Here is a 72089-nt window from a genome sequence, read left to right as displayed (position 1 = left end):
CAAACCTTCCAGGACGCGGGGAAGGGGTAAGGTGCAAGGTGCAGTATCCATTCCACTCCACACCGGGAGAGGGTACTAAGAACAAAAGGCAGTCATTCGAAGACCTTTGATGGGCAAAACTTCTGTGCTTACGCAGACAAGCTGACTTGGTTTCTCTCCTCCCAATATTATCCCACTATTTGCCCAAGATTCAATTATTTTCCTGGTTTTTCAGTTTCTTTATGTTTGTGCAATAAAGGTCAATATTTTGATAATAAAATACTCTTTATTCCAAGCATGGGGGTTGGGTGCAGGGGTGGGGGTTAATACAGGGAAACTGATGCAATGGAGGGGATGTTATGGGAAGGCACAACACAGATATGTGGCACATATTACTGTGTCTCATTACTGAAATGAGTTTTCAAAGCCTCCCAGAGATTCAGCGCTCCTCACTGGGCTCTTCTTATTGCCATGGCATCTGGCTGCTCAGACTTAGCTGGCAACCTATCTGCCTCCACACCCCACCCCTGCAGAAATTTCTCTCCCTTTGCCTCACAAATATTATAGAGCACACATCAGGCAGTGATAACAATAAGGGTATTGCTTTCACTGAGATCTAACTTAGTAAGCAAATGATGCCAGAGACCCTTTAAATGTCTAAAGGCATTCACCTTTCTGCACTTGCTCAGCCTGTTGTAGAAATGCTCCTTACTGCTGTTCAGGTGGTAGGTGTATGGCTTCATGAGCCATGGGGGAAAGGGATAGGCTGGGTCTCCCAGAATCATTATTGACATTTCAACATCATCAATGGTCATTTTACGATCCGGAAAGAAATTCCCCAATTGCAAATTTCTGAACAGACCAGCACTCTTAAAGATGTGTGCATCATGCACCTTTCCTGACCATCCCACATTGATGTTGGCGAAACCCCCCCTGTAATCCACCAGCACTTGCAACACCATTGAAAAGTATCCCTTTTGGTTTATGTACTCTTCGGAAGGTGGTCTAGTGCCAAGATAGGGATTTGCATGCCATGGATAGCCCCACCACAGTTAGGGAACTCCATCTTGGCAAAACCATTCTCTATGTCCTGCACATTTCCCAGAATCACTTCACTGCTTATCAGAAGTTGATTAATGGCCCTGAAAACTTGGATCATAAAAGCTCCCACAGTGGATTTATCAACTCTGAATTGATTTCCCACTGGCCAAAAGCAGTCTGGCATTGCAAGCTTCCATAGAGCGATCACCACTCACTTCTCTAATATCAGAGTGGGTCTCATTTTAGTATTGCTGTACTTCAGGGCTGGGGAAAGCTCTGCACACAGTTTCTGGAAAGTGGCCTTCTGCATTCGAAAGTACTGCAGCCACTGGTCATCATCTCATAGCCACATAATGATGTGATCCCACCAGTCAGTGCTTGTTTCTTGGGACCAGAAACAGCACTCCACCATGTTCAGCTGCAGTGTGATTGCCAGCAGCCACCGGGAATTATTTTGTTCTACGGCTTGCAGAAGGGCTGCTTGAAGGACATTGCAATGTTGCACGCAGCGGCTCCTGCCTCTGCTCTGGAAATACTGCAGGATAAGGCACAAGATGTTTGAAATGCTCACAATAAAAGTGCACAGCTGATAGGGGTCCATGTTTTTCTGATTACACACAGCTAAGCCGAGCTTTAAAAAAAAAAAAACACTGGGTTGCTTGTCATTGATATTAGGGTAGGGAGGAAGAGAGGAAACTTCATCATGGGAGTTGGAAGTCAAAACCCCCTGTGGCTAGTTGCACTGTGGGATAGCTACCCACAGTGCGCTGCTCTCTGCATCGATGCAAGTGCTGCTAGTGAGGATGCACTCCATTGACACAATGAACATGGTGTGGAAATGCCCGACCTACTTAATTACTGCGGCAGCTGGATGTCAACTTAAATTAAGTGAGTTGAACTTTGTAGTGTAGATAGACCCTAAGTCCAAAATTTAGATCCTCAAAACCCCTGCTCAGCTGTCGTAGTGGCTCCCACACAACTCCCACTTCAGCCATCCCTGTGCACTGTGATACCCCATTGCCATAATAGCTTCTCAGAAACTGTACCTTACTGTAGTGGACAATTCATCACCTGGCTGCAGGTGACTTAATATGACTTTTGCATCTCTAACTTTTTTGGATCATTATGCATGACCCCTGACAGAACCCCAATAGATTAATAAAGTATGAGATTATAAAACCAGAAGAGACCTCTGTGATCCTCTTGACTGATCTTCTGCATAACACAGGCATAGAACTTCCCTGAAGTATGTCCTGTTTGAACTAGCACAAAGTTTTTAAAGTCTTGATTTAAAATTGCCAGTGAAGGAGACTCCTCCATGACCCTGATGTCAGACATCCTCAGATGTAATCAGTGTGGTGCTCTGCTCTATTCAACGTTGACAACAGTCAGCTACGTGTGTGTGTTCCTTCTGTGTGTTGTCCCGGCTCTGCACAGATATCTGACACAGCAGATCCCAAGAGAACCCCTGAAGACCACAGACACTGATAAGGTATGAAGGCACCCAGCCAGATTTATTGTCAAATGAAACACAGTAATAGTTCCTTGCACATTCTACAGAACATACTACAAATATGTGCCCCATGACAATGAACTGGCTCAGTCAGTGGTGGGACTCTTCACTGCTCCCTATGTCAGACAAAGACATCCACTCAAGGATGCATTCTTATACACAGGTACAAACAAGTTACATGTCACTCCTGATGTATTGAGGTGCAACCCCTCCACAGAGCAAGGTACAAACCTTCTACACAGTAAGGTGCCGCCTCTCAACTTGTACATGTTGGTTCTAATAAACAAGTCTATCCATCATATTATCTTTTTGACCCTGTCTTCTAAGATGGGTCAGTCTGTTCCTCATTATCTCTGTGGAATGTGTTCGTATCAGACTGTTCTGGTGCCATCCTGGCCCACGTTCATCCTATTAGTACTTGATATCTTTTAGATTTGTGTACATGCCATTAACAGCCTTCTTCTTTCCAACTTCTGTCAGCAGGGCCTGCCTCTGGCTCACAATTTAACTTTGCTTTATGTTAGCAAAGTCTTGACCATTACTTTAGTTCAGGCCTCAGGTCTCATACCAGGCCTCTGTACCAATGGTTGATGTTTCAGGGCGTCATCTTACTACAGTAAGTTGTATCAGTGGTTAATTAACCTCACTGTTCAAAATGTACACCTTATTTCTATCTGAATTTGTTGAGCTTTGACTTTCAACTTGAGCTCCTTGAATGTACCTCTAGAAGGCCTGTTTTCAAATATTTAATCATTTTTGTGGCTCTTCTCTGAACTCTTCCCAGCTTATCAACATCATTCTTGAATTGTAGACACCAGAACTGGGCAAATGATTTCAGCAGTGGTCACACCAGAGCCTAATACAAAGTTAATATAACCTCCCCACCTGTAACTAGAATTTCCCCTGTTTATGCATCTAAGGACTGCTCTAGCCTTTTTGGCTACAGCATCTCATTAGAAGCTCATGCTCAGCTGATCCACTCTAATCTCCAAGTCTTTTCCAGAGTCACTGTTTTCCTGGATCAAGTCCCCTAACCTGTAATTATGACCAACTTTTTTGTTTTTAGATGTATACATTTATATTTGGACATGTTAAAATGTATATTGTTTGTCTGCACCCAACTTACCAAACAATGCAGATAGCTGTGTCAGTGAACCATTCTTTATCACTCCACTGATTTGTGTGTCATCTTCAGACTCTATCAGTGGTGATTTTATATATAGATGGTTTGGCCTTTATTTTCTTTGCACATAACAAATGTGATGAAGTCATGATCACAGAATCCCAGGGTTGGAAAGGGCCTCAGGAAGTTATCTAGTCCAACCCCCTAGTCAAAGCAGGATCAATCCCTGGACAGTTTTTTGCCCCAGATCTGTTAGTGGCCCCCTCAAGGAATGAGCTCACAATCCTGAGTTTTAGCAGGCCAATGCTCAAACCACTGAGCCATCTCTCCCCCCACTTGTACCTAAGATGATTTTTAGTTCTGTGATCAATTCTTTTTTATCTGACAAGATGAGGTCTAATATAGAATTCCTCTATGTTGGCTCCAACACTTTTTGATTTAGAAAATTGTCATCAATAATATTTAGAAATTCTGAGGCTGATTTAGTACTGTCAGCATGAGATCTCTAGTGTGTGTCACTCAGATTGAAGTCACTATGATTACACCCCTTTTCCCCCCTAGAATGACCAAACATTGAAATAAAACATTGGAGAAAATTCTCATTTGTATGTGAATCACAGGAGCATAGGGAATTGACATCCTGCATCAGACCCGAGGTCCATCTACTCTAGTATCTTGGCTCTGACAGTGGCCAGCATCAAGTGCTTTAGAAGAAGGTGTAAGAATCCTGCAATAGGTAGGTGCGGGATAATCTGGTTCCCACATAGGTCTCATGCTGATCTCTTACAATAAGAGATTGGCTTAAGCCCAGAAGTATGAAGTTCAAGATCCCTTCCAAATTTTGTCATAATTAGTTATGATAAGTCTGGATATTCTTGTTATCCATTCCCAATCCCTTTTTTAAACTTGCTAATTTTTTGTATCAACCAATTGCTGTGGCAGTGAGTTCCACAGTCTAATTATACATTGTGTGAAAAAGTATTTCCTTTTATCAGTTTTGAATTTGTCCTCTTTTCATTTCATTGACTGTCTCTTTGTTCTTGTGTGATACGGAGAACAGAAACACCCAATCTACCTTCTCTAGATAATTTATTATTTTATATACTTTAGCATATCCCCTCTTATTTGTTTCCTTTCTAAAATAGCAATCACAGTCTTTTCATTCTGTCTTCATATAAGTAACTCCATTGACCTCAGTTTAGCTAGGATTCCAGTTTAATTAGGTTGATTTGGCTGTAAGAGAATTTTATTCAAAGGGCATCTAAATCAGTGTAATTTGCATGGCAAGAGACTGAAAAAAGGGTGTAACGGGAAAACCAATGAACAGTATGATTTAAGGAGGCAAATGAAATTAATTCAGCACATTGGGGTGGGAGACAAACACATACTCTCTAACTTACTCCTTCTGTACCTTTTTTGTGTAAATTGCACTAGCTTAGACTCCCTTACACAATTTGCCAACCTTTAATTGAAACCAACCTACATAAAATCTCTACATATGGACCAATGTCTCATGCCAGATGCATCTTCTAGTGCTTCTGATTCATATGGCTAGTAATAGTGGCTTATACTATATTATAACATCTAACATTTTCTACTTTTCATCTGCTTTCATTTCCTTGGGTAAGATTTTCCATCAACAGTATATTTGCACTATACTGAGAATTCTTTAGGTGATTTTTTCTCATATTGAAACTCCTATTGTGGCCCCTCACATTTTTCAAGTAAACAGTTTTCTGCCCAGGGCTTTCTGATGGGTTATTTGCATGGCCTTGTTTCTCAGGCTGTAAACCATGGTGTTTAGCAAGGGAGTCACCATGATATGGTGTGTATGGGAGAGATAGTCCCTTTCGGTGATTTGTTTCTTTTCCTCTCTGGTCCTCACTGTACACCCAGCTCTCACAGCTGGCTCCAAGTAGCTGTAAGCATGTGACAGTGGCCACAACCCGGTAAACCACCTTGGCAGGGTCTAAACCAGGTGAGGGTAACCGAAGTGTGGAAACTGACAGAGATTTAAGGATTGCCCTCCAAAGCATATGAAGACTGTTCTGGTAGCCAAGGCAAAAGAGACATATCTTAGTCCAACGGCTTGAAAAGCAGTGCAGCAATGTATTGTGGAAGGCGGAAGGCATGATGGAGCATTACAGAAGTCATGGATATCCACTGCAGTTAAAGAAACCTCCAATTGTAACAACCTTTGTGCCACTGGGCCAAGCTTCAGCAGCCAAAGGAATAGGATTGTCTCAGTGCACAGCTCTCCCATTTTCATCAACCTCATGCATACATTATTCATGAACATCTCTCTTCAAAAGTCCTGCGGCAATGGGGGAGTGGCAAAGTGATTGGTGAAGATGATTACTGGCACTCCTAGCCACAAGCCTGAATTCAGGTGTCCTGGGACATTGGTCGCCCATCCCTGACCGAAGGGCAGCAGAGAAGCTCGGCAACAACCCAGGTGATAGAGCAGCCCTTTCTAGGCTTGCACTGCTCTCCCTTTGTAAGGGAAGGGCTAGAAAAGGTGCCTCAAACATTGCCTGCCCAAATCAAATCCAACCAGTTTACTCCAGTTGGTGGATCATCCTCAATGCAGTCGAAAACCAAAGATAACTAAAAAAGCACTAAAGATTGTAGCTTGGAACATCAGGACTATGATAAACAAAGGTGATACTTCTCTATTTGAAAGAAGAATAGCTCTCCTTTCAAAAGAGCTAGCCTGGTATGACATTGACATTGCAGCACTCAGTGAAACTAGATTGGCAGACAAGGGCATTATTACAGAACCAGCTGGGGGTTACACCTTCTTTTGGAAGAGAAAAGAACCATACAAAGATAGAATCCATGGAGTGGGAATTACCATCAAGACCAAACTCTTGCCATGTTTTGAAGACTATCCAATAGGTATCAATGAAAGGCTCATGAAACTCTGGTTACCACTAAATATGGCACTTTTTGCTACCCTCATCAGTGTATATGCTCCCACCTTAACAAACCCTGATGATGCTAAGGAATGGTTCTACTCTGATCTTGACTCTCTCATCAAGTCAACACCACAAAGTGACAAACTAATCATCCTAGGAGATTTCAATGCAAGAGTAGGTAAAAATAACAACAACTGGCAAGGTGTCATTGGAAAAAATGACATTGTAAAAATGAACAAAAATGATCTCCTACTCCTTAGCAAGTGAGTAGCACATAGCTTGACAATTGCAAATGCCTTCTTTGGACAGGCAGACAAATATAAAACTACATGGATACACCCCAGATCCAAACAATGGCATCTAATAGATTACATCACTGTCCAACAACGTGACATAAGGGATGTCAGGATCACCAGGGCCATGCGTGGAGCAGAATGTTGGACATATCATAGAATGATTAGGTCAATACTGAATCTACACTGTGTACCCAAGCACCTGAAAAGCCCAAAAACAATCAAGATGACCCCTGATATTGCTAAACTAAATCTTCCATCCTCTCGAGACAAGCTACAAGTGCACTAGAAACCTACCTTGGTGACAACCCTGTCTCATGGGAGGAATTCAGAGATACAGTATAAAAAACTGCAACTGACATCCTTGGACAGAAGAAAAGGGCTCACTGTGACTGGTTTGAAGAAAATGATGAGGAAATCACAGTATTGTTAAAAGAAAAATGAGGCTTTCCAAATCTGGCAAAATGATATTCAGTCCACCTCAAAGAGAGACAGAGTAAACACCTGCAAAGCAAGGCACAAAGACAACTACGCTAAGGCCATGTCCTTGCCCCTGTACTGTTCAACTTCTTCTTCACCCAAGTTCTCAACCAAGCTATAAATGGGCTCCACAGAGGCATATGCATCAAATACAGAAACGACAGCTCAGTCTTCAATCTTACAAGGCTTGAAGCAAAAACAAACGTGATAGCACTATTAATAAGAGAAGAAATCTTTGAAGATGATTATGCCATCCTAGCACACAAAGGGGGAGATCTCCAGTGCATTGGAGATCACTTCACTGAAGCATCAAATTTTTTTGGCTTTGCAGTCAGCCTAGAGAAAACTTTGGTGTTGTATCAATCATCTTCATAACTCCTCGTCATATCCCCTAGCACAGTGCTTCCCAAAGCCGGTCTGCCACTTGTTCAGGGAAAGCCTCTGGCAGTCCGGGATGGTTTGTTTACCTGCCGCGTCCTCAGGTTTGGCCAATCGCGGCTCCCACTGGCTGTGGTTCACCATTCCAGGCCAATGGGAGCTGCAGGAAGTGGTGTGAGCAGAGGAATGTGCTGGCCGCCTTTCCCACAGCCACCATTGGCTTACAGCGGTGATCTGTGGCCAGTGGGAGCTGTGATTGGCCAAACCTGCGAACACGGCAGGTAAACAAACCATCCCGGACTGCCAGGGGCTTTCCCTGAACAAGCTGCCGCCCAACTTTGAGAAGCACTGCCCTAGCATATCCATTAGTGGAATGCAACTAAAGTAAGTTGACAGTTTTACCTATCTTGGAAGCAATTTCTCCAGTGATAGATCTCTTGATAAAGAGATCACAAACAGGATACAGAAAGCTTCTCATTCATTGGGAAAGCTACGTAACAAAATCCTAAAATCCCACACCATAACTCTTTCAACTCTTTTCAACATTGAGCCACCCTTGTCTTATTCCTAGGAATAGGCTCCTCTGAGATGCCCTGGACTCCTGAGAGCATTTCTGGCAGGATGGCCCCATGCTCTCTGAGGGGAGGATACTGTCCCTGGTTCTGCTCAATCATTGCGACCATTTCCATTGCCTGCCCCTCCAGCATGAGAGTGGGCCCCTTAGCTTAGCTCAGCACAGGCCTGAAATGAGGAGCACGGAGATCCCACTATGGAGCAGCAGAGGAGAAATGGCCTAGCAGGCACCTTCCATCAGGCCTTAGTAGGGGGGAAAGAGGTCAAAAGAGCTAACTCTTGTCTGGGGCCCCACCTAGGGGCCAGGCGAAGCCCCCACAAGCTGCACCCAGGGCAGGAGGGAGGGCAGTCAAGGTTTGTCAACAAGCATCCCAATCCCTACAGGAACTCTGAGGGCTCCCCCATTGGGCTGTGAGCCCCCACCATTCCCCTCTGGGTTTGTGACCCAGGCTTTCTCAGGGACAGAGATAATTGAGGCTTTTTTTATTGCTCTCTGAAGGGCCCCTCATGTTTGCCCACCATCCCTATCACCTGGAGAGAGAGACTCCTTGCTCAGGGACTGGCGGCTGAAGGTGAAATGCTGGTGGAGGCAAAGGACAGGTCAGGGAAGGAATCTACTGGCTGAATGATCTGCTGCTGCACCAGAGGTGTAAAGAATTCAGCCAGGCAACAGGACACCTAGAAATAAGCCCCATCCTCTGAGACTTTCCCCAGCCATACAAGGGGACACCTACGGCAATGACTCTCCCTGGTGTGTTAGCGCCTTTTGTTCCCTGTAGTGATCCGGCTCCCAACACTATCTCCCTGGCTGACACAAAAGCAACTGGGAGGGAAGCCCCTGGGTCAGGTCACCCCATATAACACTAAATCCTTGTTGGATTCCTACTAGAACTCACCCTAGAGCCCCTTCCCTTCCCTGGTCCCTGAGAAGGGTGAGGGGTTCTTCAGCAGAGGGATAGCTCCATGTTTGCTCTGGAGAGCTGTGCAGTGAGAACCTTCCCTTCATCACTAGCTATCCTAACTCTTCATGTAGGCAGCAATCCCGGTGGAGCCATGGGATCCAGGAGGGATAACAAGGAAGATCACCTCCTGCCTCTCCTGGTGAGTGACATTTCTAAAGCTCTGCCAGTTTGGCTGGCAATTTCTAGTTTAAGTTGGTCAGTAGCTGCCGCCAAGGTAAATTGTGCCTCCTGCGGGCATCCAGACTACCCCTTGATATCTGTTTGTCCCAGTGATATCACAGAGGTGTCACATCACTGCCTTCTCTTTGTTGTGACTCTTAGTAAGGAATGAAATAGACTCATAGACTCATAGGTCAGAAGGGACCAATCTGATCATCTAGTCTGACCTCCTGCACAAGGCAGGCCACAGAACCCCACCCATCCAATTTTATAACAACCCCTATCCCAGGACCGAGTTATTGAAATCCTCAAAAATGGTTTGAAGACCTCAAGCTGCAGAGAAACCACCAGCAAGCGACCCGTGCCCCACGCTGCAGGGGAAGGCGAAAAACCTCCAGGGCACCTGCCAATCCGCCCTGGAGGAAAATTCCTTCCCGACCCCAAATATGGCGATCAGCTAAACCCTGAGCATGTGGGCAAGAGTCACCAGCTAGCACCCAAGAAGGAATTCTCTGCAGCAACTCAGTACCCATCGCATCCAACATCTCCCCGCAGACCATTGAGCAGACCTGTCTGGTGGTAATTCAAGATCAATTGCCCAAATTAACGATCCTATCATAACATCCCCTCCATATACTTATCAAGCTTTGTCTTAAAGCCAGGAAAGTCTTTTGCCCCTACTACTTCCCTCGGAAGGCTATTCCAGAACTTCACCCCCCTAATGGTCAGAAACCTTCGTCTAATTTCAAGTCTAAACTTCCTAATATCTAGTTTATACTCATTCGTCCTCGTGCCTACATTAGCACTAAACTTAAATAATTCCTCTCCCTCCCTAACGTTAACCCCCTTGATATATTTATATAGAGCTAGCATATCCCCCCTCAGCCTTCTTTTGGCCAGGCTAAACAAGCCAAGCTCTTTGAGTCTCCTTTCATAAGGCAGTTTTTCCATTCCTCGGATCATCCTTGTAGCCCGTCTCTGAACCTGTTCCAGTTTGAATTCATCCTTCTTGAACATGGGACACCAGAACTGCACACAGTATTCCAGATGGGGTCTCACCAACGCCTTATATAACGGTACTAACACCTCCTTATCCTTGCAGGAAATACCCCGCCTGATGCATCCCAAAATCACATTTGCTTTTTTAACAGCCGTATCACATTGGCGACTCATAGTCATCCTGCTATCAACCAGTACACCAAGGTCCTTCTCCTCCTCCGTCGCTTCCAACTGATGCGCCCCCAACGTATATCCATAATTCTTATTATTAATTCCTAAATGCATGACCCTGCACTTTTCACTGTTGTACGTCATCATATTTCCATTACTCCAGTTTACAAGGTGGTTCAGATCTTCCTGAATAGTATCCCTGTCCTTCTCCGTGTTAGCAATACCCCCCAGCTTCGTGTCATCCGCAAACTTTATTAGCACATTCCCGCTCTTTGTGCCAAGGTCAGTAATAAAAAGGTTAAATAAGATCGGTCCCAAAACCGATCCTTGAGGGACTCCACTGGTGACCTCCTTCCAGCCCGACAGTTCACCTTTCAGTACAACCCTCTGGAGTCTCCCCTTTAACCAGTTCCTTATCCACCTTACAACTTTCATATTCACTCCCATCTTTTCCAATTTAACTAACAGCTCCCTGTGCGGAACCGTGTCGAACGCCTTACTGAAATCTAGGTAAATTATATCTACTGCATTTCCTTTATCCAAGTAATCCGTCACCTTCTCAAAGAAGGAGATCAGATTGGTTTGGCACGATCTACCTTTAGTAAATCCGTGTTGCAATTCATCACAATTACCATTGACCTCTATGTCCTTAACTACTTTCTCCCTTAAAATTTTTTCCAAGACCTTACATACTACAGACGTCAAGCTAACAGGCCTATAATTACCCGGATCACTCTTATTCCCTTTCTTAAAAATAGGAACTACATTAGCAATCCTCCAGTCATATGGCACAACCCCCGAGTTTATCGATTGCTTAAAAATTCTCGCTAACGGGCTCGCAATTTCACGCGCCAGTTCCTTTAATATCCTCGGATGGAGATTGTCCGGGCCCTCCGACTTCGTCCCATCGAGCTGTTCAAGTACGGCCTCTACCTCAGTTGCGGTAATATCCACTTCCATATCCACATTCCCGTTTATCATCCCTCCATCATCGCAAGGTTCCTCACTAGTCTTATTAAAAACTGAGGCAAAGTACTTGTTTAGATGTTGGGCCATGCCTAGGTTATCCTTAACCTCCATTCCATCCTCAGTGTATAGCGGCCCCACTTCTTCTTTCTTTGTTTTCTTCTTATTTATGTGGCTGTAGAACCATTTACTATTGGTTTTGATTCCCTTTGCAAGTTCCAGTTCAATGCGGCTTTTAGCCTTCCTCACTTTATCCCTACATGTTCTGACCTCAGCAAAGTAGCTTTCCTTACTGATCCTGCCTTCCTTCCACTCCCTGTAAGCTTTCTGCTTTTGTCTAATCCCCTCTCTGAGTTGTTTGCTCATCCAGTTTGGCCTACAACTCCTGCCCATGGTATTTTTCCCCTTTCTCGGGATGCAGGCTTCCGACAGTCTCCGCAGCTGTGACTTAAAGTAATTCCAGGCCTCCTCCACATTTAAATCCACTAATTCCTCCATCCAATCCACTTCCCTAACTAATTTCCTTAACTCTTTAAAATTAGCCCTCGAGAAGTCAAAAACCCTAATCCCAGATCTACATTTGTTTATCCTTCCATCTAGTTTGAACTGAATCAGCTCATGATCACTCAAACCAAGGTTGTCCCCTACCACCATTTCTTCTACGAGGTCCTCACTGCTCACCAACACCAAATCTAAAATGGCATCCCCTCTTGTAGGTGCTTCAACTACTTGATGAAGAAATCCATCCGCTATCACATCCAGAAAAATCTGACCCCTATTATTCTTGCAAGAACTCGTCCTCCAGTCTATATCCGGGAAGTTGAAGTCCCCCATAATCACACATTTCCCCTTTGTGTTTACTTCATTAAAGACATTAAAGAGGTCTCTATCCATATCCCAATCCGATCCTGGCGGTCTGTAGCACACCCCAAGCACTATCTCAGGGGAAGCTCTAGTTGCTTTTTTACCCAGTGTGATTTTTGCCCAGACAGACTCTGTCTTATCTATTCCATCGCTTCTTATTTCACTACATTTAATTCCATCATTGATGTACAAGGCTACTCCACCACCTTTGCCTTTCTTCCTGTCTTTTCTAAACAGCTCATAGCCTTCAATACCCGTGCTCCAGTCATGAGTACTATTCCACCAGGTTTCGGTAATCCCTATAATATCCGGCTTCACTTCCTGCACTAGTAACTCCAGTTCCTCCATCTTGTTACCTAGGCTCCTCGCATTAGTGTACAGACCTTTTAATTTTCGGCGTTTGGAGTCAGTGACATTCTTTCCCCCGTCGTGCACAAACTATCTACCACCAGCATCACCCGTGACTCTGGTTTCTACTCCACTATTCCTCCTTGGATCAAATCTTGGGGTCGCAAGGGTATCCCCGCTCACTTTGTTTACTTCCCTCTCCAGGTTATATTCTGGCGTGGAGATCTCTCGAACATCTCCCAACCATCTCCCCCAACTTCCTAGTTTAAAGCCCTCTTGATGAGGTCGGCGAGCCTCCATCCTAGAATTCTATTTCCCTCCTTGCTGAGATGAAGTCCCTCCTGAGCGAACAGTTGTCTATCCGTAAATGCTTCCCAGTGACTGTACATCCCAAAGCCCTCCTTATAACACCACTCCCTGAGCCATCTGTTGATCGCCATAATCTTGTCACTCCTTCGTCGCCCCGCTCTAGGAACCGGCAGAATCCCACTGAAGATCACCTGAGCCTCGATGTCTTTAAGCCTCTTCCCCAGTCTGGCACAGTCCTCCTTGATACAGTCCAGCGAGTAACTAGCCGTGTCATTCGTTCCCACATGAAGGATAATCAACGGATTCTTTCCCGCTCCCGCTAAGATCGTATTCAGCCTCAAGTCCACATCCTGTATCTTAGCCCCTGGCATACAGCACACTCTTCTGTTCTCCCGATCAGGTCTAGTTACAGGCCTGTCTACTCTTCTCAGTAAAGAGTCTCCAATCACGTAGACTTGCCTTTTCCTGGCGACAGTGCGATTCTCCGGTCTATCCCCCACAGCAGCTGGCCGCGATTCCTCTCGATTTGAATTCGCCCTTACAATCCTCCTAGGGCTCGTACCTGATGTCGCCTCCAGTGACTGCTCCCCTCCTTCTGCAGGACTAGCTGCTTGCCTCTTCTTCCTCGCCCTTTCTCCTTCAGCAGCCTGCTGTGTTCCATCTTCATTTCCCAACTCAGCAAACCTGTTCCTGAGTTCTATTTGTCCATCGCTGGCCCGTCTTTTCCTCTGCCTGGTTCTCCTAGTGACATGCTTCCACCGTCCACTTTCCTCACCCAGCAGTCCCTCCTCAGAGTCCTTAGGTCCTGCTTTTATCTGCTTGTCTGAGCTTGTCCCCTGTGCCTCATCATGTCTGTGTTCCATCATCTGCTCAAATCCCCTTCTAAACTCAGCCAGAGTTTCCACTTGCATCTCCAGTCCCCTTACCTTTTCCTCCAGCAGCTCTATCAGGCGGCACTTCATGCAGATGAAACTCCTTTCAGGTGCTCCCTCTAGGACCATGTACATGCCGCAGCTACCGCATCCAGTCATCCTCAGTGTGTCTGCACCTGCTGCCTCTGCCTCCATCGTAGCGCTGCAAATCTGTGCCTGGCAATCCACAGTTCACACCGCACCGCAGGCCTATTGAATTTTTCTCCTTGGTTCAATTCTTATTAGTGTTACAACTTCAAATTCACTAAACACATTTTCATTCCTTTTCCAAATGATCTTGGTCTCCATGGACAGAAGTCAATAACTTGGCAAGTGTCCAGTGAAGTGAAAGGAAGTACACTGAGAATAGCTGTGACATTACTATGGGGGTAACCATCAAAGCATGACGCTCTGTAGCAGAGCTCCCAGCCCAGGCCCCACTATGAAGTTAGCTGGGATCCTAGACAGGGATGTGTCTTGCAGCACTTCCTAATCAATCAGTGCTACACCCCCAGCCCCACACTGGCCTGCCCCCATCCCAACAATCAATGAAAGAGCCCCAGGCCCACATCAACTTTGCATCTCCAGCCCCACATCATTCTGTTGACTCTCATTTCACCTAGGATCCTCATGCAGCTTCAGGGAGTCTTTGCCTCCTCTGACCTTTACCAGTGTTGCAGGGAGGAGAAGCAGGCTGACCCATTGTTCACAGTAAAGGTGAGTAGGATAACTCTGAGCTGATCTTTCTGCTCAGTACTGCCCTCTTCCCTTCAATAAGGATGGTGTCAATTGCTCCCTCCATCACTTCTATCTGAAAACAGCTCTGGCCCTTGATGGGAGGGGGGACACACTGTCTGACACCTGCAGCAGCCCTGGTTGGCTGCTGTTCCCCAAGAGGTGGGCAAGTGAGGAAGACAGCCAATCAGAAGGATTGCTCCTAGGCAGGGTTTGAAATGCATGAGAGCTGGAATCTTGAGTCATTCCCAGGCTGGCTCCAGCTGGGGCTGAAATTGTGTCACTGGCCATGAAATCCCAGGCGTTGGCTGCTGTGCTAGGAGCGCTGCAGTGGTGGAGCAGCAGCCCCTGCTGCAGATCCTAGGATGTCGTGACTGAGGGCAGCAGCACCTACAGGAGGAGCAGGAAACATCTCCCTCCAGGACTGGAGTTATAAGTGATGCAGGTGCAAGAGGGTGGGGATGGAAGTGCTATTGCATAGGATACAAGGGAGATGGGGCCCAAGGAGGAGAGAAGAGAGACAGATCAATAGCCAAATGTGCTGCATGACAATAGCAACCAATGATTATTAGATGTGGCTGCATTTCCCTTTCTGACATGATGCTATGGGCAGGAAAAGGCTATTGCAGTAAAATGCTGCTGGAACAGAATCTCCTTGCTGTTGGGTAGAGGCCGAGCAGAGGCTCTTGCTGATGTGACCATTCCAGGTGGTCCCTGGAGGTCAGATAGAGCAGAGATCACTGCATCCAAGCTCTATCTGCCTTTGGTTTTCCGATCAGTTTCTGCACTATGTGAACTGTCATTAAAAAAAAAAAAAAAAAAAGTTGCTTGCCCCTGTAGCAGTAAAAGAAATCTTCCAAATGTGGCACCTTGCACTGCTCTCTGCCTAGGTCCATAGAGACAGCTTGAATCAATCACTCTGAGATGGGCCTTCTGATTCTGTTGGCTATAGAAATTTCTCCATAGTTAACAATGGCATCTCTGATCATTGCAGCAGAAACATCCAGCCCATTGGAGTTGTGGGGAAAGTCCTAATTGGTACCAAATTATAAAACAAAAGCAAAACACAGACTGGGTACACATCTCCAATAATGAGAAGATTTATTGAAGATAACTAATACATGTTCAGGATATGGACCTGGAGAAAAGCTTCATGGAAGGAAGCATCAGGCCTAAGTTCAGGTAAAAATGACATGTTGCCATGGACCCTTGTGATTAGAAGGGTGAAGTGCAATGAAATGGCCCTTTCTGTGACTGAACATAGAGGAAAATGGGAAACGATCACTTGTTCATCGTTCACAACAGTCCTGGAGAAAAAAGTAAAGCAGAAACATCAGCGAGAACAAGGCAAACACAGAATTCATAGAGTCTAGGAGCGGATGGATTCAGTCTTGAATCCTGTGTACAGATGTAGTCTCCACATCTCAACACAAGCATCCCAATTCCTACAGGAACTCTGAGGGCTCCCCCATTGGGCTGTGAGCCCCCACCATTCCCCTCTGGGTTAGTGACCCAGGCTTTCTCGGGAACAGGTGTTATATATAACACCTACAGGAACTTCTATCAACCTCTTTACCCCACCTCGGTGCATCTACTCAGTGCAGCTCCCCACTTACCTCACCTTTCCTCCTGCTCTCCACTCACCACCTTCATCACATTCTCCTTGTATCTGCTCAGTGTCTCCAGCTCTCACTTACCTTTCCAAGGCTATTAGATGCTTTCAGGGGCAGCCTCATTGCAGAGCGATTTGTATTCTGCAACAGCGGTCTCATCTGGAAGGGATGGGAACATTCCCATTGCAGTAAGAAGTCACTCCATCTCTGATGCCCATCACACAAACATCCCCTCCCTGTGGAGTATTCCTGATCCACAGAAGCTCAGAATGGATCTCTTTGAAATCTTCTCAGTTCTAGTTCATCACCTATTCAGTAGCAGGCTTGTAATGCACATTCAGCACAGAAGGCCTGAGCCAAAGCTCATTGCAGTAAACAGGTGTCTCTTCATTGACTTGAGTAGGTTTAGTTCAAACCCCTATTGAGTTCCAAGGCCCTTATCAACCTCCCAGCTGTAGTGGCCCTCCATCAACTTTAGTAAATGCAGTGACACTTCCCCCCATTTGGTGTATGGTCTAAACAAAACCCTCCTACCTGTTTCATAGTAATCGTAGATCAGCACTGAAGCTGGTTTGATGTTGGACACAGGAAGGTCTTGTTCAACTGAGAAAGAGAAACTGAGAGTTGTCCATGAGACCTGGGAATGTGGGGGACAGAGGTCGGCATCAGCTGTTTTTCACAGAACACTGACTCTTCTGTAAAGGGTCAATCCCAGAGGCTGCTAAGCTGTGGTTGGTTCCCAACACACACATCTCCTGTGTGCATGATGCAATCCAGCCCTGGCATCCATTATTTACCTGCCTGTATCAGTCATTTTAGAAACAATCTTAGAGGTTTTTTTTTAATGTTATTGGTTCTAATTTTCCTCTCCTTCCTGTATTGCTGTGATCCTCAGTCATCATGAGTCCCAATACACAGAGCTCAGAGGAAGCAAAAACAACATCTAAAAAGGCCCTAAAATAGCCTAAATCCCAAATGGTCATGACATTGAAGTCTAATGTTTTGCAGTCCCTCCAGGCATAGAAGTGAGGTTGTGCATCCCATGGAGCAGCTGGGAATCTCCCCTTTCCAATGGTGTAAACTCTCCCATTGCTAGTCCTGCAGGGCCTCAGGGGAATCAACTTTCAAGATGCAACACTTTTTTCTGACTAGAAAAACTGCTTCTGGGGCAGGACTGTGTCCTGCTAGCTCCAGTTCTGAGGAAGATGCAGTTTGGTTGGAAGGAAGGTGGAAATTCTCTATGTGGCAGGTGTGAGAAGGAGAAGAAACAACAACATTTCCAGACCAGATCAAACTAGTGCTCCATCTAGTGCAGTATCCTGTCTATGCTGGTGGCCAGCACTGGCTGCTTTAAAGAAAACCTCCTACTGGAGCTGTATGCACACTGGGGAGGTTGCTCCCTGGCTCCCAGCAGTCAGTGACTGAAAGGAGGAAACACTATGTGTGTGTTTTATTTTGAATAAAAGAACAGGAGGCTGCTGGAAGCTGCTGAGGAATTTGGAATGTTAGAATAGTTTCAGGGTAGATGAATTAACGGGCAAAGGTGCATGATCAATGCAGTTTATCACACATATGTGAAGTGGCTATGCATGTATCTTCTACGCAAAATTAAAACCTTATAAACCCAAACCAAATAATTGATTTTCCAGAACTCACACTCTCGAGATAGAAGAGGACGTGGTTTTGCTTGGTTTCTACCTGCATCACTTTCTGATCCTCACGAAGCTTTAGACGAGGAAATGTGGGAAATATTAAAATATTAATAATCACTGAAAGCAAGACACCCCAGAATCTGCAGTAAATGACTGAGCCCAAGTGTTATCTAATGGATAGCATGGGTCACTAAAAATAATCATTACTTGCTAGAGACCCAAGTGTGTAGTGGCTTTGTCAGGAAATGCACATACTTAAACATTTATACAGGAGACAGTCCGTTTGGAATTCCAGTTGGTTAATCTAATTCAGTGATCCTCAACCTTGTACATATTAGGACACCTCCTTCCCCTGAATCTCACTCCCATTTAGCCAGGTTCTATCTGGGAGCTCCATACAATTTAGCAATCTAGGAAACAGGGTAGTTGTGACACCCTGACCCCTGCTCAGGACTCCTGGAGGGTGTCACCCCCAGGCTGATAATACAGAATCTATTCAAGTGCAACTGACACATTAAAATCCCTATGAAAGTTTTTTTTCAGTGCTAACCAGGCCCCTCTTTTTATCCAGTCCATGCTGTAATATTCTGTAACGCCCTTTCCCCCTGAGGTGGCTTATTCATGTGACTGCCATTCCTTACTTTCTGCAGGGATGAACTGACAGGTACAAAGCCAGAGAGCATCTTGACGTCGATAATGGCCATGTTGGAGATATTGCGTTTCCCAGTGTAACTGAAATGAGAGGGACTTGGTCACTCTGGACCATGAGTGTAGGAAACATGACACCTTCGGCTCCAGAGCACACACAGCCTGCAAAGGCCTTTTCAAATTGCATGTAATTGCTGATAATTTATTAACATGGAAGAGGTGTGGAAATTACCAATGATAGATGTTCAAGAAGAGGACAAGTATCCCCAGGGAGGGACAGTTGTCTGGAAAGAGGTGGTATCCCTGGGGCTTGGGGTAAGTGTCTATCAGGCCAAGGCAATTAGTACCCTGAGGCATTTTACACAGACCATCTAATAGCCCTTTAATATTTGTAATCTGTTCCTTCAAAAGCCATCTCGTCTTAACCAGCCAGTTCTTGTCATCCAGGCAATTGAAGGGAGGTTACCTGGTTGAGAGGACGATGTCAAACTTTGCCCGGAAACTGTCTGCGCAGGAAGCATTTGCCGTCTGCACTGAGAGAGAGAACCCAGAAGTCTTATTGGGAAGAAGAATGTTGTATCTCAGGGTTGTCTGAAACAGATGAAAAATGGTAATGAAAATTAGAAATCAGTCTGAGCTATTGACCCACATATTGTGGTGCCTGGCAACTCCTTTTTTTGCTCCATGGACTGGAGAAATCCTGACTGAATGCACCAACTCGCCAAGGGTATCATTTAGTGACTGGAGAACTACTTCAGCAAACCACCAAACTGCCAAGCTCTCCATCAGTAACATTAAAAACCTTCCCTTCCCCACAACAGAAGTTCCATCCAGCTGAACAACGTCAGAAATAAGTGTGCCACCAAGTGGCCAGCCAGAAGTGTGGGGAAAAAAATATTAATCCCCATTAGCCTTTTGATCTGCCTAGGGATTTATAGGGTTCTCATCACCAATGTATCTGCATCTTATAAACTCTGTGCGGTAGGGAAATGCTATCACTGTGACTGAGTAGGACATGTCTGGATCAGATTTATTAATTCTATTGTACACTATGTGTTGAACACTCAGCTGGACTTGTGCAAGGGTAGCCTGTTGCACTGCATTCCAGACAGCCGCCCTAGCTCCTTTCTGAAGGACCATCACTGAAAGTCTGAATGACTGAACTATTGGCCCAACCCCATGGAACAATGGTCTCCACACTGGGCCCACAAGGGCAGGGGGCAAGCGTAACTGGGGGATCTGAAGCATCTCAGTTCAAGCACATGGCTCAGAGTCATGGCCCTATTTAAGAGCAAGATTCTGCTCTGTGCAGGGGCCCATCCACTGCAATATGTAAGAAGGGCTTGAAAGAGAGAGGGCAGGAGAGAATTTCAGGCTAAGCAGAGTCTGACAAACCAGGGACTTACAGAAGGGATGAGATCGGACTCGGGACAGTGTGTCTCAGGGCTTCTGTTATTTTAAAAGATCTGTAACTCTTGAATGCTTTAAAAGTAAAGCCACGATGGTTAAGAAACACCTTTGCTAAGCCTGTATTCCTTACTTTCCTGCCAAAGACCCAGTAGAAGCGCAGAGTCCCTTAGCCTAGTTGGGACTCTGATGGAGTTTGAGTAAGCAACTGGGAGGCTTGAGAGGTTTCAGGATCTAGGGCAGCTGGATGACAGCAGCCCATATACCAACAGATCTGAGCTTCTGAGTGCTCTGGGGAGTCTCGGATCTGGGTAGAGTCTAGTCACTGTTTCTAGCTCTAATAGGCTTGGATTGGGCCCATTCATGACAATGATTGGGCCCACTCACAACAGACTGATGACTATACGGGGGTACTGCACCAGGTTGTAACAATACCCATTTTACAGATGGGAATTGAGACACACAGAGATTAAATGACTTGCCCAAAGTCACATAGGCAACTTTGCCAAAGCCAGGAATTCAACCCAGATCCCCTGAGTCCAGTGCATTGATCACATCACTATCCTTCCTCTCATTGATTGTGTTGTCTGGAGATAGCAAAGTAGGGTCCAAAGTTTGTTCTCCTTTAGTTTGACGTTTGTCTAGGAGGATCCTTTCACCATGACTAGCACTCTATATCGGTTAAGATTCAAGGTGCAGCCACTCCGCAGAAACAAGGGGGAAGTGCTATTCCAAATGGCTTCTGTTGTTAACCTCTTGGCAGTTGCTATTTTAATGGATGAAATGTTTCTAAAGAGAGGTGCACAGAGTTTTGGCCTCTCAGAGTTAGCCATTGTAAACTATAGCAGCTCTTTGGTTTTTTTGACCTCATAATGCTCGTGTTCCAGTTCTGGCTGCATCATACAACGTTTTCCCCATCCATTCAGTGCTGCACTGCTTCACTACAGCTTTTCCTGTGGACCATCCTTGTTGCAGTGATTTACTCAAGGTCACTCTGTGAGTCAGTGGAAGAGACCAGAAGAGGACCCACATCTTCTCCCTCCCATTCCTGTCTTGCAGTCTGAAGACGATAGTTTAAGGACTGAATTCTGATGTGATTTCTGCCAGGGAGATAGGCTCCTCTGGGAGGATGTGAATCAAAAAGCCCAGAGTGAAGCATGTGAGAGCTAGGGACAAGACATGATCAGTAGAAGGGAACTGGCTCTGGGATAGACTGCAAGAGGAGATCAGGTGAATACAGAGCCTGACCATCTTTAGGAAATCCTGCAAAACCTTCGTCTTTGAAAAAAAATCTTTCCACCATTGCAACAATGAGACTCACAACACTGATGGCGCTCATCTATCAAACATCTACAAAACAAATGCCTGCACCCCCCCCAAAAAAAATCTCTGAAAACATCTAACAAATTTACCTATCCAACCACTCAAACTAAAATATCCCAGGCAGATTTTTACCTCAAATAGGAAGATTGCTATTTTTTTGACATGGAAGCAGTTGGATAATACAAAGATGGGCAGTAGTATAAAGCCCTATGACTGACAGATAGGCAAACCAAACTCCTTCAACTGGAACTCAAGTTTTACAAATAAATAGGAGGATGTTTGTGTGTGACACATGTCCAGTTACCAGTCATCACCTGAGAAAAAAACTAATCATGTGTGATACAGAGAAAAAACACCAAGGGCCAATTTTTTCTTTCTTCCTGAACTGGAGTTAAAGAAGTTGATATATTTGTCCAAAGAGTCTTAAGAAAAGAAATAACAGAGGAGGTAGGAAGGAAGGGAGACAGAGAGAGACAAAAGAAGAAAGGCTGTATTATGTGGTGAAGAAGCCACATGCTGAAGGGTAGGGTGAGCACTTACCTGCACAAAGACACATCCGTTGCCATTCACTTCCAGGATATAATTCCCTGGGACATCAGGCAGGGAACTCTGCTGCAACAGTAGCCTGTTCTGGCTATTCACCTCAAAGACTTTCTCAAAAGGCTTGCTGGAGCTGATTTTAACTGTGTTTTGGCCATTCTCAGAGTAGGTTGCTGCACCATAATCAGCCAGCGCTTGAAGAGCAATAACTGTGTCCTGAAAAAGTGTAGAATAATTGTCAATTACAGACACACTGTGTTGGGATACTGCATGGGGTTATTAAACAAATGGTTCCAGTACAGACCAGAGTCATTTCATGGCTCACAAGATTTCAGTGAAGATGAGCCCAAACCCATCCCCAGTTGATCTTGGAAACTGAGTCCTGTAGAACATTAGGGCACACCTCCAGAACACTTCAGTGCACCAGGTGTGTCTGTTAGCAAATCATACACATGTCAGTAATAGGCTGAGAACCAGGGACTAAAGGAATTCTCTGAGCTCCTACCCATGTGAAGATCTAACTGTACCTGTTACTATTCAACTGCTGCCATGTGACTTTCACCTTGGCACATTTAAGACCAGATAGTCTTCTGGGCAGCAGAACTCAACTCTAATGTTCTGTTCCCCCAGCAGATGACATTTACACACACACACACACACACACACACACACACACACCAACCATTTTGCAAGTAGAGGCTGAGGCTAGGGGTGGCAACTGGCAGGGTGTGGGGAAGCGTGCAATCCCTTCATAGCTGCTACTCCAGCTTCTGGAATAGGGTCTGTACTATATGTGGGAGAAAGTAGCCAATGACAGTCCCATTGGCTCTTTCTCAATCTCTAATGCAGCTGGCTTATGAGAGCAGCTGCCTGCGATTTCCTGGGTGTGATTAGAGGGCAGAAGGTAGTTGCTGTACCTGGGTGGAAGAGAAGCCCCCATAGGAATTCTTCTGTCTGATGATCCACTGCACAATCTGTGAGGCGAATGTTAGGTCCTTTCGAGTCCGTTTGGGTTTGTGGAGCACTGACAGCAGCACATAGCAGGTCATCTCAACCTCAGCAGAGGGGGCACGAGAATAGAAAGAGGGGAATGTTTCTGCAGGGGGCTTTACCTCCCGCTCCCAGTGCACTGAGCCACCTGAGAACACAAAGGAGATTGTGAAGAACCAGAAGAGAAGCTTAGTAATTAGTAGTCCGTGCTGCCATGCAGAAGACCCAGTCCCAGTCGCTTTGGGTATGTCTTCTTTTGGCAGCCTGCAGAGTACACAGATGGATAGCCCTCCTAGCACAGGTATAAATAGCAGTGCAGGTGGAGAGGCACTGCTTAGCTGAGCAGAGTACAGACACGCTTGAAAGCTGTGAGTATGTATCCAAGTACTTACCGTACATGGCTTTCTACTTGCCTCCCTGCTGCTGGAGCATTTCCCCACTTCTGGGAAAGACATGGGCAGTGTGGAAAGGTTCTGGCAGGAGCGAGGCAGCAAAGAAAGGCTCTGCCAGTTACCCATTGCTGGTGCTTTTCCTCATCATAGTGCAAGGATCCAGCTGTGGGGACCCCCCCATACACACACAGCCCCACCACCAGAACCTTTCACTGACCCATGTAACTACACACTACAGCATGGATGGAGCCTGCTTTTCACTGTGGTATTCAGCTGCACACACACTACACACCACCAGCAGTGGGATAAAGTGTAGACATAGCATTTCTTTCTCCAGAAGGATGGGAGGACAGTGGAGAAAAAAACTCAGTGCTCTGCGCTCCAGTAGGGGACATAAATGTTTAGGTCTCAGTCCTCTGGCCAGATCCTCTTATGTACACTGGTGTAACTTCAGAGAAACTCCACTGAACATAGAAACATAAGAAAGGCCATAGTGGGTCAGACCAATGGTTCATCTAGCCCAGTATCCTGTCTTCTGACAGAGTCCAGTGCCAGATGTGTCAGAGGGAATGAACAGAGCAGAGCAACTATTGAGTGATCCATCATCCCCTGTCATCCAATCCCAGCTTCTAGCAGTCAGAGGTTTAGGGACACTCGGAGAACAGGGTTGGGTCCCTGCCTATGTTGGCTAATAGCCATCTATGAACCTTTCCTCCTCCTTTTTCATACCCAGTTATACTTTTGCCCTCCATAACATCCCCTGGCAACACAATCCACATTCTTCTGTTTGTTTTAAACCTGCTGCTTATTCACTTTTTTGTGTAACCCTTGGTTCTTGTGTTATGTGAAGGAGTAAATAACACTTCCTTATTCACTTTCTCCACACCACTCATGACTTTATAGCTTTCTATCATAGCTCCCTTCAGTGGTCTCCTCTTTAAGCTGAACAGTCCCAATCTTTAATCTCACCTCAGATGGAAGTTATTCCATATCCCTCATATTTTTTGTTGCCTTTTCTGTACCTTGGCCAGTTCCAGTAAATCCAGTTACTCCTGATTTACCGAAGTAAAGAGGGCAAAATCTGATTCTTACCCCTGGCTCTCTCTCTAGGACTGGGAGAACTGCAAAGGCTAAGTAGAGTGTACCAGGTGTTAAATCCTGCAAGCTTCATTCCTAATCACAGCATCTTCCTTTCCTGAGGTGAGCAGGGAGACAAAGGAGGCTGGATTTGAGACTCTGAGGGAGACTGTTTGGTGCAGTCAAACCTCAACTATCCAAAACAAAGTTTGTTGAAACTCTCCATTATTTGATAGTTGGTTAAGTCTCCTGATGTTCCACTGAAGCTCTGGTCATGGAGAATCGAGAAACTGCGATGCCATACCCACCCAGTGGTCCATCTCATCCAGTAGCCTATCTCTGACCGTGGCCAGAACCAGCCAACTTCAGAGGAAAGTGCAAGAAATTTCTAAGTGGGCAGTTACGGAAGACGTTTTTTCCATACTTTGGGTATGGGTAGTCTTACGCCGTGAAATATAACAACTTAATCCCTTTCAAACTTTGGGGTTTTTTTTAATCCTACCTCATGTAACTGGATATTCTTATTGTCCATATATGCTTCTGATTTTTTATGAATCCTGATAAGTTCTAGGTCTCAATGGGCTCCAGTAGCATTGAGTTCCATGTACTAATTATGTGTTTTATTAATAAGCATTTGCTTTTATCAATTTTAAATTTGCTGCCTTTCAATGTCATTGAATGTTCCCTTAGTCAGGTATTATGAAAAAGGCAGAACAGGAGCACACAATCTATCTTCTCCATATCATTCTTTTATTTCTCCTCTTTCCGTCTCTGCTTTAAATACTCTTTTTTACTCCTTCAATTTACCTTCTAATGGAAATCATCCCATTCCTCTAGTCAGCTTTGTCTTCTATCTCTGACCCCCCTGTATTTCTTCTAGATCCTTTTTAAGACTAGGAGGACCAGAACTGAACACAATATTCCAGCAGACTACTCTGCAGGAGTAGGGATTGAGGATATTTGGATTAGACTGCAATTATATTCGTTTGCCACAAGATGTCACCCTTTCTACAGGATAGTCACATAAAAAAGATAAGGCAGATAGACTGAGAGAAAAGGCTAGAAATAAAGCAAGAGAGACATTGGTCCCAGTTCTCTCCTTCCAGCTACCCTTGATTTGCACCAGTGAAAGGGAGATCTGAATCAGGCCCAGTAAATTCTTATAATTGATAACCAAAAAGTTTGGTGTCAAAGTATTACATAATATTGGACATCTGCATGCACCTATTTGCACAGGAGGAGGACAGCTTGGGAAGCCTGGCTGAGGTAGGGATGTGGGCATCACAGTCAAGGGCTCCTTCAGTATATAGAGAGGAAGGTTAATCTGAGTTGTGCATAAAAAAAAAGCAAAGAGTCCTGTGGCACCTTATAGGCTAATCTTTGCTGCTTTTACAGATCCAGACTAACACGGCTACCCCTCTGATACTTGTTAAAAAAAAAACAAAACACAGATCTGCTCAGCATCTCCATTTCAACTGGCCTACGTATGGGCCTGCCTATCTCCCTATGTATTTCTAATGAGTCAAACTCCATGACAGATAAAGTTACCATGGTTTCTAAATTTGAACACAAGAATTAAAGGTAGCAGTATCATCTAGGTAGGCCCATCTGCCATCAGTGCTAATGTCCCAGAAAAACTAGGTGACACTCACCGACTTTCTTAGCTGATTTGTCCAGCTCCTTCAAGAAGAAGTCACATTTCCCCTCATTGCCAACCAGACAGAAGATATAGGCCAGGAGTGCCTGGATGTAAACTTTGCTGATTTCCTCTCCAGATGCAGCCTCTAAGCAAAACAGGCCATTTCGGACTACGGGGTGCTATAAAGAAATAAATTAGATCTGTGTGCCTGTATGGGATGTACATCTTCACTCAGCCAAATATTTCTGTTCCAGAACATTCCAGGCTCACTTTATCTGGCCACCATCACTGCAGTGAACATGGAAACTTCTAGGTCCAAAAGGATTGCAGAAGGGGCAGCATGACATCCCTGAAACAAGGATTTTCAGACTAGGGAAACATCATAACACAGGACTGCCTTTGGTTTCATTACTGAAGTTAAAATTTGAGCATAAATCAGAGCTCATTCTGTCCCCCTTCCAGCCCACTGCTGCTTCTTAGCTCTACAATAAGTTATTAAACTTCCATTGGCAATATCACATTCTGTAATCATGGATAAACTCAACATTATGGGCCAGATTCTGCTCTCAGTGCCTCCAGTGTTAATTTACACTAAAGTAAATGACGTTACCCCAAAGTCACTGAGATGACAATTTGACTCCATGTCTTCACCGCTGCAGAATATAGGCCAGGAGGAAGCAAGTTCCTCAGACAGAAACAGAACACTGCTAAGACAATGTATGACAAATACAAGTCAGGAAGTCTGACATTTTAGGATCTAAGGCCCAGCCTCTGCTCTCCCTTACACCAACCACTGTAAAGCAAGACACAACTTGTCCCTCATTTTAATGGACTTTTACATTTTTAACTGGTTGCAGCATGTGTATCAGTCATCAGAACTGAACTGGAGCTTACTCCACCTCTGCACATAGTCAGAGATACATGAGTTAACAGGCCAATTTGGATGTTTCAAAGGTCTGCCCTGAACTGTCGCCTGGTTCTGAGTGACTCATGTTTAAGGCTGAGATACAATACCAGCACAAACGGGGGAGAGGGATAGCTCAGTGGTTTGAGCATTGGCCTGCTATACCTTGGGTTATGAGCTCAATCCTTGAGGGGGGCCACCTAGGGATGTGGGGCAAAATCAGTACTCAGTTCTGCTGGTGAAGACAGAGGGCTGGACTCAATGACCCTTCCAGCTCTATGAGATAGGTATATCTCAATTTATTATGAAGAGCCTGACAAGTTTGCAGGCACATCTAACATTTCATTTAATTAGAAATTACACTGAACCATATACTACTGCCCAAGACCCTGTTGACTGTAGTGGAATTTCTGCTTGAAGTCTGGGGGTAGTATGTAGCCCCTTTTCTTTATTAACAGCAACGAATGCATACACATTCCATGCAGACATGTCCCTGTGGGTCATCACTGCCAGTACTCAGCCAATTTGTAACAGATTCTGGGGCCAAACCAACTAACTGAAACCAATTCAGGCAGGATAACAATAGTGAAGGAATCCATACCGAGCTGGGGTGTCCAGCCTCAAGCAAAGCTGTGGTGATGTAGGCTGTGAGTGAAAGCTCATCGTCGACTCCTCCCTGAATAAAACACACAATAGAACTAGTCATTCCGGGGGGGGAGGGAACCGCCCTCTCCTCCCCCTGGGCTGTTTCACTGATGTACTACACCATTGTGTGGTCCCCATATTGTATTATTACCCTGTTATGCCTGGACAGAGTTCAGGATAGCAGTTCTCAAACTGATCACCAGTGTCCGCTGGTCACATTGGACTGGCTCTGCTTCTATTGCTGGCCAAGTTCTTTACAATGAAGAGCCTGGCCAGCTGTGGAAGCAGTTCTTAGGGAAGAAGAATGAGCCTAGCAACCTCTCATAGGGGCAGCTGCTTGCCTAAGAGGATGTGGGAGAGGACCCCCTAGATGCAGCAAACAAAGAACTTCTTCAACTTTGTTCTTCTGTAGTGGCTGAGATAGAGTGTAGGTGCTGGGAGATTGGGGAAAGAAAACAGATTTGTGAGATCAAAGATATGCTTTGGAAAATGAAATCTATTAAACTTTGACATTATTAATTGTCTATATCTAAGAGTTATCCCAGTGGAAAGGGGGAATTGGGGATTAAGGATGCTATTTAGAAGAGGTAAGAAAGTGCTTTTCCAGAGGCAGCACAGGAAGTTCGGCAGGGAGCAGAAATGTGTCACCTTCAAGGCATTGTTGAAGAGTTTCCCAACACTTTGGAAACAACCATTTGACTTCTGTTTGCTTGAGAGCCAGATCAGAGTTTGGGACTGGACACTGTCATCAATAAAGATATAGCGCTTGGCTTGTGCATATGACTTGTATACGAAGGCAGTGAGCCTGAAGGAGAACAACACAGAGATGAGCAGTCACTTGGAGTCTAAAGCATCAAAACTCAATGCAGGTCCCTTCCCCTCCTACACACAGGCCAGGAGGAGAATGAGCGACAGATGATGGGATAGAGCTGTTTCTTTAATCTATCTGTAAAATGCTGACTTTGTGTCCATGTGTATGATCATGTCACCTCAAGTGGGTGAGTCTACAGAGAATAAAAAGGGACCTACTGCCAGTAGCAGCTAAGAGACTTCTCCTTTAGCATCACTGGTAGAGATGTTTGTTCTCAGAGCTTTAGAACTAGAGTTCTAGTCCACGCGCTTTACATGTGTGTTTGATTTATTTAGTGTGTGTCTTTCATCTGCAGCTCATGGATTCATTACCAGCCCAGGCCTCAGCCAGCTTCCCAGCTCTCACCATGTGTTTCCTTCTTTATCTCTGGTCCCAAAGATACTGTAGGATCCATCTGGGTGTTTGTATGTCAGCTGCTTCTGGTACCCTGAAAACACACAAGGAGGAGGAAATGTTTCATAATTAAAATCAACAAAATCCCATTTTAATTTGTCATCAAATAAATCCAGAACCCCAATTAGATGAATCAAATGGGGATGAGCCTGAGGGACTGAGGGGAGCAGAAGAACATTTAATTTGCATCAAAGCCTGGGGGAAAGGATCAAGGAGAGCACACTAATGATTGACAACAAAAACCAGCCATTTGGAAGGGGCAGGAAGACAAGATATAAATGGAGTGAACCTCAAACAAGGTGAAAAGGTAGGTGGGGAGGTGATAGAAGAGGCAGGATGATATAAGGAACAATTTCAAGCAGAACTTCCACTTGATTTGCAGGAGCAAGCAGGTCAGCAGTGTGTTACAAGGCGGCTACATGGTTCAGTGTGCTTAATTATATGAAAAATGTGGAGCTACCAGGGTAACTTTGTAGGGCATGCTATCAATGGAGGTAGGAGGGTGTCACAAATTAAGGAGAGGCCCTCACCACTGACTAAGTATCCGATGGCCTTGGATTTGGTCTCCTCACTCAACTGCCCCGTCTTATTCAGATAATCCAAGACGTAGATGTTGGGGGCAAACAGGACCATGTTCTGCTCCCCACAGCCAAAGGGCATCTGGAGAAGCTGCTGCAGGTTCTGCATGGCTGTGCCCAGGATATCACCTGGGAATGGAGACACAGGGAGTGAGTTTCACACAGAGCCAACATCAGAATCTGCGAAGCTAATATATACTTTAGAGCAATAATAACAGTACAATACTCGGGGACCCTCAAGATCCTGGCAGAGATTCTAGGATTAACCCCTGGTTGCAGAGATTCTACCACAGCTTTTCTCAGTAATCCTTGAGTCCCGAGCACAAGAGGACAGATTTGTTCTGTTCTAAAGTAGGAGACAGAAAAAAAAAAAAAACAAGAAACCCACACCTCATGCGCCCTTTGTCTGTCACACTTGCACTTTGTCAGCTAATCTGCACCAGAAATATCTTGAACATGGCAAATGTCTGCAAAGCTTTGAGCAGCTGGTTTTTATTTAAGAACAAAAAAATACCCCACCAGGAAAGGTTTCTTCCTTATTCCAAGAAAGTTACACTTGTCAGTACAGTCTGGACAAAAGAGCCCTGGACAGGTTTAAGAACTCCCAACTCAACAGGGCTAGAAATGGGCACTTCAGAGTGGAAGTTTCCAAACTGTGGTCTCCACAGCCCTTGCTGATTGCCATAAAGAGCTGGCTGGTCACATTTTACCAACATTTTCTCTTTATTTCCAGCTGCTAAAATGCATTAAGAGAGAGCTGAAATACATCAAATACTTTCCAAATGTTACCTTTCCATGTAAGAAATTGCTGTAGTTGCCACAGGGATGGCATAAGATGGAGAAGTGGATTGGACTGAAGAACTTGTGGATCTAAATGCGGAAGAGGCCTGGAATTACTTTAAGTCGCAGCTGCAGAAACTATCAGAAGCCTGCATCCCAAGAAAGGGGGAAAAAACCATAGGCAGGAGTTGTAGACCAAGCTGGATGAGCAAGCATCTCAGAGAGGTGATTAAGAAAAAGCAGAAAACCTACAAGGAGTGGAAGAAGGGTGGGATTAGCAAGGAAAGCTACCTTAGTGAGGTCAGAACATGTAGGGATAAAGTGAGAAAGGCTTGAAGCCAAGTAGAGTTGAACCGTGCAAAGGGAATTAAAACAAGGTTCGATAGCCATATAAATAAGAAGAAAACAAAGAAAGAAGAAGTGGGACCACTACACACTGAGGATGGAAAGGAGGTTAAGGATAACCTAGGCATGGCCCAATATCTAAATAAGTACTTTGCCTCAGTCTTTAATAAGGCTAATGAGGAGCTTAGGGGTAATGGAAGGATGACAAATGGGAATGAGGATATGGAGGTGGATATTACCACATCTGAGGTAGAAGCCATACTTGAACAGCTTAATGGGACAAAATCAGAGGGCCCGGACAATCTTCATCCGAGAATATAAAAGGAACTGGCACATTAAATTGCAAGCCCGTTAGCGAGAATTTTTAATAAATCAGTAAACTCAGGGGTTGTACCATACGACTGGAGAATTGCTAATGTAGTTCCTATCTTTAAGAAAGGGAGAAAGAGTGATCTGAGTAACTATAGGCCTGTTAGTTTGATATCTGTAGTATGTAAGGTCTTGGAAAAAATTTTGAAGGAGAAAGTAGTTAAGGACATTGAGGTCAATGGTAATTGGGACAAAGTACAACATGGTTTTACTAAAGGTAGATCATGCCAAACCAACCTGATCTCCTTCCTTGAGAAGGTGACAGACTATTTAGACAAAGGAAATGCGGTAGATCTAATTTACCTCGATTTCAGTAAGGCATTTGACACGGTTCCACATGCGGAATTGTTAATCAAATTGGAAAAGATGGGGATCAATATGAGAATTGAAAGGTGGATAAGGAACTGGTTAAAGGGGAGACTACAACGGGTAGCACTGAAGGGTGAACTGTCAGGCTGGAAGGAGGTTACTAGTGGAGTTCCTCAAGGATCGGTTCTGGGACCAATCTTATTTAACCTTTTTATTACCGACCTTGGCACAAAAAGCGGGAATGTGCTAATAAAGTTCGCGGATGACACAAAGCTGGGGGGTATTGCTAACATGGAGAAGGACCGGGATATCATACAGGAAGATCTGGACAACTTTGTAAACTGGAGTAATAGTAATAGGATGAAATTTAATAGTGAAAAGTGCAAGGTCATGCACTTAGGGATTAATAATAAGAACTTTAGATATAGATTGAGGACGCATCAGTTGGAAGCAACAGAGGAGGAGAAGGACCTTGGGGTATTGGTAGATCACAGGATTATTATGAGCCGCCACCGTGATATGGCCGTGAAAAAAGCTAATGCAGTTTTAGGATGCATCAGGCGAGGTATTTCCAGCAAAGATAAGGAGATGTTAGTACCGTTATATAAGGCATTGGTGAGACCCCACCTGGAATACTGTGTGCAGTTCTGGTCTCCCATGTTTAAGAAGGATGAATTCAAACTGGAACAGGTTCAGAGACGGGCTACTAGGATGATCCGAGGAATGGAAAACCTGTCATATGAAAGGAGACTCAAAGAGCTTGGCTTGTTTAGTCTAGCCAAAAGAAGGCTGAGGGGGGATATGCTTGCTCTTTATAAATATATCAGAGGGATTAATATTAGGGAGGGAGAGGAATTATTTAATCTTAGTACCAATGTAGATACAAGAACGAATGGGTATAAACTGGACACTAGGAAGTTTAGACTTGAAATTAGACGAAGGTTTCTAACCATTAGAGGAGTGAAGTTCTGGAACAGCCTTCCAAGGGGAGTAGTGGGGGCAAAAGACATATCTGGTTTTAAGATTAAGCTTGATAAGTTTATGGAAGGGATGGTATGATGGGAGAGCCTAATTTTGGCAATTGATCTTTGATTATCGCCAGATAAGTATGCCCAGTAGTTGGTGATGGGATGTTGGATGGGATGGGATTTGAGTCACTGCAGAGAATTCTTTTCTGAGTGCTGGCTGGTGAGTCTTGCCCACATGCTCAGGATTTAGCTGATCGCCATATTTGGGGTTGGGAGGGAATTTTCCTCCAGGGCAGATTGGCAGAGGCCCTGGAGGTTTTTCGCCTTCCCCTGCAGCGTGGGGCATGGGTCACTTGCTGGTGGATTCTCTGCAGCTTGAGGTCTTCAAACCACAATTTGAAGACTTCAGTAACTCAGGCATAGGTTAGGGGTTTGTTATAGAAGTGGATGGGTAGGGTTCTGTGGCCTGTTTTGTGCAGGGGGTCGGACTAGATGATCACATTGGTCCCTTCTGACCCTAGAATCTATGAATCTATGAATCTAAGTGTATCTGAGTGATCATGAATCAGGTGAGGGAAAAACTTTCAGGAGGCATTGCCCCCACTATGAAAAAAATTGGGAACCCTGCTTCATAACACTTCAGTGGAAGGATTATTATACTTTCTCTATGGCAGTGGTTCTCAAAGCCAGTCTGCCGCTTGTTCAGGGGAAAGCCCCTGGCGGGCCAGGCAGGTTTATTTACCTGCTGCATCCAAAAGTTCAGCCGATTGTGGCTTCCACTGGCCGCAGTTAGCTGCTGCAGGCCAATGGGGTCTGCGGCAAGCAGCACGAGCCAAGGGATGTGCTGGCTGCCCTTCCTGCAGCCCCCATTGGCCAGTGGGAGACACAATTGGCCGAATCTGCCAATGTCGCAGGTAAATACACTGGCCTGCCCCACCAGGGCCTTTTCCTGAACAAACGGCAGACCAGCATTGAGAACCACTGCTCTATGGGACACCCATCAATTGTTTCTAACGCTTGTATCCCAAGATATCAGGCCTTAGAAATGCAGTGCAATTATTTATTTCAAAATGGTATTTCGGTGAAATATTTAGAAGTTTCTAAAATTGTATTAATTTCTATTTTTTTCCTTCCAAGGCCTGGATAAGTGAATTCACAGAGGGATGAGATACACAAGTATTTTAATAAAGCTTTTAAAACGCCCTTTGCTACAACATTGCTAAAATAGTATTTCTAGAAAGCATGGCACATACAGAGCAAAAGATGGGGTGCAGTGGCATAATGCATTTATCAGCATTATTTTGGGAGGACCAGCATAACTCAGTAAGGGCTTTGTCCCTTGTGAGTAATATAGCTTAATATATAGGATAGTGGGGTGCAAAGGGTTTATTGACATGAGTTTAGGATGGCATGAGTGGCAAACAATTGAATCAACCCAAACAAGTGCCAATAAACCCTTTATACCAAAAAGAAAAGAGTATCGCGAACATCCAGAACCTGGGTTTCTCCTCTCTGGCAAAGAGGGTGTCTTCTATCACTGCAAAGCTTTTAAAGAGACAGGAATGCCTTGTTGCTCCAAAGTTTGCCTTTCCTGAGATGCAAGAATCTCAATACAAAACTTAATAGATTTACCAGTGACAGAGAAAGAGGCTCTGGCTGATCCTTCCACCAGGTTTTCAGGTAGCTTCAGAGACACTGGTTCTGTGGCTGTAGCATCTATGGGGAAAATATTAGATTAATTTTGATCATTTATATCAGGAATCTGATTATAGCAACTAAGCACATCTTGTAAAAATTAAAATGAATCAACATCAGAAGACACTAACAATGAGAACAGTATATGGAAACCGTTGCTGTTGCCCCCAAGAACATAACAATAGTCAGGAGTGAAGAAGACAAAGTAAAACTAATACTGTGAAAGTCAGACAAAATGGAGCAAATCCTCAGGTGTTGTAAGTTACCACAGTCCACAGAAGTCAATGTATATAGGCGAGGCCAGTGCTCACAGGCTGTGATGGCACTTGTGGTGGCCAGGAACCCTGGTTGAAAGAGTGTCTTCATCAAGACATTTGATGTGGGGGAGGGGTTTGGTGAGGGTTAGAGTCCTCTTTTTTTCTCCCTCCATTAGCAAGTGGTCTTCCACGGCCTCCACAACAGCTTGGTTACTTGGTTATGTGGCAAATTCATTCTAAGGCTCCCCTGTTCTCCTATCTGTCTCTCTACTCCCAGCCCTATCTTCCATCCTCACTGGGAGAAGAAAACAGAAGAATTAAACTCTTGGGGAAGACATTAATGAAACATGCCTTCAGGGGGCCCAGGACATGCTTGAAATGGCCCAGTGAACTGTGTATCTTAGGTAGTTATATAGCCCCCTGCACTATTAACAGGTGCTATTATGCCACTAAATGAACTGAGAGACAGAGACGTGTTTACACTGCACACTAAACCCAGGTCTGTGGGACTGTACTTGAACATCCATCCTGCATTGTAAACCTAAGATTACAATTGGCAGACCTGGGTCTCAGTGCCGTGCTAACGCATTCATCCTGCATACCCTGACTAGGATCTGCAGCTTGACCTGTACCACACTGCAAATGACAGGGCTTGGACCCAAGTCACAGCAGGACTCAGGCTCTGACCCACCCCTGAGCAGGGTTCTAGGAACTAGGTCATGAGTGCTTGCTGTATCCAAGTCAGACTGATTTGCATGTGAACAGAAGGGAGGCTTGGGCCCAAACCTGAGTCAGAGCCTGGGCTTAGTATGCAGTGTAGACATATCCTAAGTGACCTGCCCAAGGTCACATAGGAGGTTAGTGGCACTGCAGGGAATTGAACTCTCATCATTCTACTGCCAGACTAGCACTGTAACTCCTGGACCATCCTTCCTCACACATCAGGTGCCAGCTGTCCAGTGCCTCAGTGAAAGGGGGATGGGTCAGGGATTTACAAAATTATTAATTAGTGCTGAAGGAAAGAGCTTTGGTCCCAGTCAACAGGTACAGAATTTGGAGAGATGCCCTTACTTTTTGTGCAGATGAGGGAGCTCTGGGTCACCTCCTTTTCGATGCCTTCAGGCTGGTCAGTGGAGGGGAGAAAGGAGATACATACAGCACGTCAGAATGAATGTTACAGAAGAAAATGGTCCAATGACAAGCCATCCCCAAGTCTGCACTATCAAGTAATCAGGGTATTATACCCAGACTCTAGGGACCAGACATATCCGTGATGTGGCTGCTACTTCAGGGGAGCTCTAGACAATTGGTCTGTGGAGTCTTTCCCATTCTCCTTCCCTGTATTACACAAGGGGGTGGGGGAAACTTACTGTATTTCTCTTCCATCTGCTTCAGTCCTCCCCTCTCTTTACTTCTCCCAGCATAACACAGTAAGGGCTTTGTCACTTGTGAGTAATATAGCTTGATATAGAGGATGGTGGGGTACAAAGGTTTTATTGGCAGTCCCTGAATGTCCCAGTTTAAGATGATATACAGGATGGCAATATTCCTGCCCGCCAGGGGACAGCTGTTATAGATGCAGGGCTAGTGCTTAAACATTATGCTGGGTGCCCTACAAATACTGTCGCTTGCTAGCTGGATTGAGTCAGATGCAGTTTATGGCTAGGAAATGCTGAGCAGAGCTCTGACAGGCCAGTGGGAATTTCATTTTAACTCTCCTGGTGGACTTACATCCTGTGGACCATACGTATGCTGGTCCCAGTTTTGGCTCTGCCTAAGTGTAGGACGCAAACACAGTGAATCCATGCACAGGGTATTTTGGTCATGGAGAAGGAGTCCTGTCTTACAAAGTGGCTACATCAGCATGGCCTGTCTGACTCCAGGCTGGCTAATGCAGCAGGCAGGACAAACTCTCCAGTACTGCAGCTAGAAGGAGGGAGGGGGGTTCATGGTGGGTTGGCTCAAGCACTCTGACCTCCATCATATTCACCAAACACTCGTCCTCTCAATAACACTCTTGATGGCAGTGACATCACTCCTAAACTGAACATCCAGCTCTATCCCAGTTGGCTGGCGCTGGACCCAAGCCTGGTGCACTTTAGGGCACCTCCAACACTCTGACTTGCTTTCACATATACTTGCTGCACTCTTCACGAAAGGGAGGGATGTTCAGACAAAAGGCCAGAGCTTTCCACCGTACCTCAATCAACAGGGTTCTGATCAGGGTGTCCTTCCACCCTGTCTCCAGCCTCCCAGATGTTGTGTTTCCACACTTCCCACCATTCTTCTTGGTCTCAGCAGTAACATTGAACATCACATCACCTGGAATAACGCCCGATAAAGAGAAAACGTTACTTCTATTGCTCAGCATGATGGCTGATGTTAGCAGATTTCTACATGTGACAAAGCTGCAGTATGGAATTCTACAGGTCAGCTGGTGGACCAAGTGGCCAGGCAGCAGTTCTGCAGGTTACAGTGGATGAGAAGCTGGATATGAGTCAACAGTGTGCCCTTGTTGTCAAGAAGGCTAACAACATTTTGGTCTGTATAAGTAGGGGCATTGCCAGAAGATCAAGGGACATGATCATTCCCCTCTATTCAGCATTGGTGAGGCCTCATTGGAGTACTGTGTCCAGTTTTGGGCCCCACACTACTAGAGGGCTGTGGAAAAATTGGAAAGAGTCCAGCGGAGGGCAACAAAAATGCTTAGGGGGCTGGAGCACATGACTTATGAGGAGAGGCTGAGGAAACTGGGGTAATTTAGTCTGCAGAAGAGAAGAATGAGGGGGGATTTGATAGCTGCTTTCAACTATCTGAAAGGGAGTTCCTAAGAGGATGGATCTAGGCTCTTATCAGTGGTGGGAGATGACAGAACAAGCAGTAATGGTCTCAAGTTGCAGTGGGGGAGGTTTAGGTTGGATATTAGGAAAAACATTTTCACTAGGAGGGTGGTGAAGCACTGGAATGTGTTACCTGGGGAGCTGGTGGAATCTCCTTCCTTAGAGGTTTTTAAAGTCAGGCTTGACAAAGCCCTGGCTGGGATGATTTAGTTGGGGATTGGTCCTGCTTTGAGCAGCGGGTTGGACTAGATGACCTCCTGAGGTCCCTTCCAACCCTGATATTCTATGATTCTATGACTGTTTAGTCACCATAGATGAGCAGCCATGGGGTGATGGAGCTCTGAGCTCTATATATGGAAAGGGCCAGGGCAATGCAGCTTTCTCTACAGCATCTCCCAAGCAAGCAAGCGTGGGGCAATGTAGCTCCAAGCTCTATGGACTCAGAAGATGGACTGATTAGGGGTGGGCTTTTGGTGACACATGAATACACTAGCATCAGTCACAGGACAGAAAGTTGTGCAGAAGCTTACCAAGTTTTTTTGAGATAATATTCCAGACATAGGTTTTCCTCTCATTGGCACACACACATCCATCGTCTCCCTTTGGGGAAAGGAGCTGAGCCTGGTAATCCTGGGAATTGGCCAGCAAAACACCAACCTGGGAGCAGGAGAGAAATACTTATGTGGTGCAGGCTATGTCTGACACAAATAGGGTCAGCATTACAGGAACTTCCTTCTGCCTGTCTCCAGTGAGTATCCAATGCCAACACTATGGGGCAGAATCAGGACAAGGGATGCTGTGGTACTGGATGGGCAACTCTTCAGAGGACACCTTAACAGAACTATCTTCTGCCATATGAAATATACCATGGAAGTAGATAACCTAATATACTGACCAGCACCCATGCTCTCACTCAGTACAAAAGGTGCTAACACTTTCCAAGAGATCTGCATTGCCCGGGCTTTTTTGGCTGCTTTATGAGATATATTGAAGGCCACCAAGGTTTGTTACTTTTTCTTCCCAACATTTTTCTGATTTCTAGATGTCTGTGTTTTGTTGCAGGACTACTAGGAAAATTGGAAAGGGATTATGATGTCACCAAGAGGTGGAGAGGAAAAGGGATTTAAACTGTTTAAAACTCTGGTGTCTTTTTGTTTGTTAACATCTATTTAACACAGACTCTTAACAAACAATAAGGAGAAAAGTCTTTTTCTGATGATTCAAACACACCTCTTTAATTAAGGGATAAGAAAGTTCCCACTGTAGTTCTCCAGTTATCCTAGAAGACCTCCACCAGAAAGAGGATAAAATGAGACTTGATGATTTAATATTAAAATCAAGCAGAAAAAAAAATGAAAACCGCGGGGCGGGTGGGAGGGATCTAGCTTTTTGGATACAATAAAAAAAAGCAAAAGAGGGTACAAATATTTTTCACAGGTCCCCTTTAAGCTGTGTGTAAGCTATTGAGGAGTATAAATGCACCCCACTGTTGTTGGATGTGTTCTGCCTGAGGGTAGTGAGGTAGGCAGAATCCCCCTATGGGTAACTAGAAAGAACACATTCAAACATAGCTCTTACACCTCCTGTTCTGAAGGGCAGAAAGCTCTGCCTCATTCTGCTGACTGATGCACAAGAAGTGCATGCTATTTACTCCAGACTTCAGAAGATGTATAGTGCCTCTGCCTAGACAAATACTCCCCTGATACAAGCACTGTCATTCCGATGCTGTCTGTGCCCTGCACCTGAGGCAGGAGTCAGAATCTGACCAGGCTCAACTCCCCACCCCCAACCCCTTGTGCGTACACTTTGGGAGGCCCAGGTCCAGGTTCTGCCTTGACTTACAGCCTCTGTAGCTCCACTAAAGTCAGAGTTGTAAAGAACCCTGAAGCATGAAGGTTGCTACATACACACCATATTTCTGGTCTTTTCAACTCCCCATGTAGGTTTCCTTGTATCCCACTCCCAGGACACAATTCAGTGAGCTCTGTCTCTGCTCTGTAGTGGCTCAGAAGGATTGGCGCAACCAGGCTGATTTGCCATAATACAGATAGGTCTTAACAAATTTACCACATTGCTGCTTGTTTTAGCCACACAAGCAGGAGCCCTGGAAAAGATCTGGTATCTTCCAAGTTGTGGGGGACACATTTAATCAGAATGAGAAGAAAAGGACATACCTTGATGCACTTGTCCAGATAGTTGAAGACATTGGCTCTAAGGAGGAAGTCTTCCCCGTGGATGATGGAGTAGGGCAGGGTCATGTCAACAAAGAAAGGCTGGAAGGCTCTCAGAGAGGTGGGTGCAGAGATACCAAATCCAGACTCCTTCTCCAAACAGAAAACGCTGGCTTTCCATTCGGTGATGGTGTCAGGGATGGTGAATACAATGTTGGCCTTGCCAGTGGAACTAGAGGGAATGGGGTAGAGTGTGTATGCGGCACTCAGTAGAGACAGATTTTTCAGAGAGTCAGCAGAGTGAGTACTGCCCATGTTTTGCTTGGAGAGAGTTCCTCTTGGTGTATGAGTGCTCAGAACTCATCACTCAAAACCTCTGATGAGAAGCCCCTAGAAAATTCTCCTGCATGCCACTTGCCTGAGGTAACAGAACAATCAGTGGCAGAGCATGGAATAAGACCCTGAGGTCTTGAATGCACCTCAGCAACAAGACACTTCTTCCTCTTGCTAGCCAAGTCTGACATGCTGGATGCATTATTTGGGAACATGTACTGACAGCTTTGAACAATATCACCATGCAGGGATGCGGGGAGGAAGATGGCTATAGAAAGGGTTCCATGCCCTTCCTGATGTCTTTCAAGGCAATAGTGGGGCCTTAAAAAGAAGATGAGAAGACAGAATAAGCAGTACTCACCCTACTGAAAAAAGATCCCAAATCCATGTCTCGGGGAAGAATTTCCGAACAGTCTCAGTCATGACTCTGCCTCGAGAATCATCTGCTGAGACAGTCTCTGTTTAGAGAGAATGGGGAGCTTGGTTAAACCCAGTGCATTTAGCAAGCGTACAATTGCAGAGAGGCCATTTTATATGGATAAAACTGTTGCCACAGTGTTTATCCCCAAAACTGGCAAATCAGGAGCAATGGCAAGCAAATCACTGTCCCCACCCCCATACTAATGTGCCTCAAACTTATTCAGTAGAGAAAACCTCTAGGGATAAGCAGGGAATTGAATCTTTGTTGTCTATTGAGTTCCAGTTGTGGTGGGGAGTGTTTGAAAGTAGCCACCTATATCATCCAGAACTGGACTGAGACCCACCAGCTCACTTCATACAGGCCACCCAATGGTGACCTGGGTTAGAGATGAATGGGAAACAGTTTTCCACATCCCCTGGATATTTTCAAGAGATTGACTTTTTTAAAAAACTTTTTTATTAAGGGCAAAGTTAGAATAAAATGTTCACATACTAAATCATACAATACTTGTCCTTTATTCAGGATCAGGTCAATATTCAAAGGCCAGGACAAAGATTCATCTCAAACTGGGATAAAAAGTTGAAATCTCAAAAATATTTGTGAACTGGAAAAAAATTGGTTCAGGACAAACTGAAATGATTTATTTAAATAATGGCAAAATGTCTCCTTTCACTTTTAACATTTTTTCTTTTTTATCCTTTTTCAGTATACCTATCTTAAATTTTACAACAGAAAGTAATTTCAAAATGGAAAAACAGATTTTTTTAAATGATGAAATGAAACATGTTGACAATTTCAATCCCTACAACACTCTCATGAAGTAGAAATTGCAAACCCAGTTTGACAGACACAAAGGAAGGGAAGCTGTTTGACTTGCCAGTGGTCATCCAGGGAATCAATGGCAGAATTGGAAGTAAAACCCAGGTGTGACCCTAAGTGCCCCTGAATTCACACTCCATACACTATTGCAATGGTGTTTGTTCAGAATATATCTCGTAAGGTATCACTTGAAAAGTAATAGCACACTGGTCATTTATATCATTGTAAAATGCATGTGTTAACCTTATATGTGAAGTTATGGATTGATTCTGTATAATGTTACTAGAGGATGTGTAAGAAAACAGCCTAGCCTAGGTAAAGGTGATAAGTAGGTCTGCCCTAGACCAAAGAATATATGTTTACCTCTATTTAAATATTAGCCATGAAAAAAGCTATCAAGCAAACCTGCAGGGGTTTTCTTGAGTTTGAACTTGAGAGACAGAGAATTATCATGGCTCCTACATCTCAGAGAGATACAGGATACTGAATAGCCTTCCTAACTTTGAGAACAGAGACAATTATTTGGGACTATAAGGGACAGAAAGAGACTTCATCTTTATCTTACACCTAAGAAGACAGGGGAAACCAGCACCTTGTACTTCTATGGAAGATCCTGACTGAGAGACAATCAGCCAGGCTGGACTAAGAGTAGCTGGTGAGTGAAATCATCTTAAACAAAGACGGTGCTTTGCTAGACAAGATTTAGACTTTTAGGTGCATGTTTTCACTTTCATTTGCTTGTAGCCATCTCAACCTTTATTTCTTTTACTTGGCATCACTTAACCTATGTCCAGTTGTTAATAAACTTGTTTCAATCTAAACCAGCCCCATGCCGTGTCTGAACTGAAGTAATTATTAGCTCCACTTAATGCAGCAAACTCCTAGTATTGTCTCTTTAAAGGAAGAAATGAACCTTATTGTATCTCTGAATGGTCAGCAGAGGGCTGGACACTTCAGAGCCCATGGTTTTGAGGAAATTCAGGAATGAGGTTGTGCTGGTGTCACTTGGCTAGTAGTAACCAAGGCTGGTGGATACCAGAGTCTGGCTGTAGTATAACAAGCAGGCTATTGCAGTCCGAGCTGCTGAACCAGGTTTGCTCAACACACAGACACTCAGTGCATGCTTGTCTGCTGGCTGGGAGTGTCCAGACCGTGAAAAACACAGGAGCAGAGCACTTTTAGGCTTCCACAGGCACAGGGCAGACCTATGTCTCCCTGGTGTTGCTTGCATCCCATAATGTGACACCAAATCTCCTGACTCTCAACTCCGTGCTCTAATTCCAATGCCATGCTGCCTCTCAGTACAAACTGCTCATACTGGAACCAATAGCCAGCCAGTCCAACACATCTGTATTACATTTCCCAAAGTGCCTAGGCTTTCTGCTCTTGGGCTGGATTAGAAGCAGTGGCTTAGAGGTGACAGGCTTCCAGTGGCATTACCTGAACCCTGTATACTTTGGTTCCACAATGGACTGGGATTTCAGATAAAGATGTGTGTATTTGAGAATGCTAACATGCACACAGGCTCTTATGTCCACTCCACACAGTGCCTCTTCTCCCCACAAATGTTCCTAATCTCACAGATCCATGCAGGAAAAACACATTTTTTCTCCTGCCATCCACTATTACCTGAAAATTTGGCAGTAGCCATAGGTGTGGACAAACTCCCACCAAAGCCAGGACGGCCAAGGAAATCAGGGCTTGGTCTGACACTTCCACACACCACGGGCTGCCGCAGCCGAGAGTTCGTAAAAACCTTCATGCCCATCTCCTTCAAAATCAAAACAAACAGGACATCAACCACCTCGGCTTCCTGATACAGTTTGATTCCACTCTGCCCTCCTTCCCCATTCATAGCCTTCTAGTTACAGAGGAGTGGATAATACCACAAGTGAACAGTGCCCATCTAAACTCCAGGCTCTTCTTAGTGGTACTATTTCCCTCCCTCCCTCATCCTAGGGCCAGCTTCTCTCTCTTCTCCCATGAGGGTCTCTATGACATTTTCTGTGCCAATGTCAATGGGAGTTCCATGCATGCTAGAAATGCAGAATATGCCACAGGAATTCATACAGAGTGTGCACTACAAACACAAAACACTCAAGACAGAGGAATTTGGTGCTGAATCTCTGAAGTAGGACAGTGACACCTGCTGTACAGTCAGAAACTACATTAATGGAGCTCTGAAAGGGGCCTATCTAGCCCTTTACCTGATGGCCAGTGCAGGACTCTTCTATACTGTATTAGAAGTGCAGTTGGGTTTATATCACTTCCCTTGGGAGACCTGTCCACCGCCTTTCAGATAAAGAATCAGAGTCTACAGCTAGAAAATAAATTGAGTTATCTAGTCCCACCCCTCTGTTACTGCAGGACAGCCCTCATGTTGTGAGGCTCAGCTGGGAGGCTGGATATATGACAGCAGGAAATAAGATTGCACCACAGTTCAGGATTGACTCTGGCTCTATACCCTGCCCTAGACTACAGATTTCATAATAGAGCTGAGGGCAAAACATTTCAAGGTTTCAAAATTCTTCCCATTCCACAATGGGACAAAACTAACATCTTTCAAAGGTGGTGCATGTGTGAAAGAGAGAGAGAGAGAGAGAGAGAGAGAGAGAGAGAGAGAAAATAACCGGAGAGAGAAAACTCCATTCCAGAATCCCCAACAGCTTAGGGTTAGCTTCCTCACGCAGGACATGGGAAACCTGGGCTTGAGTCAGGACTCTGAATCAGTGTCAGTCTCTCTCTCTTTCTGGTGCAATGAATATTTAATCACTTCAACTAAGTGAAACAGCTACAATAGAAGAAACCCTTCCTCTAAAATGACCATCAGCCTGGCGGTTGAAGCACTCAGTGGGTATACGTAGACATAGGTTCCAGACCCTCCTCTGAATCAGGCAGAACATAGACTTCAAGCTGCATCTTCCACACTCCAGAAGAGTGTTGTAACCACTGGGCTACTCTGAGGTGGGCCTTTCTTTCTAGTTTTGACAAGAAATTCCATCCTGGACCTGATAAACCTTACCAACAACAGTTTTGTCAAAACCAACCCTTTCCACTGAAAATGTTCAGTTTTACAAATTGGCATTTTCTAATGAAAAAATGTTTCATCAAAAAATTCCTGATCAGCTTTCCCTGCCAATAGGACTAAGTGCAGGTGGACGTGTCAGCAGAAGAGATTATACACCTGACACCAGGTGCCTGCTGTATTTCATGATTTGCAAGGGATAAAACCAGGGAAGGCACTTAAATTTCACCTTCACTCCCACCCTTCCCTGCTCTCCTCTTCCACTGCTATCCAGGTGATAGTCCACTGTGGGCTGATTTAAAGAAATTCCAGCATGCCTGCCTTGAAATACTGATAGACATCTGGGCCGAAGTCAAAGGACACAGGGATGTAATACAAGCCATTGTGAAAGATGCTGTCAGCCGGGACACATGGCTCTTTGCTGTCATCTTCCAGATTCAGCCCGTTGAAGTAATAACCATACAACTCTTGCAAGGGATGTAGGTTGTAAACCTGTGAGAGAGGAAACAAAAACAGAACCTGTGTGTGGGGAGAGATCTGTACAGGGACATGCACCAGGTAATGGCTGCTGCTAGGGGTGGGATACCAGTCTGGGTCTCTCATCCTTCGCCTTATCCTCTCCTGAACTCTCTTCAGTCTATCTTGCTCTGTTTTTATGTGTGGTGTCCAGGAAGGAGCACATGCCCTCAGGCAATATTGGGCTGTATTAGGATTGTCACACTGCTGGCTCATGATCCTCCATTGCAGCCTCCAGAAAGATTCTTTGTTAACCTTTAGAGTACTGCCTGATCCTAACATGTTACACACCTTCCTACCTGGGTGCTTCCTAAAGTTCAGAAGCGGGTGATTAATAGTTGTTGTGGCAAGAGGGTTCCTGATAGTGGGGAGGCCAAGATTCTTGCCTAAAGCAAACCTTGATTGGCTCTTACTTTCTCCCTGCTACAGGGAACCTCGCTCCTGCCCATAGTGCAGTATTCTTCATTGCAAGGCCCGTGAGCCAGTGATAGCTCCCATCAACGCTAAATGCGGCTCGCTAAGTTCCCTCTAAGCTATGCAGCTGGCTATAAATAGCTGCACAACAGCTCTAAAGAGCCACGCAACAGGGATCAGGAGAGGAGAGAGGTAGGAGGTGGGCGAGAACTGGAGAGGGGAGCAAGTTGGGGCTTGCAAGGCTGCTGTGGGCCTCTTCTCTGGCCCCGGAGCTAATTGCTGCTGAAGGGTGGAAAGGGGTCCCTTTCCCTAGAGGTTGGTGCTACCTGCCTGCAGGGGAGAGAGAGAGAGAGAGCCCCTTCCCCAGAGCTCTGTGCTGCCTGCCGGCAGGGAGAGGACTGTGGGAGTCCTCTGGCCCCAATCCCAGGGCAGCATGCCAGCACCTCGAACTCCACATCCCCAGCTCCACCCCAGGGCCCTCACCCCTCCTGCCCCCGCATCCCAACACTCTGACCCAGCCCTGAGCCCCCCCCCCGCACCCTTAACCCCTCATCCCTAGACCCACCCCACAGCCCTTACCACCATACCCCAACCCTTGGACCCAGCCCTGAGCCTCCTCCCACATCCCAAACCCTCATCCCCAGTCCCATTCCAGAGCCACACCCCCAGCCAGAGGGCTGAAAAGAAAACAGAGGAATAAATTGACCAGTGAACATTTGAACTGCCTTACTAGGATTGCGATGACAGATTACAAATACTGTATGAACAAAATCCAGGAGGAACAGGCACACTTTCGCTCATCCAGTTTTTAAAGTAAGTTTTGCATTATTCTGATCTTAAAAAGTTTACTTGCATAGGTGCCTTTTTAATTCCATATATTTTATAAAAGGAGTATCATTTAATTGTACAAGAAGATTTCATTTTAATTACATGAGTGGCTCTATAATATTACATCATCAGGGAGTAGCAAGTAATGTGTTAATTTAGTAGTTCATGTGGCTCTTCCACTGAAGGTTTTTTGCCAAAGTGGCTCCCACTTCAAAACTAGTGAAGATCGGTGTCACAGTGTTATCTACCTCCACCTTCTCCTGCTCAGGCTGCAGCTTAGCAGGAGGGAGGTGAAATGCACTGGGAGGGCATGTCTAGGCAGAGACAATTTGACATAGAATTGTAGAATCATAGAAATGTTGGGTTGGAACAGACCTCAAGAGGTCATCTGGTACATTTCTAGTGCTGGGGCAGGACTACGTAAACCTAGACCATCCCTGGCAGGTGTTTGTTCAACTCGTTCTTAAAAATTTCTAGTAATGGGGATTCTACAACATGCCTTGGAAGCCTGTTCCAGAGCTTAACTACCCTTATGGTTAGATTTTTTTTTCTTAATATCTAACCTAAATCTCCCCTGCTGCATGTTGAGTCCATTACTTCTTGACTTACCTTCATTGGACATGGAGAATAATTGATCCCCATCAGGGTCGGTGCTACCATTAAGGCAAACTAGGCAGTTGCCTAGGGTGTCAAGATTTGGGGGCGCCAAAAAGCAGTGCCCTCCAATTTTTTTTACAGCGGTTCTTCCCCAAGCGCGTGGTCACTGCTCCACTTCTCCTGCCTGCCAGGCTTGCAGCGCATATCAGCTGTTTGAGGCCGCAAGCCTGGGATGAGAATTAGAGCAGGGGCGGCGTGCTCGGTGAGGACGTGGAGCAGAGGTGAGCTGGGGTGAGGAGGTACTGCACGGCTCCCTGGGAGATGGGGGATCTGCCATGGTGGGGGGGAGCCTCAGGGCAGGGGGGAGGGCGCCTCAGGGTGGAGGGGGGGCGGGAAGCTGCTGCAGGGCTGGGGGAGGGCGGGCGCAAGGTGGAAGTTTCGCCTAGGGAACGAAACTTCCTTGCACCGGCCCTGATCCCCATCATCTTTATAACAGTCCTTAACATATCGGAAGACTGTTATCAGGTCCCCTCTCAGTCTTCTTTTCTCAACACTAAACATGTAGTTTGTTTAACGTTTCCTCATCAGTCAGGTGTTCTAAACCATGTGTCCTTTTTGTGCTCTCCAGAACTGGACACCGTATTCCAGCTGAGGACTCACCATTGCTGAGTAGAGCGAGACATTTACTTCCCGTATCTTACATACAACACTCCTGTTAATACATCCTAGAATGATATTAGCCTTTTTTGCAGCTGCATTAGAGTGTTGACTGATATTCAGTTTGTGATCAACAATAACCTTCAGATCCTTTTCAGCAGTATGACCACCTAGCCGGTTGTTCACCATTTTGTAGTTGTGTATTTGATATTTCTTTCCTAACTGTACTTGACTTTACTGAATTTCATCTTCCTGATTTCAAACCACTTATCTAATTTGTCAATATTGTTTTGAATTCTAATCCTGTCCTCTAAAGTGCTTGCAACCTCTCTCAGTTTGGTGTCATCTGCAAATTGTATAAGCTTTAGACACTCCATTATCCAAGTCATTAATGAAAATATTGAATAATACTTGACTCCGGGATAACCTCTGTGGGACCCCTCTGCATACTCCCTCCCAGTTTGACAGCAAGTCATCAAGCTTTAGATGACTTTCAACATGCTGTGCCCCAAATTTAGAGTAATTTCATCTAAATCATATTTTCCTAGTTTTCTTATGAGAATGTGATGTAGGACTTGTCAAAAGCTTTGGTAAAGGTAAACTATATCACATCTACTGCTTCCCCCCTATCCAATAGGCCATGAACCTTGTCAAAGTAGTAAATTAGGATGATCTGGCTGCTTTGTTCTTAGAAAATCCATGCTGGCTATTCCTTATAAGCCTGTTATCCTCTGGATGTTTACAAACCAATTGTTTAATAATTTCGTCCAGCAACTTTCCAAGCATCAAAGTACAATTTCCCAGATCCTCTGTTCCCTTTTTTAAAGATAAGTACTATATTTGCCCTTCTCCAGTCCTCTGGGTCCTTCCCTGTCCTCTGTTAGTTCTCAAAGATAATTGCTAATGGTTCTAAGATTGCTTCAGTTAGTTCCTTCAATACCTATAACTTATCTACATATTCTTTAATACGTTTCCCACAGTGGCCGGTGGAGGAGGGTGGGAGCAAGAGGCTCTGCCCATTAGGGAATGATGGGGTCTTTTGCCTCTCATGGAGTGTTTTTATAGGGGAGAGAAGTAAGGAATCAAACCACAGAACTGGGAAAGACCAGGCATGGGGAGGAAGGCAGCAGAGCTGCAGGGGATGGGAGAAGAGTATGGAGAGATAGAAGCCAAATGAATTTCAAAGAAAGCAGCACATTATCCTGGCCAGTGCTGGATAGAGGACTTGAGGGCTTACAGTCTCAGCAGACAGTTCTCGCTCAGGCCTCAAGAGCAGCACGCTCTCATCCACAGCCCGCAGAGCGCAGTGGGAGTTGGCTGAAGCTTCAAGGTGGAGGCTGACATTAGAGGCTGGGAGCCCCTGCTTCTTGGAGAACTGCAACCGGACCTGGAATTGAGCAGAGGTGTCAGATGGGTTAAATCCTGCCTCTCAAGGGACTGCTGTGAGTGAGTATAGGTCCTGTGGCAAGATGGATGGGCCTCTATCCATCGCCACAACCTCATTCTTCTTTCTGCAGGATGAAGAAGACAGAATCTCCTAGGAGTCCCTGTCCTAGGGCCAGAAGTGACCATGAAGGCCCTGTTCTTCTCTCCATCTCTGGCAACCCACATAGGGCCTGCCATCCTGTGTATCCCAACTTTTACCTCTTGCCATTTTCTTTTTTTTTAATGTCTTCAGGCCAAGACCACTGCCCCCTCAAAAGCCCTGGAAAGCCAGAGCAGCTAGAGGAATAAAGTAAACACACTTTTGCCTCCCCTAATGTAAGTGCTTACTGTGCTATTTTCTCTTCCCATGAAATTTATTTATGTATCTGCAATAAGCACTTTGTGTCTGTTGCAAACAAACCGCTTCTTTATTTTTTTCCCTCTAATAATAGACATATCCAGCTTCAGTTTATGGACTTTGGATAATGTAGTCCAGCAGGAAATTTCCAGTATTAAAATCACACTATAATTAGAATTGCAAACAAAATCTTATTAGCCAAATTGTTCTCTCAGTTACACTGGGATGAATTAAGTGTAACTCACATGAGAGTCAGTGTAAGATAGAACAGAATTTGGCCCTAATGTGCAAATATTACTGCACTACACTGCCTTTCCTTTAAACTGAAATCCTGAAAAAAAGAAATTAGATGAGCTGTGAAAGTTTATAACAACATTCAAACTGATCTATAATTAGAATTATCACAGCCATTTTAAAATGTTACTCCCTAATAAATTCCCAGGTGACGTAAATATTTAGATAATGAATAAAGTTTAAACGGCTCCTAAGTGATTTAGGAGCATTTGAAAATGTGAACTCTTAGCTCCAAACCTATTTGTGTGTTCATGGAACAGTCAGTGTGATTCTACTCTTACTCTCTCAGCAGTAGGCAGAGCTGAGGAAAATCACTGATTTTTTGGTTTGGTGGCTGAACGGAACAATAATTAAAAAAAAGATTAGTTTTCAACAGCAGATTTGTTTTTTGTTTTTTTCCTCACTGAAACAAAAAGCCAAAAACAACCTGAGGGAGTCAAATGAAATGTTTTAAATGTCAAACTCAAAACATTTCCAAATGAAACAAATTAAAAACATATGTACTATTTTGATGCTTCTGAAATTTTTGTTTTTAGTTTCAACTATTCACCATATTCAACCTGAGTTCACAAATAATGTCAGTGCTCTGAAAAATACATTTTTGGCAAATTTACTATTTGCTGAAAAATATTCACCCAGCTATAACTGCATAGAAATATATCATGGCATTAAAATATACTGAGTACAATGGGATTTGGCCAACAGAGTAACACATGTTCCCTACCTTGAAGAATTGACTATTGAATAAACAAAACATGGGATAAGAGTTGAGGATAGAGAGGTGCAGATCAGTTTAGGAAGGATTCCTGGAAGAAGTGGATTTTAAGAAAGAATGGGCACTTGGGGGGCAGGAGATGAGAGCCAGGGGTAAGCAGGGTGGGGCAGTATAGTAAAGGCATGAGACTGAGTGGAAAAGGAGATGAATGGCACAGTAAGAGAAGATCAGAAACAGCACAAGGAATGAGAAGGTAAGATTGGAGCAGACATGCAGGGGGGAAATAAAGGTCTCCCATAGGAAAGAACTATACAGCCATAGAAACATCTTATGTTCACTCACCTTGTTCTTGAAGCACTTCTCAATCTGGAATCTGGCACTGTCGGCTACTAGCTCCCTGGCAGGGTGCACGGTGTAGACCAGCATTCGGGCAGCAGGAGCCAGCTTCTCACTGACAGTGAGCGGGATGGAGAAAGTGCCTTTTAGAGATGCTGAGAAGAAAGGGACAATTCAAAAGAGAATCACAGAGAAACTGTTCTAGAAGCTGCCATCCTAGCTGGGATGTGTGTAAAATGGGAAGGGGACTGAGATGGTATATAAAGGAAATACTGTGGAGATGGACTGATATGGTTGTGGGTTTGGATTCAAATTCAGATGCCATCAAAGTTAAAGTTAGGGTTTGAAGGTGTATCAGGAATCCAGTCAGATTCCAGAACAGAATTCAGATCCAACATCCCAATGGCTGACATCTCACAAGACGTGCTATTTCCTTATTCTCTTAGCCACACTCTGCATCTCCTCAGGAGTTTTCTTCTGGGAGGATCTCCATAGGCCATTACTTCCCCAGGGGTGACATAGGCTGCTTCCCCCCATTGCCTTTGTGGATAGTTTGATGGGTTGGGCAGCCATTCTTAATTCAATAGGGGTCTTCTAGGTGATGATTACCAGCCTGACTCCACCACACACACATGTGGGGAGAGGTGCTATGCTAGTCCTGCCTGTTGCACAGATTCCAGAAGCTCTGCCTCATTCCCTATTTCTCATTATCTTTGCATCAAAAACTATACTTACCACCACTGGTGCTGACATGCTGTTTGCCACTGAAGACGATCTTGCCCTTCGCCATCACCTGTGCACAGAAAGACACCATGAGATGGGAGACAATAGGGGATGGGGGAACAACCCAGTCTGATAATGGGAAGCATGCAGTTAGGATTGTTTTAACTATTTGACTCAATATGAAGTCAGGTATAGCATGTCCAGGGGTAGATAGGTTAGATTTTCCACACACAGATACAATCCTGCCAAACCACCACATTCCTATTCCTGCTTTTGTAGTCCTGTTTGCCAGGCTGTGCAGCAATGTGAATCAAGGAAGAGTTTAGCCTAAAAAGCATCTCTGCTACCTATAACCCAGTAGATCAATCACTTGAGATATTGGTGCTTGGGGCTTTGCTGGGCAGATCCCAGACCAAGATCTTTTAGGGACTCACAGAAGCCACCTGGCACTTACCACATGGTAGAATTTCACACTGGTGATCTTCCTGTAACTGTATTTGTTCAGGACATAGTGCACTGTGATTGACCTCTGCTGTCCACAGCTAAACTCCTTCGGCTCCAACTTGATCTTCACAAAGCTATTAGTCCGGGAGTAGAAGCGCTGGACAGAGTAATAGGCCTCAGGATAGTAAGGTATCAACCAACCACCTGCATTGCAGTTGTCGTTGGTTTTATATATCGCCTGATAAGAAAAGGGGAAAGGGAGAGAAGAACAAACTGATGTTTCACTGGGGAGGCAGTGGAAACAGGAAGTCACTGCCACAAATAAGAGACTGAAATTCACAAGCCATTGATAAAGCATTTTATCTAAAGCTAACTGCCCAGGTAGTGTAAGTGACAGCAGACCATCTCTAGCAACATGGAGAGAGGTGACAGAAAAAGCAGAAAAATGCCAAAAGAAGCAGAAGAAAAACCAATCTGTGAAATTCACAATCACTTTGTAGACAAGATACAAAGAAAAGGGGTGGGAAAAAAGGTGAAAAAGGCTAAATCAATCAATTCCCTTTTTTCTTCAAATCCCAACAGTTTGCCTCACTGCTCCTGTCCAGCATGTCCTCTCTTACCAATGGTCAGCTAATGCTTGAGATATTGTAGAGCACACAAAAGCTGCTGTATTTACTTTTATAATCATTGCAATAACTGAGATATTTAGCTCACTACTTTATAAGGTGCTTTGTGATCACTGGGGCATGAAAGGAGCCAAAGAAAGCACAGTTCATCACCAGAATACAATCCACATCCCATCCTTTTTGGACACGGGTTCTAGGCAATGGGTGAAGAGCAGCCCTCCCTCTTCCCAACACAGTACCTCTCATGGGAATACAACTTTTCCCCATTAGCTCTTCAGGTACTCACCCTCAGGGTAAACTGAGGATTGAACATTTCAGAAGTGTCAATTGAAAACTGAACGGTGCCATTCCCATCTGTGGTATAGTTGCCCACATTCTTGTCATTGAGGAGCAGCTGAACAACCTCATTTGCCATGGGCGAGTCATCCTCATTTACCAGTTTGATCTAAAGGAAAAGGGGATGTGAGGGTCTCAGGGAGGTAGAAGACCAATGTTAAGTTCCTAATCCATTTGAGTATAGATATGTGTGTTTTGCCTGTGTTTGTTTTCCATCTAATACAACCCTACCACCAAAAACAAATATCCAAGAGTTAAAATGGCTATCACAACATCATGGCAGCCACCTAGCCTGTGTAGAACTTCCTCAGGCGCACTGCTTCACTTACACCACACACAGTTCCCTCCACTCCCGCCATGCCCTGCCCGCTCACTCCCCACTCCTCATTCCTAGTGTAAGGGCACACACTTCTCATCTACCTTCTTCTTCATGGCTCAAGGACTCCTTCCCACTTGCTGGACACCTTCTTCTTTCATCTCTGGATTTTGAACCCACTCCAGCTTCCAGCCACTATGTGCCCTGGTTCTAATCCCACATCCTTGCTATTCATATGTTAGACTGTGAGCTGTTTGGGAAATGTAGAGTTTATATAACCCCTTATTCCATTAGCTAGACTCCAGAAGCCTAGTAATTGAATTGTGTTTTGAGTCTGTGTGCATGCGTGCATGTGTTCAAGAATAATAATAGTGTGGCTCTTTTTCAGAATGTAATGCCATCCAATGGGAGCCAGAAAACCCAGAACTAGATTGTATGGGAAATAAAAATGGCATTTCATTATACTCTATTGCCAGGGTGCTGGGATCCAACTTAAATTACCAACAGGTAACAAGCTATCTCCCTGTTCAGGATCCCTGGAGCATAAAGTAATGAAGCAGAGTTGGGAACCAAAGACCTAATCTGACTTTTGTCTTTGCTGGGAAAAAGCATTGCATTAGAAAACATCAGCTGATGATAAACTCATTTTTTCCTTACTGTATACAAAGACAGTTGTGTTTAAAAATGTATTAGCAGTAGAGATGATCAAAACTTTTTAACAAAAAGAGTTTTCACTGAAAAATTGGATTTTGCCAAACTTTTTTTTTATAAAAAAATTAATTTGATGAAACTTTCATTTTTCAAAAATTAGAAAATGAATCATTTGAAGATATGCCTGTAATTTTGGTACTTTCCCATACTTTTAAAATGATTTTTTATAAAAGGCCTACCTTCTTTCAGTTTGTTTTAGGAATGGGATTGGTGTTTGCTTTGGGAGCGTCTTTCTTTTGTTTCATTTTGTCTGGTTAGTTGCTTTCATTCGGTTGGAGGGTGAGGTGGAGTTCCCTCTCTTTTTTCCCTTTCTCTAGTTTTCCATTGGAAAAAGTGTGCAAATGGGGAAGGGGGAGGACTAAAAAGCAAGGGGGAGTAGTACTTGAACTTCTAAAAGTGAAAGGCAACACCTGCAGAGAAAGTAACACTTTCACTTTTAAAAGTAATACTTTCACACACACTCTCTCTCTCTCTCAAGGTATGTTTACACAGCAATGTAAACCTAGGGTTAGTAGGGCTTAAGTCAGCTGACCTATTTCACGGAATCCTGGGCTTGAGCATCTACATTTCATTTTAACCTTGACTTAAGAATTTGTTGACTGGTGCTCAGACCTAGGGCTCTGGTGTCCAAACTGCAATTCACAGACCTGTGTGGAAGTAAGCATATTGCAAAGTGCCTAGCCCCCCACCCCACCGCCAATGTCAACACTGTAGCCCTAGGAATGTGCTACACTGTGGGAAAACTCCACTGCCCACCCTGTTTCCTAACTATGGTGATACTAGGAATTCAGGTGCCCACAAGGAGCACATGAATACATAAACTGCTCCTTTGGTAACTGTCTCAGCAGAAAGAACAGGAGTACTTGTGGCGCCTTAGAGACTAACAAATTTATTTGAGCACAAGCTTTCAGATGCATCCAATGAAGTTGGGCTGTAGCCCATGAAAGCTTATGCTCAAATAAATTTGTTAGTCTCTAAGGTGTGACAAGTACTCCTGTTTTTTTTTGCGGATACAGACTAACACGGCTGCTACTCTGAAACTTGTCTCAGTAGAATAACTGCACAGTTTGAGAAAGCTTTATATCACAGGGTCTCAAACTAGGGGGAGGTCACAAGGTTATTACATGGGGGCAGGAGCGGCGCCAGGGTTTTTGGTGCCCTAGGCAGGGGTCCTTCCTCCGCTCCCGGTTGTTGGCGGCAATTCTGTGGCAGAGGTGGTCCTTCCATGCTTCCGGTCTTTGGGGCACTTCAGCGGCGGGTCCCGGAGCGAGTGAAGGACCTGGCGCAGAATTGCCGATGACGACCTAGAGCGCGGAAGGACCCCCCGCCGCTGAATTGCCGCCGAGGGTGGCAAAATGCCGCCCTCCCAAATCCTGGTGTCCTAGGCAACCGCCTAGGTCGCCTAAATGGAAGCGCTGGCCCTGCATGGGGGGTCACGAGCTGTCAGCCTCCACCTCAAACTCCACTTTGCATCCAGAATTTATAATGGTATTAAATATATAAAAAAGTGTTTTTAATTTATAAGCGGGGGGGTCGCACTCAGAAGCTTGCTATGTGAAAGGGATCACCAGTACAAAAGTCTGAGAACTACTGCTTCATACTGTACTACCATCTAATCTGAAAATGGAGATCTCCACCTCTAGGCTGAGTCACGGTGGCTGGACAATGCCCATGTGCACCTGTTCTGAGGATAATTAGGGCATCAGGATCCAGGGCTGTCAAATTATTAAAATGAAACTGCAGTTCTTAATTTCTGAAATTGGGATGTCCTATGAAGGTGTTTTTGTTTGGTTGTTTATTTATTTTTTTCTGTTTGCTTAAAAGTTTGACATAAAATGTAGGTTTCAGGAGAAAAACACACCCACACCCCAGCCTCACTGCTGCTGGCTATGCTGTGGTGAAATGTATCCCCAGGGCTTTGGATGCAGTGTGCACCAGCACTCCCTAGGGATCCCTGACTCCTGCCCCAGCCGCACTCCAAAAGGCAGGGATAAGGGATATATAGGAGGCTGCAAGGGAGTTTAGGGGCTGGTTCCCACATGCTGACAGTGTGCACTGCCTGAATGCCCCTGCACATGCAGCCTCAGGGATGGCAGGGAGCCAGAGAGTAAAGTGGGGACCAAGTGACTGCCCTGCAGGGGATCATCACTCCCCCTGGCTGAGCTGAGTGGGGAGCTCTGTTGCTCTCCCTCCCTTCAGGGTCACCACTTGGTCCCACTCTGCTCTCTGACCCTTGCTCCAGAGCTCCCCTGCCCTCCCTGAGGCAGAGTGGGCAGGGGTGCCCAGGCTGTGTGCACTGTCAGGGTGGCAAGTGTGAGCCAGCCCCACAACTTCCCCACAGCGAAGAGGTAGCCAGAGCTGCCACCATGGGAGGCTGTGGCCTGGCCAGTGGCAGATTACCGTACAGGCCCGTACAGGGGCCTCAGCTAATTTGGGGGCCACACAGGCTCACTGGCACTGTGGTCCCACCCCACTGCTCCTTACCACCTCCCAGCCTCTGCCCTGCTCCTCTGACCTACTCCTCCTCTTTCCCCTGAGGCCACATCCCTGCCAGGCTGGAAGACGGACGGAGCCTGTGTAGAGAGTGAATGAGTATATTCCCCCCAACCCCCATGAGGAGCTGGCTAAGCCCCCTCTCCCACACATGGAGCCAGCCTGAGCTACTTGCCCAAGCTCCCTCCTCCCCTGTACAGGCTTGGGCTGAGTCCCAACTCTCCCTCGAGTCCCTTTTTGGCAAAACTGAGGATTTGTACTATTTACTCTTGCCAGCTTGTGATCAGTTGACCCTAGACCAGGGATCCCCAAACTTTTCCAGTTGTGCCCCCCGCTTACATGGTCTGCATGCCTCAGGGAGCCAGGGCTAGAGCTGGGAGCAGGAGCCAGGGTTGTGGGGGGGGCTGCAGTTGGGGTCCAGGAGTAGGCCCATGGCCAGAGGTGCGGCTGGGGTGTGGCCAGGAGCACAGCCGCTGCTGGAGTTGGCGGCAGGGCTGGAGTAGGTCCGGAGCGGACCTGGGGGTAGAGCAGGGATGGCTGGCACTCCCTCCCCACTCCCTGTGGAGGCTAATCTACTGCACCTTCCACCCGAATATTCCTCTGTGTCCCCCTAAGGCAGTGCACCCCACAGTTTGGGGACCACTGTCCTAGGCTGTGGTAAAAGCCATCCAGGGAGCCTGGGCAACTGTGGGGAATCCCAGACCCTCCACCTGCCCTGGGAAGGGGAGCAGAGTGCTCAAGGCTCCCCACAGCAGTGCAGGCTCCCTGGGCAGCTCTTACCATGGCCTGGCCTGTGGCCAGACCGGGGGTGGAGCCTTGGAAGAAGAGGAGGGTAAGGGACCCATGGCAGAAGGGGATGTAGGGGGCCTCCAATGTTCTTTTTACCCAGAGCTCCAATATATCTTAATCCGTCTCTAGCTGTGGGGAAGCTTTGGGGCTGTCTACCACTCGCCCAGTACTAGCCCAATGCAGTCTGTCCAGTATACGCTGCCCCAGGGGGGCCTAGGAGCAAGGGCCAGAGAGCAAAGTGAGGACCAAACGCTACCCTGCAAGGAGAGGGAATGGCAGGGCTCCCAACTCAGGGACAGATGACTCCCAACATCCTGGCAGCTGGAAGCTGCTTCCCCTTGTCACTTCTGTTCCCTGTTTGGGGCAAGCTCCACAAGCAGCGAGGAGGAACTGGAGCAGAAAGGGGGAGCGCACTCAGACAAGCAGTAATGGCAGGCTGGCTGCCTGCAGTGCTGCTCCTCTGCCCCCTGGAACACCGGGATACATCAGGGGGACTTCCAGAATCTGAGTCAAGGGGGGACTACATGCCCACAGGAAAGCAATAGGGCTAAGAACTTAGGTCCCAGTTTAATATGGGCTCAGCCCTTCCAGCTCTGCAGGTTCCTGTGACCATGGTCAGAGTCCTTCGTTTGCACAGTTGGTGTGGACACAAGAGGGGTTTGACTTGAGCCTAGGCTCAAGCTCAGATATACACTGCTCTGTCAACATATATTGAAATTTTGCCAGTGAAAAAAATTAAAAAGAGAAAATAATTCTTTTTCCAACTTTATCTTACTTTAATTTGCCCCTTCCTTCTTCTAGTTGAAAAAAACAGAATTTTAAAAATGGAGCATTTTCTCCACCATAACAAAATGAAAAATTTTGAGATAAAAAAATTGCTAAGTGAACTTTTTTGGTCAAAAAAATGCATTTTTCATTGAATTAAAACAAAAACTGTTGTTTTCCAACATTAAGAAAACCAACTTTAATTAGCTCCAGTTAACTGGTCATAGCCAAAGCTCTGGGGTGGGGGGAAAAACTTAAATCACATTTGACATGCAGTTAAAATCATGTTAGTTAACATTTTTTTAAACACAAAATATTTCCCTCATTATAGACAAGATCTCAGAACAAAGGCAGTAAACTCATTGGTAGTCAGAGATTCCCATCGAATAGCTGAAGAACTGAACTGTAGCCAAGGATGGACAAATAATTCTTTTGTTTTAAACTGTGCAGTCTAATTAGAAAGAATGAAGCTTTGGGGAAGAAAACCTCCAAAAGTCTTTCACCAAAGGTCACATTGCTGGACCCCAATACACAGCTCCCCTACCTCATAGACCCCTTCTATAACCCTGGATACAGTAGTTTGTCCTAGAGGATCCTTTGCTGCTGGCCTACCTGTCCAAAGTAAGGAATTTCCCTTTTGTAGGATTGATCCATGTTCTCAAACCGCACACTGCCCAGGACCTGGGTTATGGAAATGTAGGCAGAGCCTCTAAGCTGCACACCTGCAAGACAGGCCCAGGATGAAGATGAGACGTTAATTAGTCTTGAATTTAACATTATTTAAATAAATAGAGACAAATTAACCAACTAAGTGTTTGCCTTGGAAATAGTTTGTCACTGTGTTTATAAAATGGATCTTCTCTGGGAATTAGGGTGACCAGACAGCAAATGTGAAAAATCAGGATGGGGGTTAGCAGGTAATAGGAGCCTATATAAGAAAAAGACCCAAAATCAGGACTGTCATTATAAAATTAAACAAAGGGTTAAACAAAGACTGTGAATGGCTTGCCAATTACAAAACCAGTTTCTCCTCCCTTGGTTTTCACACCTCAACTGCTAGAACAGGGCCTCATCCTCCCTGATTGAACTAACCTCATTATCTCTAGCTTGCTTGCATATATATACCTGCCCCTGGAAATTTCCACTACATGCATCTGACGAAGTGGGTATTCACCCACGAAAGCTCATGCTCCAAAACATCTGTTAGTCTATAAGGTGCCACAGGATTCTTTGCTGCTTTTACAGATCCAGACTAACACGGCTACCCCTCTGATACTATAAAATTGGGACATCTGGTCACCCTACTGGGAATTAAACCTTGCTCTGGGCAGCCAAAGCCTTGACCCACAGAGCAGTCTTTCTCTCCCCAACACCCTTTTCCATTGTACCTCAGTCTCTGACTGATTGAATGGTGTTACCTGTTCCTTTCTCTGTCACAATTGCTTTCACATCAAGGTTCATCTGGTACCCAGAGCGATTAAGCTCAAAGATCTTGGAGCTGAAGACCTGGGAGATGCAGCCATCCTTCCCCATCTGAGAAGGAAGGGAACAGTCAGTGAGCAGGGAAAGAGCCAAGTTCTGTGCAGGGTCAGGAGAACTGGGGATCTTCTTGCCAAAGGGGGCAAAGAGGGTGTTGGCTTACTCCATTAAGCAAAGATAACAGTAGAATATTCATACAAAAGACCATTATGATATACTTGTGCCTGGCTTAGCTGGTAGGTCTCTTGTCTCTGGGTCAGCAGAACCTGGGTACAGATTCCTCACTAAGACTTGGGCTCCTATCCATTGCTGACTCTCTGGGGCTATGCCCAATGCCTGGAAACACTGCACTGTTAGAATCTGCCCTCTGGACTTTAAACAAGCTCCCTGCCATTGTATCCTGTATTGAAGAAGGCACTGAGTGCTAACATTGCAGGACAGCAATGCCGGATGGCAGACCGTGCTGTTTTAAAGGTCCTGTTTTTTCAGGGAGAGGTTGGGAGCAGTTCTCACTCTTCCTGAAGAGAAGCCATCTTATGCTACTTTTCCAAGAGCTGTAGAGAACCCAGTGTCTTGGTCAACATCCGTTCTCCCCATGAGACAGATTCTAATATGTTTAACTAGTGCACACAACCATCTCAATATTATTTCAATGAAGGATATTTCCTCTATGATTCTGGAAGTACCTTTATCTAGATTGTGGCTAGTTCCTAAGATGCCTGGAGCCCTAGAGACACTGGCATTTTAGATTAGACAGATATTTAGCCAGTGAGTTCCATGTAACCAAGGACCCCATCAGCCCCGGATATATTGGGGAAATTGTCTGTGATTCTATCCCAAAGCTATCCACTCACCCATAGAACACACCCCACTCACATATAGGTGGAGAAGAGTCAAAACTAGTTAAAATACAATTTATGTTCAAAGATCAAGAGAAGATTGGGGAGAGGAGGCAAAGATAATAATAATATAAAGCTCTTCTCTAGCACTTTTTCCCATAGATCTCAAAGCATCTTACAAAGGAGACCAGTATCATTATCCCTACCTTACTGATAGGGAAACTGAGGCACAGAGTGATGAAATGACTTGCTCAAGGTCACCCAGCAGGCCAGTGACAGAGCAGAGATGAGAACCCAGGTCTCCTGAGTCTCAGTCCTGTGCTCTCTGCATTAGAAGGGAGAGAAAAAGAGGAGAGGCAGGAAGGAAAGGAATCTTTTTTAAATGGCTATTGTGTATCATACATCTTTGGTAACAGATTGACAAAGTGGGTCTCTCTTGCAGTTTCCATACAAACTGAAATCCCTGCACACACTGAGCTGGGCTCTCCCCTCGACAGGCTGGCCAAAGGTGTACCTGGTGGAGGAGAAAACAGAACAGTGAATTAGGGGCTCAAGAGACTGACCTGAGCTAATGTGCAGCTACAGACCCAGGACCCGCACCACGCCTGGGAACCCAGAGAAGGGAGTAATTTTGTGTGCTTTCTGGCTAGATTTCTGAATACTGCAGAAAGGTTAATTACCTGTGAGCAGCAATGGTGTGAATTTTCATGCCAACATCTGTACACCTTTCAGTGTCTGAGGACATTGCAGCTGAGTTTATTCCTTAGCATCTCCATTGCCCCATACTCATTTGTTCTAATAAAATATCCTATCATTTCCTCAAACAGGGAAATCTGTGCCCCATGAAGGGGCCTCCACATTGCTCTTAGAACAGTGATTCCCAGCCTTTCTATGATGCAGCCCTTTCCCTCCATGTCCTCATGCATCTGCTATATTCATTCCTTTGTTCTGCTTGTTTTCTCTCTCATTTCTCCTTTTCATCTTGCCTTTTTTCCTTTTCAATGCATTTAACATTTTCTTTGCTTTCGCTGTTGTTTATTGCCAACTCCCCTCTTTTCTCCGCAGTCCACCAGCAGCTCCTGCCCTTCCTCAAGACCTCACTCACTTGATGTTTCAACTTGATGCCACCTGAGGCTGAGGTGAGTGATGCACCAGCAGAGCAGAGAAGTTGTAGCTGCTTCATTAGCCTGTTGCCACAGTCATGTAAGCAGAGCTGAGTGAATAAGGGATTTTTCGGTTTGCTAGCCATTCCAAAAAATCAGGGGTAAAAAAATCTGTATTAGATAGAATGGACAATGAAAATTTTCACATTTTTTGGCAATTAAAAAGTCAACAAAAATTGTTTCAATTTCAAGAATTTACTAAAAAAAAATTTAAAAAGGAATTTTCTAAACAAAACATTGTTTTTAATCAAAAATAGAAATGTTTTATTTCCAAAATGTCAGAACAAAATGTTTGAATGTTTTCATATCTTTGAGTGAATTTAAACTGACATGAATATACAAAATGCTTTGGTGTCTTTGAATTGGCATGTTTGACTGGGAAAAAGTTCAGACTGAGATATTTTGCCAGGCTCTACATAGCCAGGACCACAAGAGGAGCAGGAAAGGAAGATGGTTAGCCGTCAAAGAGCTACTTGTCATTTGATTTGCAGGCTCAGCAGCATGTTGCAGAGTGTGGGGGACAATGATTGGGGGTCCAAGACCTTTCTCTGGCCATGCTGATCCAGACCTCTGGCCTGTGGTCTCCCCTAAAACAGTTTAGCATCTCCCACATTAGTAAACATCGTTTCACAGACACTTGATTCTCTTCTGCAGTGCAGTTCAGTTTCCCACAGATGAACTCTAAAGCTTCCTGTGCAATAATCTATTTCCCTAAAGGTACAGAAAGCGGGTATACTGTTGTCCAGGCCTTTGGGCCATCCGCTCTGGAATACTTTGATGACAGTTGCATCAGTTTTGCAATAGACCCAGGTCTGAACCAAACCCAGGATCTGAGTAACTCTCTGAGCTTTGGGGAAGTTTAAATGCAATCTTAAGCCTACCTCTACTTTTTAAACTTCATATTTTAAAAATCACTGCTACCAACATTTGGGGCCCAATTTCTGTCTGGGGTGAGTCCACTGATGTCCTGGGATGAAGCTGATCCTCTGAGACAGAGGAAGGCAAATCAACTCCCCTTGATGACAGTTGGGCCAGGATTTCACCTTTAGATTTGATGTAATAATCTCCTTGTGTGAGAGTTACTCATCCCTTTTAAAGGACTGAACCCAACTGCTCTCAGCTACACTGGATAGCGTCAGCTCAGGGACCCATAGCCTGCTTGGATGCTGAATCCATTGCTGGGCTTTAACTCCTTGCTACTGGCTGGCTTACAGAGTCTACTCCTAAAACAACCACTGGGGAGGGGTGAGCCCATCCCAAGGGGCCAGTGAGGAAGCAGATAATGTGTACAACCCACGATACACCCGTGCAAACTATAAGATTCCCATCCACCCACAAGCCAGAGGAACACAAATAAGTGTAGGCCGCTGCCCCCAAAATCAATATTGATCAGCCTCTTCTGATGGCCTGATTGCTTTGTCCTCCTCCCCCTCTTCTGATACGTCTGCCCTCATGTCTGTCTTTCTGGGAAGGTCTCACCTTGCCCCCAGCCTCTCTGCAACATTGTATCAGATACTTACACACCACAAACTTTCACTGTCAAATCAGGATTCAGGACTGAGACGCTTTTTGGTGCATTGACCGTAACTTCAAACTTTGGTAGCACTAGTTTGGAGGGGAAAAGGCACATTAGCTCCTAGGCGAGAAATGGACCATCAAAGTTGTTTAGTTACTACTAACACACAGCAAGTGGGAACTAGAGTGCTCTGAATTGAGTTGGTGAAAGGGACCAAGAAAATGATCTAACACTTGGGGATTGTGGTGAAAATGCTCCACTAGCTATCAGTAAACCTGACATACAAGTAATGGATTTGCTCTGAGGTGCTACTTAAGGAAGAATAAGCCATAAAACAAGCAGTGTTTAGACTTCTCACTATGTGCTGAGAAAGCTAGTGAGTGCTGCTAGGATAAAGGTTAGTTCCTAGTGCCAACCTTTAATGTTTGTAACTCAAGTTCCATAAGCTGCCTAGAAGGAGTTTTTTCACAGCCTGCACCTAGATGAGATGTTTAACTTCTGTTCTTTGGCTTTTTACTATTTTTCTTCTCTCTAGTTCTCAAATGCACATTTATTAAAGACAACTAGTGTCAGAATGTCTCTGGGAAGAAAAAAGGGGCAAAAAGGGGAGAAACAAGTGGAGTTCAATTGCTGAAAGATACCTAGAGACATAGAGCATATGCTGCAGTCACATGATGTGATTGCAGTGCATGTAGATCAAAGCTAGCCAGAGTAGCAATAGCAGTGAAGCCTCAGCAGTGCAGAGGTAACGGGGGAGTTGCCTGGGTTAACCACACCCACCCAAGACCCTGGATTCATACTCTAGCAGCTGCAGCCCCTACTGCTAGCTAGCTCAAAGCTAGCTCAGGGATGTCTACACAGGCTGCAGTCATACTTCCTGATTGCAGTATGAACAGTCCAAAAGAAGGACTTGTGCAGGGCTGCAGTCTTGGTCCAAAGACCTAGCAAACTGGGGTTAGTACCTTTGGCAGGTTGAGTATGGTGCATTGCTGTTAAAATGTATCTCTTGTGAGAGATATCCCCAATGCAAAAACCTTAGTTCCTAATAACCAAGACTTGGGGTTGTTAAAAATGCGAACCCTGGATCTAGATGGATTTCTAGATTTTGAATTCTGCAAACAGACTTTGCCTTTGGAGTGGGCTGAACCAGAAGCCAGAACAGAACACCCTGGAATTTGCAGTGAAACTGGACCACAGACTAAGATCTTGTGCAGAAGGGAGTGTGGGCCTGTTCTGTTGAGTCATCCCAGGCTCAGGCACTCAAACCTTGTATGAAAATCCAGGATAATTTCTGGTGGCTCTAATTTGGTTGAGAATGTCCCTCTGGGCTAGAATGAACTAAGACAGAGGCAGTCCTAGAAACAAACTCGAGGAAGGGCCATGCTTCGGGATGAAGTTTAGTCTGAAGTTTGGGTCTGCAGGTAACTCATGAACAAATTTGTATTGTTCTTGAGTTACTTGCAGACCCAGACTCCAAAGATGAGGTGAGTCTGGACACCAGCTCAGGTCTCTAGACTCCACTGAGGACAGGGTAGAGACTTGGTCCATTCACAATGGAGTCAGGAGACTCACAGATAGCAATCCAATTGCAATTTGGGTCTAACTATGACAGATTGGGCCCTACTCCAAGTATTTTTTCCTAGTGCAAACAATAGTAACAGCAGGTGTTACCATATTCCTCCACAGAGAATGAGTGACGAGTGCTAGATCCTGATTTCTTTTCCACGTTGATTTGGTAGTTGCCCAGCATTGGCTCTTTGATTAACTGGAATGTGAGCTGGACGATGGCCACCTGAGATGTCACATTCAGCCACTGGAAGATTCGATTGCCCTGAGGATCCTAGGGGACAGAGGGAGCAGGAAGATAGGCACAAACACAACTAGTTTATTTTTCTTAAAGGAAGCCTGGTGCGTTAATGAGCCTCCATCTAGCTGACATTTCCCAGAATGGGTAGCCTGTCTCCCGCTGACACAGAACTTAATGTTTTGCTATTAGCACATGCAACAGGAATCAAAGACACAAAGTAAGTTGTTGTCATACCTATATGTGACACTAATCAATGCTGTCTATAATAAATAACAGAGGGCAAGTCTATACTACAATGCTACATCAGCACAGCTGCAGTGCTGCAGATTCACTGCTGCAGCATGCCTGGTGAAGATACTCTATGTCAACAGGAGAGTGCTCTCCTGGCAGCAATAATTCCTCCACTTCTGCAAGATGCAGAAGCTATGTCAGTGGGAGAGCATCTCTTGCTGACACAGCACCGGTGTGGACAGTGCTTAGTTCAATATAACCTATGTTGCTCAGTGGGGGGGCGGGAGTCTTTTTTCACACCCCTGAGTGACATAAGTTACATCTACTTAAGTGGTACAGTAGATCAGCCCTAAGTCTTCTAGCTCTTTCCACCTTACAAATTTGTTGCTAGTTGAATTTAGCTTGACTTTCCTCACACTTCCCCGTTTCATAGATTTATAGATTTCAAGGCCAAAAAGGACCACTGAGATCATCTAGCCTGACTTCCGTGTAACACAGGCCATAAATTTCCCTCAAAATAATTCCTAGAGATATTTTTTAGACAAACATCCAATCTTGATTTAACAATTGTCACCACGAGACTTCGTAAATTGTTCCAATAATTAATTACTCTCACCATTATAAATTTACACCTTATTTCTAGTCTGAATTTGTCTAGCTTCAACTTCCACCACTGGATCATGTTATGCCTAGATTGAAGGGCCCATTATTAAATATCTATGTCCCCTGTAGATGCTTATAGACTGTAATGAAGTCACCTCTTATCCTTCTCTTTGTGAAGCTAAATAGATTGAGCTCTCTGAGGCTATCCTTTAGCCATTCTTGTGGCTCTTCTCTGAACCCTCCTCAATTTATCAACATCCTCCTTGAGTTGTGAGCACCAGAACTGGACACAGTATTCCAGAAATAGTCTTACCAATGCCAAATACAGAGGTAAAATAACCTCTCTACTCCTACTCAAGATTCCCCTGTTTACACATCCAAGGATCTCATTAGCTCTTTTGGCCACAGCATTGCATAGGGAGGTCATGTTCAGTAGATTATACACCACAAGTCCTAAATCTTTTTTCAGAATCACTGCTTACCAGGATAGAATCCCCCATTGTGTATGTATGGCCTACAATCTTTGTTCCTAGATGTATACACTTTCATTATGTTGTATTAAAATGCATATTGTTTGCTTGCACCATGTTAACCAAGACATCTCTGTGAATTAGGGAAGTATTGCTATCCCGTTTCACCAATATATAAAACCTACGTTCTCCCACCCTGCCCTATACTGCAGAAAGTTCCAGCTTTCCATGCTGTTATGAAGAAGGGGTGGGAGAGGGTGAAGAAGGGGAATCTTTCTTCCCTATCTCACCCACACACAAACCCTTCCCCACATCCTGCCCCTTCATTGTCCAGTTTTCCCCAGTTGGAAGGAGAGAAGAGACAGGATCAGGAGGGCACTCTACAACCGCATTTCCCACACACTTATTTGGTCTCCCATAGCCTTTTGTTCTCTCTCATTCTACATTGGTTAAAAGAAAGACTCTCTAGCAATTGCCTTGTGCTTGTTAGTGAACAATGTCAAACTCTGTAATGTTTAAATTTCACTGTATGCAACAATTAATGGCTAGACTTCACAGTACAAGTGAAATCGTGCAGACATGCATGCTTGTAAGGGAACTGAAACTTTCTCACTTATTAACAAAAGCACAACGTGTCATATATTTCCAAAACACTGCATGGTCCAAAGCAGCTAGTAATTGCATCCATTATCTACAATGGTTCCTTGCTTTTCAGCAGGGGCAAGTTACGCAAACTATAAATCAAAGCAATTGGAACTCTTGATAGGAAGGTGGGGAAATAGAAATACCATATGAACAGGATAATTTTAACTATTATTGGGCTAAACTCTACTTGTAAAGCTGGACTTGCTCCACTGGATTCCATAGAAATACTGTGCATTTCTACCAGTGGATCTGAGAGCAGAATGTGGCCAGTTAAGTATATCTCTCTCACACACTCAGAATTTCAGGTTTATAGGTGACACATTTTAAAAAGCAAGTCTCTTACCTGAATGGTGATCAAGGGATACTGAAAAAGAGACCAGAGAAAGAGATTGTAAGTGTTTGAGGAAACAATAATAGTTGCTTCAGCATTGAATGAATAACAATTTTTAAAACAATTTTAGATGTTATGGGCCTAAATCTATAGTGAGTATTCAAGCAAGATTTTCACTTGAATAAGTTCAGTAGGAATTTTATCTGAGTAAGAAACACAAGGTTTGGCCCTAAATGCTGAAGATAACGTATAAAAAGAAGAGGAGATGAGGGCATAAGACACCCTGGAACAGATTCTGATCTCACTTGTACTGGTGCAAACCAGGAGCAGTACAGTTACTGTTACAATGCTGTTTCTAAGATCAGAATCAGGCCTCCTCTGTCTCATCCATCCACGCTCTCAGATTATCTAGCACCTTTCAACAGGGCAAAATCCTGTTCTCTCCTGCACAGGTGAAGGATGAGAATAAAGAGGAGGAAGCCTATTCTTCCCACTCAAGAAGCCAGCCAGGACCCCTCCATGTGTTGCACTAAGTATCATATCCCCAAGACAGTCTGTTGGTGGCAGTGTCTAGATTCTCTCCCCTTGCAGATGGCTAGTGAGCCTGTTGCCATGGGCGGCACATGCTAAATGGGGACAGTAGGAGTGGGCCAAGTGAAATTGCTTGTTGGAGCAGTAAAGATCACCTGGCATTGCAAGGCACAGACTCTCCTTGAAGCCCCTTGCCCAGCAGTAGCAGGAGGGCTCTTCTGCCAGGTGCACAGCCGTCTACATGCTAGTGCTGCTCTGTGTGGCTGCTGCATGTAAGGGCAGGACTTTGTACATGCAGTGTTAAAGTTCCATTCAAATGAATTTCTCCTTCGATTACTGCAGAAATTCAGCTCCAATTCTGTTCAATAAGTGCATATTTAAAGGTTGGACTGGGGCTGATGGGGTGACACCCACCAATTTACCATCCAGGTGGAGATCCTGGATAATTCTGGTCCCTGGCCACACTCACCATTTCCTGAGCAGGCCTAAAATGGGTATCGAGAGCGACAACTCGAAACAGCACTGAAAAGACATGGGCAAGAGATCAACATAGCTCTTCTCTATCTCTGAGCTCCAGTTTGGTCCATACCCACATTTCAGCTGGTTTTCCAGCACTCCCCTCTTGAAAAAGGAACAAGTAAATCACAGCTAGGATTTGTGCCCACAGTGAAGAGGGCTTTCCATGGTATAACCTTCCATGGGACTGAATTCCCCTAACAGGAGAGAATGCTTTTCTCCAGAAGTTTTTCCAGCCCACTGAAGGAAAGGGAGTGGGTTGGTAGTTAGATAGCCCGAGTTCGGTTACTGACTCCATGAGTGGCTTTAGGCAAATCCTCTTTTTCATCTCCATTTCTCCACTGTACAATGTGCCAACCTCCCCCGTAGGGGTATGTCAGCATTAATCTAGTTAATCTCTGCACAGAGCTTTGAGCACATAAAAGTGCAAGTGTTATTAAGAAGCAGCCATCTCTGATTAGAGCAGTTTGCCTGATTCAGAAGTGATTCCCCAGTGTCTGCACAGCAGATAATTCTGTGTGAGGATCTTCCTTCACGGCCTCTCCAATTGGGTACTCGCCATGCCCTTGAAGTTGGAGAGCCAGTCATGGCCACAGGCATGGAACTATAACTAAAAAGCCATTGGGCAGTGCTCTACGCAGGGCCGGCTCCAGACCCCAGAGCGCCAAGTGCGTGCTTGGGGAGGCATTCCGCGGGGGGCGCTCTGCTGGTTGCCGGGAGGGCGGCAGGCGGCTCCAGTGGACCTCCCGCAGGCGTCCCTGCAGAAGGTCCGCTGGTCCCGTGGCACCGGTGGAGCATCTGTGCCGCTGTGCTTGGGGTGGCGAAATGGCTAGAGCTGGCCCTGGCTCTACGCATCTATTAATGACTACGAATGCCTGGAAACCATAATGAGGCAGCAGCAGTGAAAGCAGGGGACAAAGGGAGTGACTGTGGAAAGAGAGTGAATAAAGACTGAGGAATGAGTTGGGATTTTGACAGTCACCCACCAGGTGCTCTCTTGTGTCTGAGGGTGGCTTCCTCAGCTCCACTGCACACATTAGCAATCATTTTACTTTAAGGTGCTGAGTAGTCAGCCAAACCCACAACATTGTCTGCTCTGACTTGAATTTTGCAGAGCAGTGTTCTCTCACACTCTAGCTCAGAATATTCGTTCCCAGAGGAAATGACATTAAGTAAAGCAGAATCCACATTCACCTGTCTGTCCCGGCTTGTAGATGGGTTTGTCTGTCTGGACAAAGACAACGCTGTCCACATTCTGAATAGCCATCGACCTCCGCTCTGCCAGCCTGACTGTCGTGCCTTTGGCAGAGAAAGTGATGAAAGCCAAGGGGGAAAAGGTGGCACGAGGAACCTGGGAGGGATGCAAAATATAAGGGGGAGAATGTTCAGCTTAGACCATTCTCTCCAGGATCTGTCTACCTGCAGCATAAAGTGTACTATGGAGGCAGCCCACACTCCAGTTCCACTGCCAGCTCGGTCTCTTTCTCAGATCTATACTGCTTCTGTCTTCCCATATCCCTCTCTTCTTTCACAGTGCTGCTCTCCTCTGCCTCCACCCCTTCTCATTTCTTCCAGCTTTTATTTCTCCCTTAGTCTCCCTCCTCTACTTTACCCTTTCCTTTCCCATCACTAATTCTGTAAGGTCACTTGTTTGATCACACACATTTTCCAAGATTACTTTTTCTTTCTTTATTGAAACGTAAATTAAAGTCTGTACCATGAATCTGATGCACTGGAAGAAGTAGTTTCCTCTTACAGGCTGCTCAAAAATAGTGGTGTTGGAACCACTGTACTCCAGGATGACACTCACAGATACCGATTCATTGAGGTTGTGGAAGTGCAGGCAGGCCTGATCCGGAGAGCTGCTCTGCAGCACTGATGGCACCATCAGGAGGTACTGTCTATGAAAACCAAATAACACAATTTCATTCAAGAGACAAGGGGGCAGATAGGAAGGAACAACCTGTTTGGGAGAGGTCAGACAATGGTTATTGAGAAGTAAAAGACTTTTTTCATTATAGGTTCAGATCTAACATAGGACCCCAGACAGCTCTGCTAATTGCCTGTAATCCCTCGCAGCCACTTTGCTATTCCTGAGCTTCTCACACAGCTCTGCCGATGCCCCTCAATCCCGCTCTGCAGCCCCCCCATGTTATGAATCCTGGAAGCCCATACCTATCACACCACACCTTGCTATTACTGTTCTCTTTCCTACGCATATAAGCTCAGACATGTTACATTTTGTGGTAGTTTAGCAAGGTGTAAAAAGTCTGTTTTGTGCTCACATGAGAAACAATCAACTCATTTCACAGAATCAAAGAAGATTAGGTTGGAAGGGACCCCAGGAGGTCATCTAGTCCACCCCCCTCCTCAAAGCAGGACCAATCCCCAACTAAATCATCCAATCTAAGTTAGAATTCATCCTAGGCCTCCAGATAAAAAAGGTGGCAGCAGCAGCAGCAGTATTTTCTAACTGTGCCACCAAACCCTTCAGTAAATGAATGATTCACAGCAAACACATATCATTAGTAAAGCACATGGTATTTCTTACAGTTCAGGAGCATATGCAGCTGTTAGGTGACTGACAAGGGCACTCAGAAAAAACTTCAGCAGCATCTTTGGCCACAGAGACAAGGGAAATGCAGAGATATAATCACCCAAGGGACAGCACGTTGTCTGAGATTTTAATAGCCCTTGGACATTCCTTGCTCAGAGCTGCACAATGAAAGAGCCTGTTCCTCAACTCCTCCCTGACTCCGTTTCTCTCACCTGAGTTGTTGATGGCTTTATAAGCCCAGCAAGAGGTGGGGGGGCAGATCCTAGTCCATCCCACTTTTTCCAAGACCCTCCCCAGAACCTATCACGATCCACTCCAGCTCCCTGTCCTCCAAATTGCATCACTTGTTGCAATTTTCTAATCATCCATGAAAAATGTCTCAATGACTTGGCTTGCTTCTAACTGATGCTTGGCACAGGGAAGCAGGAAATGACCCAGCACAGAACAAGCCTGTTAAACTAGTTTAAGGCTTGGTTTTTCCTCCTTTTGATTCTGGGGGAATTCACCTACCAGGTTTACAAGCTGTTTGCAGTGGATTAACTTTACATGAATATTTTGATGCTTGATCCTTGTTGAAATCTGCGCGCACATTCCTGGAGTAGAAAGTGAACAGAGTAAAGCACGTCTCCCTCGCTTCACCATCATCTTGACTTTTGAATATGATGATGATGAGACTGAAGAATAAAGAAACTAGAGCTAGAAACAGATCTAGCTCACTCACACCTAGTCTCTCTCCCTGTTGTAGCCAATGCTGAATGTCTGCTGCAGTCTGTTCTTCAAGGCTTTATCCAATACTCAAACAATGCGCTTCCACCAAGTCCCTAAGTATTTGTTAGCACTCCGGGATCTCAGTTTTTCCCCCATCAGAATACAAGAAATTTCAATGGAAGTTACTCAGATCCTGCAAAAGGAAAATAAGGTCCCTGCTCTTTAACTGGAATCCCCTCCTTTTGTTTTGAAAGAGGACACAAAGCCCAACTCTCCCCATGTCACCACACAAAAACAAGAGGCAACACTGGAAAATAGTTGTTTGATGTTTGTGATTCCTGTGCTCCAGAGTTATCACAACAATGAGATTAAACATCATCCAGTTGGAATCGCATTGGCATGGTTTTGTTCCTGACCAGCTCTAGTGCCAATAAATAAAGCTGCAGAAGAGCTGTTTGCCTTACTACAGCCAATGCAGGATTGTTCTCTTTCAGAAACAGATCAAGCAGCTCATCCTTAAAATTTCACTTTACACAAACTTCTTGGAAAAAGTTATTTTCACATTAAAAAAATACAGAAGTACACACTTTTGTTTTTTTAGTGCAAAGTCTTTTTTGAAGTTGAATGGCCCCATTGTTGCATAAAATCACACCCCATTTCACTGAAAATATTTATGGAAATATTTGTGGAAATTACCCCAGTTGAGGGTTTTTATGTAGTGCAAGGCCAAGAGGCAGCAGCTGACGTTCAGTTCTTTTCCCAGTCAAACTTTGGAAAGGGAATGGCAGGAAGCGTGGAGATTTTACTGACCCAGAGGCTCAGAATTACTTTGCAGAGTCAGTTTGCAGCAGACACAGAATTTCAACATTTCTGGCAGCAGAGTAACAGGAAGATTCAGTCCACAGTCTGAGTGCCTTATATCTTCCTGTTCCACCATGCAATGCTGTATTGTTTCTGATTCCTCTGTTTTCTTGACAGTTTTGTGTTGGTTATTGATGTTTGAATGTTTACTCTTTGTTAACCTTCATGTAGCCCTCTTAAGGTGTGTCTTCAGTGTAGCATTAACCCAGGTGTGAGTGGTCACAATGCAAAGCCCTACAGCATTACTGTGTGCTAAGTGGTGCTTCACGCACGCACCTGCATTACTAGGACTCCCAGGAGCACATCCCAGGGTTCTTTGCACTGCAGAGAGCTGAACCATTCTATGAAGTGGGTAGGTCTGTTAGTCTATAAGGTGTCACGGGACTCTTTGCCACTCTATGATTGTTTCCCAGTGAATTGTGGGAGAACTTATCTGTCCTTTCTGGGCACACAGAGGGAATTGTAGGAAGGCATTGGAGGACTATCAGCACTGGATTGGTTTAACCTGTGTCCTCACTACAGCATAGGTAGGTTACCAGCCTGAGTAACATTAGCTTATAGCCCCAGATAGGTCAGATAGCCTGGATTTAAAGCAACAGTAAACTAGGGTGAGAGGATTTTGTGTGCGGATGCGGTAGGGGGTGCAACACCAAACTCAGAGCTCGGGCTAACTCTGCAGTGAAGTCATTCCCATAATCACAGAATCATAAGACTGGAAAGGACCTTGAGAGGTTATCTAGTTCAGTCCCCTGCACTCATGGCA

General features: G+C 45.0%; 1 protein-coding gene across 1 annotated transcript; it reads right to left on the bottom strand.

Moving 5' to 3' along the window:
* Window positions 1-15806: 15806 nt before the first annotated feature.
* On the bottom strand, window positions 15807-69816 carry LOC127046271 (ovostatin-like). The gene is made up of 36 exons (XM_050943103.1): window positions 69752-69816; window positions 68918-69101; window positions 68395-68551; window positions 67154-67206; window positions 66166-66186; window positions 63738-63906; window positions 62071-62155; window positions 59790-59901; window positions 58488-58602; window positions 57682-57791; window positions 51946-52104; window positions 51044-51271; window positions 50602-50659; window positions 49873-50021; window positions 47976-48125; window positions 44048-44218; window positions 42331-42472; window positions 39823-39919; window positions 39132-39360; window positions 37488-37614; window positions 36318-36439; window positions 35189-35240; window positions 33798-33881; window positions 29347-29523; window positions 28769-28850; window positions 28201-28357; window positions 27509-27583; window positions 26017-26182; window positions 22823-23043; window positions 21906-22121; window positions 19102-19226; window positions 18629-18719; window positions 17992-18060; window positions 16870-16972; window positions 16420-16494; window positions 15807-16029 (listed from the first exon to the last, which is right to left on the bottom strand). The coding sequence occupies exons 1-35, from the start codon at window positions 69814-69816 to the stop codon at window positions 16433-16435; spliced, it is 4383 nt and encodes a 1460-aa protein (XP_050799060.1). The 3' UTR covers window positions 15807-16029; window positions 16420-16432.
* Between the last annotated feature and the right edge of the window lie 2273 nt (window positions 69817-72089).

Source organism: Gopherus flavomarginatus, chromosome 1, assembly GCF_025201925.1.
Source record: "Gopherus flavomarginatus isolate rGopFla2 chromosome 1, rGopFla2.mat.asm, whole genome shotgun sequence".
Taxonomy (NCBI): Eukaryota; Metazoa; Chordata; order Testudines; family Testudinidae; genus Gopherus; species Gopherus flavomarginatus.
The sequence above is the reverse complement of the archived record's forward strand: the minus strand, read 5'-3'. Positions and strand labels throughout refer to the sequence as shown.

Coding starts and splice junctions, on each gene's coding strand:
- LOC127046271 (XM_050943103.1), bottom strand. CDS start 69,816: ATGCTGCTGAAGTTTTTTCTGAGTGCCCTTGTCAGTCACCTAACAGCT. Junction 39,920..42,330: donor GGCTACTGCCAAATTTTCAG/GTAATAGTGGAT, acceptor CTCTCTAAACAG/AGACTGTCTCAGCAGATGAT. Junction 22,122..22,822: donor GGGGCTTCTCTTCCACCCAG/GTACAGCAACTA, acceptor ACACTTTTTCAG/GACACAGTTATTGCTCTTCA.